Here is a 72,089-nt window from a genome sequence, read left to right as displayed (position 1 = left end):
CAACCGGTTGCTAGCTGCATGTGAGACCTCTGCCAGTGGAGTAGGGCCTTGGAACATTCTTCCTGAGTGGCAACAAGATGTTCTATCACAAGGGAGTGTCACTCCATTCTGATTTCATCTGATGTCCATGGATTTGTGTGCATTCCTGCAGGTGGGGGCGGGTTACTAGGCACTAAAAGTCAGTGAATTTCTCATTAATGTTTTTGCCTGTCCCGACCTCTGGACTTCAGAGACCAAAGGTTAGAAATTAGTCAGGTGTTTGGGAGTAAGTGTTACTATTCACAATCTGCCTGCACCCATTGATTTGGAGTCGGATGGCATGCAAATTTGGTGCTATCTCCTCATTTAAATAATTGTAATGTTGGGCCAAGCAAGGTCCTTGCTGTTGGCTACAGAGGGTCAACAGAATTCTAACTAGCATCTGGTGAAGCCCGGCTACTTTGTTTAAAGTCTGTCTGCTCTTTCGGAAATCTGCACCAAAATACGGGAGGCTTCAGCTGCATACTATTGTTGCAATTGAAAATAAGAAAAATAGAACTCGGAGAGAGGATGCCAATTCCACTGATGTGACTCTGGAGGCCTTAGCACTGGAGGGGACAGGAGGAAAAAAACCATGATTCCTCGATGGAGCCAGGAGGCCCTCAAGAATGATCCTTAAAGGGAAATTGGAGCAGATGACCAGGGAGTTAAATCCCCAGTGGACTCGAGCATTGCATGATGACAGAGCTGCAGTTGGTGGTGACCAATGGCCATTTGCTTTACACCCAACTCCCTTCCCACATCCGAATTTTCTCCTTATTTTTTTTTATTAATTCATGGGACACGGGCGTCACTGTCTGGCCAGCATTTATTGTCCATTCCAAGTTGCCCCTGGAGGGCAGTTGAGAATCAATCACATTGCTGTGGCTCTGGAGACACATGTAGGCCAGACCAGGGTAAGGAGACAGATTTCCTTCCCTAAAGGACATCAGTGAACCAGATGGGTTTTTCTGGCAATTGACAATGGTTTCACGGTCATCAGTAGATTCTTAATTCCAGATAATTTTTATTGAATTCAAATTCCACCATCTGCCGTGGCGGGATTCAAACCTGGGTCCCCAGAACATTAGCTGAGTTTCTAGATTAATAGTCTAGCGATAATACCACCAGGCCATCATCTTCCTGAAACTGCTGCTTTCAGATATCCAAGAACTTCCACCTGCCCATCTACAACTGCCCCAGGAGGAGGAAAGAGATCAACAGTAGAATACTAATGAAGGGGCTCTGTCACATGACCTACCACTTGTAGCCTCCACCTTTGGCACTGCAATTTTGGAAACTTTCTTTCATGGGATGTGGGCATTATTGACTAGGCCAGCATTTATTGCCCACCCCTATTTGCCCTTGGGAAGGTGATGGTGAGCCACCTTCTTGAACCACTGCAGCCCATGTGGTGTAGATACACCCACAGTGCTGTCGTGAAAGAAGTTCCAGACTTTTGACCCAGCGACAGTGAAGGAACGGTGACGCAATTCCAAGTCAGGATAGCATGACAAACCTGCAGTTGGTGGTGTTACCAGGCAGCTGCGGCCCTTGTCTCTCCAGGTGGTAGAGGCCGTGGGTTTGGAAGGTGCTGTCGAAGGTGCCCTGGTGTGTTTCTGCAGTGCATCTTGTAGATGTGCCTTCCAGGTCCTTGGGGCATTACCTTGGGTCTCTGGATTACCAGTCCAGTGACAATACTACTATGCCGCTGTAACTCTTTGGTGACAAGCTTCTTGAGTGTTGTTGAAGCTGCACTCTTCCAGGCAAGTGGAAAGTATTCCATTGCACTTCTGACTTGTGCCTTGCAGATGGTGGACAGGCGTTGGGGGGAAGGTGGGTGGGGGGGGTGGGAGGGGGGGGGCGGGGGCTGGGGGGGGGGGGTGATCAGGAGCTGAATTTCTTTTTGTGCAAGGTGAGTAACAAAACAAGTCAAAAGTGGCTACAGAAGAGTCAGTGAGGACCTTGATGGGTTGGCATACAGGAGAACACTGTGGGCATGCACAGAGATTCTAGGTGCATAAACTGACCTACCTGATAGCCTCAAGCAGCATGGAGGAGTTTGGCTCCTGGTTGGCAGAGGGCATTGTGCAGATCTTGCCCTCTCCTCAGCCTCTACGCTATCTTCCTGTCACCCTGCGGACCTGGAGGGACTGCCACTGAGGCTCCTCCCTCCCCATCTCCCAGCTGCCTTTGTACAGACAGGTGACCAATCCTTTGCCATCCCTGTGAGGATGCAGCAACAATTCCTGCCAAATCCAGGAACTCACCACAACACATTCAAAAACATTTCCGGGTAATTCCAGAGACATTAAAACAACAGAGATGATTCAAAATTACATTGGCTACGAGTTTGATGCCTATCCCTTTAAGTAATATTAATGCTAGTTTACTCCTTGTAACTGAGCACTTGTTCCTTGGTGAATGACGATCAAATTTCTTAAATTGGCATGTAGGGTCCAATTTGGGAAATTGAGCATAATTTCAGCATTAGGACAGAGTAACATCAGGACAGCAGCAATTCACTGGCTCCAGGCACCTACAAGGGCTGTTTGTGTGCACACCCTTCCCAAGTACAGGGGGTTGTATGGGACAGGTGTAAGCAGCTGGATGTGCAGAAAGTAGCAGAGAGTGACAAGCTTCGGGGTGGCACAATGACACAGTGGTTAGCACTGCTGTCTCACAGCACTAGGGACCTCGGTTCAATCCCTGGCTTGGGTCATTGTCTGTGTGGAGTTTGCACGTTCTCCCCGTGTCTGCGTGGGTTTCCTCCGAGTGCTCCGGTTTCCTCCCACAGTCCAAAGATGTGCAGGTTAGGTACATTGGCCATACTAAATTCTCCCTCAGTGTACCCGAACAGGCACTGGAGTGTGGCGACTCGAGGATTTTCACAGTAACTTCATTATAGTGTGAATGTAAGCCTACTTGTGACTAATAAATAAACTTTCCATTACACTGTCCCCAGTGGAACTGACATTCTGGCAGTGATCAGCTGACTCAGAAAAGGCCACTGATCCAGCCTGAGTCTTTCCTGCTTCTGTGGTTTAGTTCCACGAGAAGTAAAACTCCAACTGAACTTCCACCAACACTTTTATTTTTGATTTATGCTGAGTAGGAAGGGAAATGCCATTCTAAGGTCATGATTGCTCTTTGGAGGGGATGGTAGCATAGTGGTAGTTTTAATGCACAAGTAATCCAGAGGCCTGGACAAGTGTTTCAGGGGCATGAGTTCAAATCCTGTCATGGCTTTGTTTAAATTCAATTTATTAAATAAGTTTGGATTTAGAAGTGAATGACCATGAAATTACTGGATTGTCACTCAAGCCCATCTGGTTCACTGATGTCCTTTAGGGAAGGAAATCTGCCGTCCTTACGCGGTCTGGCCTATATGTGACTCCAGACCCACAGGAATGTGGCTGACTCTTAACCATTCTCCGAAATGGTCCAGCAAGCCACTCAACTAAATCAAGAGAGTGACTCACCACCATCTTCTCAAGGACAGTTATGGATAAGCAACAAATGTTGATTTTTCCAGTTCCATTCTCATGCCATGAATGAATAAAAAATACACCCCGCATAGGAACAGGAGGAGACCATTCAGCCCTTCCAACTGAAGTATCCTGGGGTGTGTTAAACAGAAATGTGTCCAGGAACTTCCAAACATTTATTAGTCATATACGACTCGGTACAGGTACAAACTCCTTTGAGAAGCATCTTTCTCCGAGTTCCAGTGACATGTGACCTGACATCGTTGATGGTGTACGTCAGCTATTAGCATAATAGCTATTAACCATGTATATTACTATGTCTTGCCACAAATCTTCCATTCTACCTATTGAATAATAATGCATCGTACTCCCCCTCACCCCCACACTCCCTTTCAAAGTCACTTGTGCTGTTGACATCAATCTGCTCTGTGGGGAGGTGCAGGATATATGTTCCCCATATTCTTCCTGGAATGCATGTAAATCAGTAAGCAGAGATTCCCTTTTCTCGTGTACTGTATAAAGCTGATCCAGAATTTCGTCAGCGCCACAGGAATGCAGCACCTGGAGGAGGCTGACTGAAGGACACGTAAGAACTGACAAACCTTTTAAACATTAAAATGTCTTTAAAGTTTGCATCTTTAAATGTTTGCCGTGTTAAAGACAGTCTGAGATGTGCGGCCAGCTTGTCCTACCTGGCCAAGATCAAGGTCGACCTGCTGTTCCTGCAGGAGTGTGGAATACCACACCTCAGCAACTACAGGCACTGGTCGAGTGTGTGGTCCCACGGACCGTCCATCTGGTCAGGTGGGAACGACTGCCGTTCATCAGGCCTAGGCATTCTGCTGCGGGGGGGGCAACTTCACCGTCTCCGAAGTTAAGGAGGTGGTGGGAGGACGCCTCCTCGTAGCAGATGTCACGTACAAAAACTGCCCTCTCAGGCTGATTAATGTGTATGCCCCTGCCGTCAAGACCGAGCGGCTGGCACTTTTTGAACAGCTGCCACTGCTACTCACCACCTCCAGGCCAATCATACTGGGTGGGGACTTTAACTGTATCATTGACAAGGCCGGCCGATCCAACAGGGCCGAAAGTAAACTGGACGCTACGTCCAGAGCCCTGCTGGAAACAGTCAAAGATGCCAAGCTGCTCGACGTCTTCAGCGATCCAGCAGACGGAGGGCAGCATAGATACACGTGGTCGCGGCCAGACGGGTCTGTCCGCTCCAGGATCGACTTCAAGTTTGCATCCCGCGCGCTCACGGTCAGGTCCACCGACGTCAAGCCGGTGTTCTTCTCTGACCACTGCCTCCTGCTGGCAGACTGTCAGCTGGAGGAAAACCAGAAAGTGGGCAGGGGGTCCTGGAAGCTTAATGTAGAACTGTTGACCCCAGAGAACCTCGAGGAACTCAAGAGGGTTTACCACGGTTGGAGAACCGTGAAACCCTTCTTCGAGTCTCCATCGCTCTGGTGGGAAACCATCAAGGGCAACATCAAGGGGTTCTTTACCCGAAAAGGGGTTCAGAAGGCCAGGGAGAGACGGGGGGAAATGTCCCGACTCCAGAAAAGCATGCAGGAGCTACTCCAACTGCAGTCGATGGGGGTGGATGTCAAGGAGGACCTCCGGGAGGTGAAGAGCCAGCAAGCCTCGCTCTTTGCCTCGGAGGCCTCCAAGGTTATCTTCCGGTCCAGGGTCCGCTCCGTGGAGCAGGACGAAACGTGCTCGCGCTTCTTCTTCCAGAAGGTGCACAGAGAAACCTCTGTGATCACAAGCCTGAAGGAAGAAGATGGCTCTGTAGGGTCATCGCAGTCTGACATTCTGAGGATTTGCAAATCCTTCTATGCCGGACTGTATGACCTGAAGCCAACAGACAGCACGGCCTCCTAGTCTTTCCTGTCGTCTATCACGCAAGTCTTGGACGACGGCGAGCGGGAGAGCCTGGACAGACCGGTAGCTCTGGATGAGCTGACAAAGGCAGTCGAGTCCCTTCAGAAGGGTAAAACTCCCGGTAGCGACGGCTTACCGGCTGAGTTTTACTCGGCGTTGTGGGACCTGACGGGCCCGGACCTCCTGGAAGTATACGAGAGTATGCTTCTGGAAGGCAGCACGTCAGAACCCATGAGGAAAGGCATCATTACCCTCATCTACAAGCAGAAGGGGGAAAGGGAAGAAATTAGAAATTGGAGACCTATTTCACTATTGAATGTGGATTACAAGATTCTGGCCAAGGTCATCGCCAACCGGGTCAAGTCTGCTCTGGGGTCAGTGATCCATCCTGATCAAACCTGTGCTGTACCTGGCAGGAAGATCTCTGATAGCCTCGCGCTACTCAGGGATACGATCGCCTACGTGCAGGACAGGCAGGTGGACACCTGCCTCATCAGTCTAGACCAGGAGAAGGCGTTTGACAGAATATCGCACGGCTACATGATGGATGTGCTCTCCAAAATGGGATTTGGGGAGGGAATCTGCAATTGGATCCAACTGCTCTACACAGACATCAGTAGCGCAGTTTCAATCAATGGGTGGGAATCAGATATGTTTCAAATCAGGTCTGGAGTCAGGCAGGGCTGCCCTCTCTCCTCCGTCCTTTTTGTGTGTTGCATTGAACCTTTTGCCGAGGCCCTCAGAAGCGACCCAGGCATCAAAGGGGTTACAATCCCAGGCAGCGGAGGGATGCAAGTCAAAGCCTCCCTCTACATGGATGACGTGGCTGTTTTCTGCTCGGACCCCTCGTCTGTTCGCAGGCTTCTTCGAGTCTGTGAGCAGTTCGAGCTGGCCTCGGGAGCCAAAGTCAACCAGGGTAAGAGTGAGGCCATGTTCTTTGGGAACTGGCCTGACACATCCTTTGTCCCCTTCACCGTCAGGGCAGACTACCTCAAGGTGCTGGGGATATGGTTCGGAGCGGCAGGGGCATGCGCCAAAAACTGGGAGGAGCGCATCGCCAAAGCCAGACAAAAATTGGGATTGTGGGAGCAACGCTCCCTCTCCATTACTGGGAAGAACATTGTGATCCGATGCGAGGTTCTGTCCGTGTTGTTGTACGTGGCGCAGGTGTGGCCTCTCCCCAAGCCCTGCGCAGCAGCAGTGACCCGGGCCATCTTCAAGTTCATCTGGAGATCAAAGATGGATCGTGTCCGCAGGGAGGCGATGCACAAATCTCCAGAGAACGGAGGGAAAAACGTTCCCAACGCCGCCCTCATCCTGATGGCCACCTTTGTGTGCGGCTGCATCAAGCTGTGTGTAGATCCTCGGTACAGTAACAGCAAGTGCCACTATTTTTTGAGGTTCTACCTGTCCCAAGTGTTGCGGAGGATGGGTCTGGCCACATTGCCGCGGAACGCTCCAAGTAGTTGGACCGTGCCGCAGCACCTGTCCTTCGTGGAGAAATTCTTCCGGAAACACACCTTTGACCACATGGCTATCAAGCAGTGGTCAGCACGTAATGTCCTTGAGGCCCTGAGAGAAAAGGAGACGGCAGATCCTGTCGGATGGTTCCCTGAGCGGACTGTCAATGTCATTTGGCAGAATGCCTCATCACCAGAACTCACAAACAAGCACCAAGACCTGGCTTGGCTGGTGGTGAGAAGGGCACTCCCCGTCAGATCCTTTATGCACGCCCGAGGGCTCAACCTCACCGCACGCTGCCCTCGAAGCGGCTGCGGGGCTGATGAGACGGTCGCACACCTCCTTGTGGAATGTGCCTTTGCAAAGAAGGTCTGGAACGAGATGCAGTGGTATTTGTCGCGGTTCGTCCCGGGCAGCTCGGTGACGCAGGACTCTGTGCTCTACGGGCTGTTTCCGGGGACGCACACCGAGACAAATATCAACTGCTGCTGGAGGGTCATCAACTCGGTGAAGGACGCGCTTCGGTCCGCCCGAAACTTGCTGATCTTCCAGCTGAAAGAATTGTCCTCGACCGAGTGTTGCAGACTGGCACATTCCAAGGTCCAGGACTACGTGCTCAGGGACGCGCTCAAGCTTGGGGCAGCCGCCGCCAAGGCACAATGGGGAAAGGCCACCGTGTAAAGCGTCTCAACCGAGGCAGACCGAGGGCCGGGTAACTGCAGAATACCCTCGGCCTGCGGAACTGTGTGCCAACCTGACAAATAACGGCACACAGTAAACTCTGACACATGTATATAGTTTTAAGAAATGAAATGTAACGAAATGTAATGTTTTTGTAAATAAGCACTGTATTGTACTGTAAAAATGATTCTTTTTTTGCACTGTTTATGACTTTTGGATCTGTCATTTTGCAATGTTTTATTGGAGAGTTTTGTTTTGTGAATAAAGTATATTTTTGAAATAAAAAGATAAAGCTGATCGCTTCTCGGCCTTTTGGCTAAGATCAAGTGTAGTATGAAGAGGATGCTGCGCTTGGTTGAGGTCATTAGGTTACATTGAAGCTTCATATGTTTCATATGAAGCAATTTTTAAAAAAGCGGTATCTCGGCCTTTTGGCTAAGATGCAAATGAGCTCAAGTCTTGGAGGAGGTATTGCTTTCCCTCCTCCAATCAGCTTGGCTCATGTAGATCAGGCCCAGGACAGGGTAATTTGGTTGCTTGCCCTGTCTTGCCAGCCTGGATCGGAAATGTCTCAACTTGTTGAGACTCTGAATTGGACTTGATTTGATTGAATTGGAAAAGTATATTAAAAAAATGAAGCTGATGAACAGGCTTCTCGGCCTTTTGGCTAAGATCAAGTGTAGTATGGATTGGATGCTGCACTTGGTTGAGGTCATTAGGTTACATTGAAGCTTCATATGTTTCATATGAAGCAATTTTTAAAAGTGGTATTTCGGCCTTTTGGCTAAGATGCAAATGAGATCAAGTCTTGGAGGAGGAATTGCTTTCCCTCCTCCAATCAGCTTGGCTCATGTAGATCAGGCCCAGGACAGGGTACATGGTCGCTTGCCCTGTCTTGCCAGCCTGGATCGGAAATGTCTCAACTTGTTGAGACTCTGAATTGGACTTGATTTGATTGAATTGGAAAAGTATATAAAAAAAATAAAGCTGATGAACAGGCGTTCTCTTCTTCTTTCTTGTTCTCCCTTTGTAGCTTGCACTGCCGGCTTCTCTTCCTTGAAGGAATAAGATTTGGTCACTTCTGTTAAGGTTTGTGTAGCTGTAGATTGTGATCCAGCAATGTTGTAGGCAGGCAAATGTACTGTTCGTTTAAGTGCACTCAATGATTCCTCTGTCCAGGACGAAGTACTGCACGGTCCTTATGTCACATTGACGAATAAATCAGATGGACAAACAGAAGAATGAGGATTATTCTCAAATGGAGTTGATATTTTTACTAATAGTGCAAGGCTTTTTCTTCCAGCTTGTGGTAGTTCAGTCTGTGCGCACACTCTGCTTTCACATCAGTGTGAGTTTTGAGTGCTTAAGCAGTCAAGGCAAGATCCAAAATAGAGATAAATATCACCTCGGGTTCTGTTACTGTACAGTGTTTTACTCAGTTAGGTTGTTGTTCTGCTGATTTTACTAGATTTGGGAAGTTTCACTTCCGTGTTCATCTGAAATGCCTGTGAGAGCAGTAACTATTATATCAGCAGTAACTTCCTCGTCAACCTTGACATCAGGGCTGGGAAGTTAGCTAAAAGCAAAATACTGTGGATGCTGAAATCTGAAACAAATACAGAAAATGCTGGAAAATCTCAGCAGGTCTGACAGTTGTGGAGAGAGAATAGAGCCAACGTTTTGAGTCAGGGCTGAGAAGAGCTATGATTCACTGATGAAGGGCCACCCTGACTCGAAACGTTGACTCTATTCTCTCTCCACAGGTGCTGTCAGAGCTGCTGAGATTTTCCAGCATCTTCGGTTTTTGTTTGGGAGGTTAGCTCAGTGTTCTGCAATTGACCATTGGGAGAGTTTCTATTCTTGATTTCTCTTTGTGAAAGATGGTGCCTCCATCAGATTGTTTTCTGTCATTGGTGTCCTCACCAGTATAGTCAGGTGGTTGGACACCCTGGTTACATTCGTTAGTCATGTCCTGGTCATACTAATATGTGGTATCTCAGTTATCATCTTCCTTCACTCTCTCTTCAAATGTAGTTTGAGGTCCAGAATTTCCTCTTCTGGTTGGTCACTTTGGTCAGTGGTGGTCTGGTCTCCTTCTTCATTCGCCCTCTCTTCAAAGAGCAATGCAATTTACAGAGTGTTCACCTGTGGCTGTAAGTGTGGAGCTTCCTCTGTGTAGACTAGTTCAAACTGCTCTGGGTCATCTTGGGTTTGTACTGCAACTGATGAATAAAGAAAATGAAGTTAAAGTTTATTTATTAATGTCACAAGTAGGCTTACATTAACACTGCAATGAAGTTACTGTGAATATCCCCTAGTCGTCACACTCCGGCGCCTGTTCGGGTACACTGATGGGGAATTTAGCATGGCCAATTCATCTAACTTGCACATTACAAAGCTATACAAACTTTTCTACTTAATGAAGAGCAGTTTTCATTCTGAAAAACATGCAAAGGGCGGAATTTTCTCATTCTTTGACTAAGTGTCAATTCTGGTGGGAAAAGTGGAGTGTAACCTGCTGACTCCACTGCCCCTTTTTTCCGCCATATTTTTTGACATTGAGTCACAAAAATCCTGTGGGATGTTCCCATGATGTCAAGCTGGTAGGATGGGCTCTGAATAATCTAAAAAAATTAAAAAAGGAACCCCTCTGCACGGACATGGCACACCCTTCCATGGACACACGACCTGACATCACTCATGATGTATATTAGCTGTTGGCATAATAGGTATTAACCCTTTATACTACACCAGCCTACTCCACTATTTAACTAGAGCATGGCTAATGTGCAACTCAACTCCATTTCCCACCTAATCTCATTTTCTCTTGATTCCTTAACTAAAAAAAATCCAATTCCATCTTGAATGTTCCAATTATTCTCCAGCATCGATAGCCTTTTGCAGAAGGGATTTCCAGATTTGCACCAACCCTTGTTAGAAATGGTGCGCCCTGGTTTCTCTCCCAAGTGTTTTTGTTCCAATTTTAAGGTTATGGCCTGATTTTTTCTGTAGCCAGACAGAGAGGGTCCCCAGCTTATTCAAAAAAGTGCAAGGTGCCCAAGTCCAGAAACGGACCCCAAAAACCTGCTCCCACCACCATTTTTACTGGGAGGGAACAGGAACGGGTTGCACTTTGTATATTCATGGTTCATGGAGGCAGCCACAAATGTTAAAGTGCAGCTGCCTTCAGCCTGATCCAATTTTTGCTGATGGGATATCCAAGGCACAACTTGTGCACTTGAGCCCCAGCAGTAGAAGGTCTAAATTTAGTTGAGTTCTTTGGAGAGTTAGGGTACCCTTTTGGACAAGGTCCTACCATTGGAAGAGGTAAGGTGTCCTCTGGGAGAGGTCAAGTAGGGTTGTTAAAAGCAGACATGAATGCACATAAAAAGTGGAAAACTCATAGGAACAGTCAAGCTCATTTGCACTGTCAGGCTGTCATAGGAGCTATCACAGGATGGTACAGTCAAGAGAGCTGCTGAGGGAGCTATTAATAGCACTACCAAAGGAGCTGTCAAGGGAACTATCAAGGAAGGTGTCAAGAGATCCATTGTGGTACCTATCAAGCTGTCAAGACATTTCAATCTCCAACCCTTTAAATACTCAAAAAAAAATTTCTTAATGTTCAAAAGGATCAGTGCTTGGTATTTCACTTTGTCTGTTGACATGGGTTGTCATGATGGTTGTAAGAGTGAAGAGTGGAGGAATGACCTGACACTTGGCATAGGAGTTATAAAGGACCAGGAGAGTGGGTAGAGGGTATTAGGATCCATGGAGTGTGTGTAGGGGACATGTGATGGCATGGTTAAGGCACAGGAGTGTGTGGCAGTAAGGGTGTACGAGAGGTTAGGGCTGGAGGGCTATTTTGGGAGAGGGCGGGGGTGGTGGGGGGCGGAGGGGGGGCGGGGAATGCCACTGGGGCAAAGTGTTAGGTCACCAAGACTGACCTTTTGCCCAGACTACTTTTGCATCTGGCACACAAGAACACGGTAAGAAGTCTCACAACACCAGGTTAAAGTCCAACAGGTTTATTTGGTAGCAAATACTTCTAACCTGATGTTGTGAGACTTCTTACCGTGTTCACCCCAGTCCAACGCTGGCATCTCCACAACAAGAACACAGGCAGCCCCGATGCTGTTTCTGGGACAGCGGACATTACACCTTATTCCGGAAAGAAAATTGAAACCTTGGAAGTTTGGTTCATGCAGCCGGGAATTTTTGCGGCTCTGTGCTCCCAATCTGGGAGTGAACATTCAGGCCCATGTCTTCTTTCCTTGATTTGCTCAGCAGAGGAAATGATTTCCCTGTATCCACACTATCAAACCTTTCTAATACTTTAAATAACCTGATAAATGATCACATTTAGCTTCTTCACCATTTCTGGTGAATCTGGGATGTGCCCACTCCAAGGCCAGTATACCATTCCTGAGGTGTGGTTTTGCAAATTGAAAATCTTATTCGGGATGGCATCTGATCAAGATTTTGTACAATTGAAGCATACATTCCTCCCCTTTTGAATTCCAGTCTCCTGAGATAGGGCAGGCAAGCAGAACCTTCACTAGGTGACGGATTGAACAGACTAACATAAGATACAGATATTGATTGCTGAACATTCAAGGAATGGGATACATTCTGAGAGCGATGTGTTGCTATAGGAAATGGAGAGCAGGGCAATAATTCTCTAACATCATTTTGGCTACAGGCATACAGTCCTCAAACCTGCACAAAGCACAATGTGACATTAAGGTGTTCTTTTGCTAATTTGGCCGGTAACTTATTGCTAATCCATGCTCTCTGCACTGATGGATTTTCAGCACCTGTAATGCTGGCTTGCTATTATTGACAATTTAAAAAAAAATTGTAATTCTGTGAACCATTTGAGCATTAGTGCAACAAGGTGAGGTCTTTTGAGGTGCTGGGATTCTGAGCGCGAACTTCATGTAGACCTGGAGCTGAGAAAAGAAAAAGAATCACATTCATGCAGCACCTTTCATGATCTGAGGATATTCCTGATAGCTTTACAATCGATGAAGTACTTTTGATCTCTTCCAAGCAGCAGCACATTCCAGAATACACAGATGATTGTGAATCAGAAGCCAGTTAACATCCTTCACAATTTTCTCTTCCATTGCAATCATGGAAAGGAAAACGTGCCATTGTGTAAAATGGACAGGTGATTTGCAAATGCCTTGTTTGCCAGACTCCAAGTTTGCCTGCCTTGGGAAGTTGTCCCAGATCTCGCAAACAATAGTGACTTTTAAGGGGTGTCTTGACAAATAAATGAATAGGATGGGAATAGAGGGATCTGGTCCCCAAAAGGGTAGGGGGTTTTAGTTCAGATGGGCAGCATGGTCAGAGCAGTCTTGGAGGGCCGAAGGGCTTGTTCCTGTGCTGTAATTTTCTTTGTTCTTTGTTCATATTTTTCTCCTCGCGCTTAGGCAGGCATTTAGGTTGCTAACCCCAACCTCAGCAAGAGAAAACCCTCCTCATTGCTACAACCCTACAGCATGTCTGAGACATTGCAGGCTGGATGTGTATAACCTGTGTACAACTTCATAAATTAACTACCTGACCCTGTCATTCAGTTTGGGACATTATTGAAGTTTCAGTCTGGGTCACTTCGGTGCATTTTAGAACCTGTTACAGCTGCCTTTGAACATTTATCTTGCGATCAATTTCCAAGTCAAATAGTTGACATGAAACTTCAGAATTAATGATTCTCAGCATTTTAAAGGCCTGAATCATCTCTGAATCTTCTCTTATTTTTTACTCAATGATACATATCTCTTCAAAAATGTAAGATTCTGGATCTCCCCTTATTACTTTTCTCTCACTCCTTTTTTCCAGCATAGTTTTATTAATTCAACCTAAACTCTCTTGCCAAAATTAACTTTAAAGTAAACTAGAGGAACATAAGAACATTTTGTTTTCTTAATTCATTCATGGGATGTGTGCATCACTGGCATTTGTTGCACATCTCTAATTGCCCTTGAACTGAGTGGCCTGCTGGGCCATTTCAGAGGACAGATAAGAGTCAATCACATTGTTGTGGGTCTGGAGTCAAATACAGGCCAGACCAGGTAAGGATGGCAGATTTCCTTCCCTAAAAGGACATTAGTGAACGAGATGGGTTTTAACAATCGATGATAGCTACAGGGTCACCAGTACAGAAACTAGCTTTATATTAGTGATTTACGAACTAAATTTAAATTCCACCAGCTGCCATGGTGTGATTTGAACACATGCCTCCAGAATATTATGTTAGGCCACTGCATTACTAGTCTAGTAATATTACCATTACTCCACCATCGCACCCAAGCTTAAGAAATAAGAACAGGAGTCGTCGAAGTGGCTCTTTGAGGCTCCCACACTGCAGGGCCATGCCTGATCTGCTGTCTCAAGGTATCTGGTTATAAATGGGATTAAAAGGAATAAAGTTAAGAAAATGATCAAATATTGGACAGAACTTTATGGCTCCAGTTCTGCTGGGACCATAATGGTTTTCTCTGTGCGGTACAACTAGATCAATAATATCTTGATTTTGGTCATCTGTTTTGCAACATTTTATATTCTTGGAAATGTTGTCACCCCTTTTAGTTTTATAAGTAAGTTAAGGAAAGTTAATTGTGGAATTCCTTCAGGCGTGTTCCAAGAAGGGGGATCAGATTATGTTTCTTTACTCTACGCTCTTCTACACTTGTTAAAATGTCTAACAATTCACCACTACCGACTAATGTCCCTTTTCTAGGGAAGCCTGCCGTTTTCTTCTGTCGGTGGCTGATTCGACTGCTAGTCAGGGCAAGGTTCAAGCTGTGACAACGCAGCGAAAGAGATATTGCTCCAATTCATTGATAGCATCCATTCCCCTGGATAGATTTTCCACTAATCTGCTGCATGATTGTATCTCTTAGAGAAGTCTAACATTATCTAACTCCAGTGTAGACGTTGATCGTGACAAGCTGACATCACATACCAGCCAAGCTTTAATAGCACAGCTGTACATGAATAAACATATAGTCAGTTTGCAAATGAGTTGTAAGTTCTAATTAAATTTTTGCAGTCGACAAGCAATGCTGTCCACTTTTTTAAGCCTCGGGTAGTTCTGGGTCACATGCATGATCTTGGTACCGATTTTCATTAGGCTCATGTTCCTGGATTCGGAGCAAGTGCGTTTTTATCAGATACCCAAATATTTTAAGGTGGAGCATGCCTACAGTGTCATCTGACAGACTGTAATGCGATTATGAAATTAAATTAAATTAAATTAGATTAGATTTGATCTTGAGTTAACATGGGTAATATCTACCCCTGATGCAGTAGCTTCATGTACATCAGATAGGTATAGCACTTTTGCTGTTGTGCCACATTGTCCCCACGTCTGTTTTATTAAGCTGATATTTTCCATTGGTTCACAACCCCACTTTCATACTATACAGGTCTTTGTTACATGACTAACTGTGATTCTCCTGCAAGAATATTTTGTTGAAATTACACCTAAAATGCATTTGAAAATGTGCTGGTTAGGCTATAGTTCACATTTTTGCAAACATTCATTCACATAATCACAAATATAAAGTATTTCATGTATCATTGCAATACATGATTGTATGTAATGGACACTATAATAATACTTTTCTGCTTTCCATTAACAAGTATTTTTGATGCGTCTCAGAGTGATGCCCGAATGCAGGTTTATTACACATCTAATAGTTATCGACAATAGTAAATATTTTACGAAGGGTGTCCAGTTCTGTAATATACTGTGTACAGTTCTGGTCACCCTATTATAGAAAGGATATTATTAAACTAGAAAGAGTGCAGAAGAGATTTACTAGGATGCTACCGGGACTTGATGGTTTGAGTTATAAGGAGAGGCTGGATAGACTGGGACTTTTTTCTCTGGAAAGTAGAAGGCTGAGGGGTGATCTTATAGAGGTTGATAAAATAATGACGGGCATAGATCAGCTAGATAGTCAATATCTTTTCCCAAAGGTAGGGGAGTCTAAAACTAGAGGGCATAGGTTTAAGGTGAGAGGGGAGAGATACAAAAGGGTCCAGAGGGGCAATTGTTTCACACAGAGGGTGGTGAGTGTCTGGAACAAGCTGCCAGAGATAGTAGTAGAGGCGGGTAGAATTTTGTCTTTTAAAAAACATTTAGACAGTTACATGGGTAAGATGGGTATAGAGGGATATGGGCCAAATGCGGGCAATTAGGACTAGCTTAGCAGTTTAAAATAAAAGATGGGCAGCATGGACAAGTTGGGCCAAAGGGCCTGTTTCCATACTGTAAACACCTATGACTCTATGAGTTCTTCATTTGTCAGTCACCTGGTTTTAAACTATTGACAACTGTGTCAAAACATTATCCTGAATCATTTTTTTATTTCTGCTTCATTGACATACATTGGTTCGTTTATTATTACGTTAATATTTTTTGATATGATAAAACAATTTAAGTGTGCCAACTTGTGCCTGAGTGCCAGGAAAAACAAATGCAATTTGTCGATACGCCTGAATAAAATGGGAAGAATTTCACAATTCCGACATGGGGGCATGATCTGTGTTGTGGGCAAGGCTTGGTCCTGGTGAAGTGAATTTAGAAACAGCATAGAGTATTACAAACTTAAGTAGTTTTGGACACAATTCAATTATGCTTAAAATTTCAAGATCTTTTGTTCTGGCACAGGCAATTTCACACAGATTGAATTAGTATTTCTGGCATAAACATGTGAAACTCTTATCTCTGTGCTATAAGTTGATCTCACATGCTGCCGACTGGTGGATTCAGGGGTCTGGAAAATAGAAACATAGAAAATAGGAGCAAGAATAGGCCATTCGGCCCTTTGAACCTGCTCCACCCGCTCATTATGATCATTTCTGATCCCCCAACTCAGTAATCTGTTCCCATTTTCCCTCCACATCCTTTGATACCTTTCGCCCCCAAGAGCTATATCAAACTCTTTCTTGAAAACATACAGGCTGGAATTTTACTGTGCTGCCCACCCCAGGAATCGATGCGGGCGAGGGGCGGGCAATGGGAAGATCCATTGACCTCGGGCGAAATTATACGGTTTTGGAACGAGTGAGACCATAAAATCCTGCATATGTTTTAACCTCAACTGCTATGTGTGGTAACAAATTCCACATGCTCACCACTCCCTGAGCGACAAAATTTCTCCTCACCTCAGTCCTAAGTTGTTTACTTCATATCCTTCGATTATGGCCCCTGGTTCTACATTTCCATGCCATCGGGAAGATCCTTTTAGTCCTGTTATGATTTTATAGGTTTCAATGAAATCCCCCCATCATTCTTCTGAACTCCAACAAATATAATCCTAACTGACTCAATGTCAGTCCCGCCATCCTGGGAGTCAATCTGGTAAACCTTTGCTGCAATCTTTCTATAACAAGAACATCCTTCCTTAGATAAGGAGCCCAAAACTGCATGCAATCATAGAATCATAGAATCTTACAGTGCAGAAGGAGGCCACTCGGCCCATCGAGTCTGCACTGACCACAATCCCATCCAGGGCCCAATCCCCATAATCCCATGCATTTACCCAAGCTAGTCCCCCTTCCAAGAATTTAGCGCTTTTCCAACTCTGGTCTCTTATGCATCCCCACTTCCATCCCACATCATTGTCAGCCAGAAGGCCCTGCATAATTGCACCAAGACATCCCTGACTGTGATGTTAAGACAAAGCTGTGTTCAACTTGATCTGTACCTTGAAGGCAATTCCCCCAAGTAATTCTGGTGGGGAAGTCATCTAAATGTTCACCCTTGGGAGAAATGAAAGCTAATTGTTGAAAGAAGTTCTGTAAGTTGGCAGTTGCTTTTATCTCTGCTAAAATCTAAGGCAGCTAAGCTGTCTTGGCTCCCAAATAGTTGACAAGTGCTGCACAAGTGCCAACTTTCTCTGCATATTAGAACCTGCTGTGCTCGTTATCTGTATATTAAGGTGTTCTAATGTGTTTGTATTGATGGAGCGAAAGAATCAAGTTCATATTTGCATTGAAACTGCAGCTTTCATCATTTAGGGTATCCAAAAGTACTTTCCAGCCAAATATGTACTTTTGAAATGTAGTCACTGTTGTATTGTTGGAATCATGGCAGCCAGTTTAGGTGTAGCAATATCTCAAAAATAGCAATGCCTCGACCATCAATAGGCTCTACTTGTGGTGGAGTAATTGTACTAGGAAGTGTGTAAAAGTCTTAAGTAAAATCAGCTTGGCGAGAAGAAAAGATTTTTTAAAAATCCAACTCTTTATCATTTTAAAACATTTTAATTGACAATTAATGACACTTTAGGAAGTAATTTCGAACACTGCATTTTCGTGCTTCTGATTTTCCTAATGATTGCAATTATTATTAACTGTATACACCATTGCACATCTGACAGTGGGAAAACATGTTAGTAATTTGCTGCTCTGCTAGAATCAGTGCAGCTCTGAAGGGTGAGTTTCTAAATGACGAAAGAGATTTTTGAAATACAAAAAAAACAATAGCCATTGGTAACTCATGGCATGGCGTTACACTAAAAGTACTCGTTGTAGATCAATGCCTGAATAGATTGATGTTGGGGTCAGCAGACCCAAGTTATAGCACCGGCTCCACATCACTCACTGACAAGAGAAAACTGTGCTCTGCACAGGCGGAACTGCACTTGCTGATTGAATTCCAACATTTACAAAGAAGCAGCTGTCCCTGGGCTTTCTGTTACCAATGGAAAGATTCTATATGAAATGTAAAATGTTCCTAGGTGGTATCATAATACATTTTGAAACTTACAATTTCGCTACACGTTGATTGCAGCTATTGTATAGCCCCCCTAAAGCTGAAGCTGAGTGAGACTGTTGTGTCGAGACTGTTTTTTCATTGCCTGCTGAAACGCAATTGCTTTTAAAAAAAATTCTCTCTGGATGTGGATGCTGTGGGCATGGTGTCACTTATTGACCACCCCTGGCTGCTCTGAGGAAGTGGTAGTGGGCTTTTGTTTTCAATCACTGCAGTGATGGTGCACCCTCAGTCGGAATTCCAGGATATCAATTCAGGAATGATGAATGTAGGATGATGCATGTGCAAGTCAGGTTGTTGCGCAGCTTGGAGGTGAAGGTACATTCACAACTTTGCTACTGTTGGTCCCCTTCGTGGTTGAGAAAGATAAAAAGAAATCACTTGCATTTATATAGCACCTGTCATGACATCTCTAAATGCTGTACAGCGAACAAAGTACTTCAAAGCTTTGCACAGTAAGAAGTCTCACAACACCAGGTTTAAGTCCAACAGGTTTATTTGGAATCACGAGCTTTTGGAATGCTGTTCCTTCATCAGCTCATGATTCTAAATAAACCTAGAATCATAGAATCATAGAAACCCTACAGTGCAGAAAGAGGCCATTTGGCCCATTGCGTCTGCACTGACCACAATCCCACCCAGGCCCTACCCCCACATCCCTACATATTTACCCACTAATCCCTCTAACCTATGCATCTCAGGACACTAAGGGGCAATTTTAGCATAGCCAATAAACCTAACCCACACATCTTTGGACTGTGGGAGGAAACCGGAGCACCCGGAGGAAACCCACGCAGACACGAGGAGAATGTGCAAACTCCACACAGACAGTGACCCAAGCCGGGAATTGAACCCAGGTCCCTGGAGCTGTGAAGCAGCAGTGCTAACCACTGTGCTACCATGCCACCCCTGTTGGACTTTAACCTGGTGTTGCGAGATTTCTTACTGTACCCACCCCAGTCCAATGCTGGCATCTCCACCTCAAAGGGGCGACCACTTTTGCAGTGTAGGGAACACAAAAGCCAATTCATGTACAACAAATTCCCACAAACAGTAAAATGGCAATGCCCAGACACTGATCTTGATTGAGGGCTAAATATTGGTGAGGGCATTGAGGATAACTTGCCTGCATTTATTCGATAAAGCATAATACTACTTTACCGTCCAGTTGAGACTGAAGATGGAGCTTTTGGTTTAATTTGTCATCCAAAATACAATACCTGCAATTGGACAACAATCCCTCCAGCCTTACAGGGAAGGATCAGCGGACATTTTGGGCGGGATTTTCCAGCCACGCTCATCCCAAGAGTGGGAATTCCCACTCAAGATCAACGGACCTTTACATGGTCCACCGAATTTTCTGTCCCACTTGCTACGATTCCCGTGATGGGCGAGATGGGAAAATTCCAACCTTTGAGTCCAATGTGACTCTTTTTCGGAAATGAATGAGTTTCTCTCTCCACCGGCGCAACCAGACCTACTGAATCTCTTTGGGGAGTTGGGGGTGATTTGGGAACAGGGGCTTTTGAGTAAATGAATGGGAGGAGTGTTGGGATGAGGGGCTGCTCAGTGGATGGGTCAGTGAGTGGAGAATTGGGAAGAATGATGTATGAGTGAGTAAGTGTGTAGGGTAGGAGGTTAGGGAAGAGTGGTGTGTCTGTGTGTCTCTGGTGGAGGGAGAGGGGTCGATTACAAATTGTGCATGTGAAGGCTAATGGGGCAGGGGCTGGGATGAGGGGGCTTCAGTAAGTCTTCAGTCACTTGGAAATATGGAAAATTTGACTGAAACCTCCAGGAGTATTTAAAAGAATAACATTTTTGCAAAGTGCTTTAAAAACATATTTATCCAATGTGTTTTTATATGCAAGTCTTTAAGACACAAACTTTAAAAAACATATACTGAATGTTACAAAGCTGCTTTATCACTGTTTAGCTTATACTGGTCATGTTAATTTTCAAGACATTTTTAAAAAAAAAATTCTTTCATAGAAGCCCTAGGGTGCAGAAGGAGGCCACTTGTCCCATCGAGCTTGCGTCGACAACAATCCCACGCAGATCCTCTCCACGTAACCCCAAGTATTTACACTGTTAATGCCCCTGACACCATGGCCAATCAACCTAACCTGCACGTCTTTGGACGGTGGGAGGAAACCGGAGCACCTGGAGGAAACCCATGCAGACATGGGGAGAATGTGCAAACTCCACACAGACAGTCACCTGAGGCCAGGATTGAACTCAGGTCCATGCGCTGTGAGGCAGCAGTGCGAACCACTGTGCTACCGTGCCGCCCTTTCATGGGATGTGGGCATTCTTGGCCAGGCCAACATTTGTTGCCCATCCCTAATTGTCCTTTGGAAGGTGGTGGTGAGTTAAAATGGGGGTCACATTGGAAAATAATTTGTGAAGCATGGGTGTTGTCTTTTGCTTTGCTTCAGAGCTCCAGGGGAACTGCATGCAGAGTGTCAATGGACAGCACATGGCGCAATGCAGAGGAAGCACATGGCCCAGTAAGGGGGGTCAAGGAGGCAGGCTTTCGGTAAGGGATATTATATGTGGAATGTTGCAAGGGGTCTAGTTCTGTAGTTGGGTGATTTTCAATTTCCCAAACAGAAACACTATCCTTTTTTGCCTTAACCTTAGAGTATGGAATGGTGTACATTATTATGTGTAACACAGCCTCTATGGTTGCACAACTGCAGTAAAAAAGAGAAATTGTACTCTTTCTGGGAGTGCAATCATCAGTTTTCAAATGGTGTTATCTGTGTTCTTTTGCTGAGTGGATGATTATCAACTCTCCCCTCTCGCTTCCCAATAATCTGCAAGAACCATCCTCCCACTCCAGTCTTGCCAGAACCAACCTGGTCTTTCCAGAACCCCTGTGTCTTGCTTGCAATATGGCTCACCTCAACCCTAGGTCTCGCCATATAACTTGAGTCAAAGCATCCCTTATCTCATTTCAAAAGAGAAAACGCTGGAAAACCTTAGCAGGTCTGGCAGCAACTGTAAGGAGAGAAAAAAGAGTTGACGTTTTGAGTCCAGATGACCCTTTGTCAAAGCTAAAAGGCATAGTAAGTGGGAGATATTTATACCGCAGGGTGAGGGAATGAAAGATGAGTCATAGCCATAAAAACCAGGGGAAAAGACTGCTAATGGCAGTCCACAGAGAGAATAAAAACACCTCGGTCCCCTTTGTTTTCATTCTATTTTATTTAATTTTTTACTATTCTCTGCCTTTTATTTCTTTATTGCCTTTCTTCATTTTTCTCCCCTCACTCTTTCCCCCTACCTTATCCCCCTTCCCATACCTTCCCCTTTTCTACATTCTACCTCTGTCCCATTCCCCCCCCCCCTTCCCCAACATCTCCATCTGTCACAGCTTACAGCTTCTCTGCTGTTCGGCCATTCACACCCTTTATTATTTCATTCCCTCACCCTGCAGTATAAATATTTCCCACTTTCTATCCCTTTTAGCTTTGACAAAGGGTTATCTGGACTCGAAATGTCAGCTTTTTTTTCTCTCCTTATAGATGCTGCCAGACCTGCTGAGATTTTCCAAGCGTTTTCTCTTTTGGTTTCAGATTCCAGCATCCGCAGTAATTTGCTTTTATCCTTATCTCATTTCCTCAGACTATCGTGCTGCAGATAGTAGAGTTGAGAAGTTTCAGAACACGATACACAGAAATTCTCCTGGGTGAACTCCATTTATGCCAATGCTGCAGCTTGCACAGAATCAGTTAAGTACTTGAAGCAAAAGGACTGGGAGTCTGGTAGGATTAACTTCTTGGTTGAAACTGGGACTGAACAGGTTGAGTGGGCTGCTTATTACCTCAGTGAGACTGTCTCTGATGTCTTTGCTATTCCATATGTCATTTACACCAAGTATGATTTGCCTGTTAGTTTGTGTTTATATTGCATTGATTCTGATTTGTGTTACAGTTACAAAAAGTGAAATAGTCTCTGGTAATATCTTCATTTGGGGTTTTTGCTTTGTAAATTTGGTTAATTTGGTATACGGATCCCCGCTGGCATCATAACAACATGCAGCTGCCCATAAACGTTTTATGTTTTGGATATTTGGCAACTCTCAGTTACAAGAGATTATTTTCAGCACAGTCCTTTCTACAGCAGATCCGTGGCATTTGGGGCAAGCAACAACATGCATCTTCAACCAATCAGATTGAAGTATTCTCATAGGGGGATAGACTCTGAACAAGCAAGTTCAAATTCGAATATCTAATTTAATGTAAAATCATGTAAGGAAGGTGAAAAAGCAGAAAAAGTGAAGAGAAACAAAAACAATATAAAAACAAACCCAATTATATTTAAAGTCTGAAGGAATGAGACTCCATGTTTATAACAGAAAATGTTCAGTGCCAGAGAGGTTTATTTTTATCAGTGATTAAAGTTTATCAGATCATTAAAAAGAATCACCTGCACCTGAATACAAAAGCCATAACTGTTTCTGGATGTTTAATAGGCAGCTTGTGGGTTATTATATGACCTTCAAGGACTTCATAAATTTTAATTCTGAGTATCTAGGTGAGATCCCAGTGCAGTGAGGATTGTGGAGAAACAGGGCAATTTGGATGGCAATTTGCTTGTTTTCACACTTGGCTGTGCATTTGCAGAAGCGAGAAGTTGCTATCCGATTTATCCCATAATAACTGTGATGTTGCAAGCCTTGCTATTATGCTTAATACAAAATTCAGGCCAATATTTCTATTGTCTTGTGGTAGCTATGAACAATCAATAGCTTCAATGAGGGACACGTGTGTACGGAATATAAAAAAGTGAAAATACTTAATGACTACATATGGGAAGCATCTACTGAAGCTCAATGCAAATTAGTTCTAATATCACATATAAAATCATAAAATTCTAGATGAAGGCCATTCAGCCGTTTGGATCTGTTCCAGCTCTTTGCTAACGCTATCCACTTAATCAATCCCATACCTTGGAACTTTCCTCATAGTCGTATAAATACGTTTTACTTGAGTATTTATCCAACCCTTTTTGGGTGCCTTTATTGTATCTGCTTTCACCTCTCTCAAGAAGTGCATCTCAGATCACAATTATTCACAGCATTAAAAACACATTTCCTCCTGTTGCCTTTGATTCTTTTGCCAATTACATTACACTCTATACAGTTCCTCTTTATTTACTATATCAAAAAAGGGGTGGCACTGTGGCACAGTGGTTAGCACTGCTGCCTCACAGTGCCAGGGACCCGGGTTCAATTCCGGCCTCGGGTGACTCTGTGTGGAGTTTGCAAGTTCTCCCCATGACTGTATGGCTTTCCTCCGGGTGCTCCAGTTTCCTCCAGATGTGCTGGTTAGGTTGATTGGCCATGTTGAATTGACCCTAAGGGCAGGATTTTCCTGGGGCTTGCCCCAGGACTGGAAAATCCTGTCTGATGTCAACATGATCTGTGTCCAGCCTGCTATGATTCCCGTCTTTAGTGTCAGAGGAATTAGCAGTGTAAATACGTGGGGTTACGGGGACAGGGCCTGGGTGGGATTGTTGTCAGTTCAGGCTCAATGGGCTGCATGATCTCCTTCTCCACGGTAGGGATTCTATGAAAGACAGTCACGATTTTGTACATCTCCATTGACTTCCCTTCAAGCTACTTATGCTATAAGGAGAACAAATCCAGTTTCTCCAGCCACACCACAAAATCCAAGCTCATAGTCCTTGGTACCATTCTGTTCAATCTCTTTTGCACCCTGAGCAAGGCCTAGACAGCCTTTCTAAGGCATACAGCCCAGGATTGAACGCAGTGCTCCAGCTGAGTTCAGACCAGTGATTTATAAAAGTTTAGCTTCCTAGTTTTTTTTGAAATCCTATTCCTCTATTCATAAACCATTTAAAACATAAACGATGGTAGGCAACAAAGTGCGACAAAGATTTAACATATACAATATACTTGTTTTTTACTTCTGGAACAAAGGCATGAAAGCAGATGAGACTGCTGGGATTAAAAATCTCTTCTCATTATTGCTCTGGCTGTAAAAATGCTGCAATAAAAGAGTTTGGGCAACCTGAATTCAGTTCTCAGCCAGCATGAGTCTACAACTCAAAACACAATGACATGATTGGAGATTGGCATTGAGCCACACTGGGGTAAAATAATTCTCAACTCGCTTTGTGCAATGACATGGTAAATGAATTCATGAACTACTCTGCTTGGTGTCTCCAGTGACATCGTAAATGTGTTCCTATTGAATGTGTTTTCTGGTAACATCCAACTGAGGAAGCCTTCATGGATGTATTTCTGATGTTGCTGCATGCAGTGCCGACAAGAAAGCTGAAGGACAAAAAATAACGTTGCTTTCATATGTTTTATGTCATTGCTGGACAAAGTAGAGGGATCATCAATTTGCATCTAGTTCAAAATATATATATTATATACAAAGGAGTGCCAAAAAGCAATGGTATTCCAAGCATTCACATCTCTGCGATGTTTTTCAAAGGCTAAAAGAGAAAGGGAATCATTACAATGGGTTTGCGTCTGTAATATGAATGGCTCCCTGTGAAATAGTCTTCAGACTGAACATTAAGACACAGCTGTGGCAAAATTTGTAAAACTTAAGTGAATGGCTTACAATATGGGCTCCAAGTGAAGTCTTTTATTATTTATTTAATGTTCACTGGTTATTATGTCTATTTATCCAAAGAAACACCCAACTCAATGAAAGATGAACCTTCAGTCATTTTAAATTCCTTTACAAGTAAAGCAGCTTGGAAGAAAGGAAGGAAATTATTTTAAAACATTCATTGTGGGAGTGTGGGCATCGCTGGCAAGGCCGTCATGTTATTGTCCACACCTATTTCTCCAGGACTGAGTGCTTTCTGTAATTCAGAAGGCTGTTTAGTTATTCACAGAGGGACTGGAGTCACATATAGATCTAGATTGGGCAAAAACAGCAGGATACTTTCCTTAAAGGGATGAACCAACTAGAATGTGAATAATAATTCAACAGCGTAACGGTCACTTCTACTGTTTTGCCTTCACAATTTGGGATTTCAGCTTGCATGTAGAGGGGATGGTAGCACAATGGGACAAATGCTCTGGGGGCATGAGTTCAAATCCCACAATAGCACTATGCTTTGTTTAAATTCAATTTATTAAATAAATCTGGATTTAAAAGTGAGTGGATGTGAAATATTGACCATGAAATCTGAATTGCCATTAAAAAATGGGGCAAGAATGGAGCTGGTGTGGTTAGACTGGAACATAAGTTAGGCAGGAAATAACTGTAGCTGAACAAACAGAAATGGGCTGGACACAGTCAAGGTATATTCCCTTAAAAGGGAAAGGTAGGGCAAACAAATCCAGAGTTCCCTGGATGAAAAAACAGGTGGAAATTAAGATAGGAAAGAAAAAATGTGCTCGTAGTAGGTGTCAGGTGGAAAATACAATCCAATATCAAGAGGAATACAGAAGGTTCAGAGAGGAGATGAAAAAGCACAGTAGAGAAGCAAAGAGTGATTATGAGAAAAGATCGGCAGCCAACATAAAGGGGAATGCCAAGGTCTTCTATAGGCATATAAAGGTGGTCAAAGGAGTAGGACCAATTAGGAACCTAAAAGAGAATTTACACATGGATGCTGGGGGATGGTTGAGGTAGAAGAATACTTTGCATCCATCTTTACCGAGGAGGTAGATGCTACATGGCAACAGACAAGGAAATTCTGTCCCTAGTAGGATTCAATATTGATAAGGAGGAAGTGCTGAACAGATTGTTGGTACTGAAAATAGACATGGAATCGGGACTGAATAAGATGCGATATTGAAGGAAGTGAGAGTGGAAATTGCAGGGGTGCGGACCATAATCTTCCAGTCTTCTCTAGACTCAGAGGAGCTGCCAGGGGAGTAGAGAATTGCAAGTATTGTGCCCTTGTTCAGAAAAGTTTGTAAGGAGAGCTCCTGCATTTACAACCAGTTAGCTATCGTCAGGGCAAGCTTCTAGAAACAATTATTCAGGATAGAATTAGTAGTCACATGGAAAATGTGTGGGTTGATCAGAAAGATCTAGCATGGATTTCTAAAGAGGAAATCATGTTTAACTAACATGCGGGAGTTTTTTGAGGAGATAACAGAAAGGGTAGATGAGAGTAATGCTGTTGATACATGTGGTGTACATGGACTTTCAGAAGGCATGCGACACAATACCACACACAGACTTGTGAGAAAAGTTACAGCTCATGAATTAAAGGGACAGTAACAACATGGATACAAAATTGGTTGAGTAATCGGAAACAGAGACTAATGGTCAATGGATATTTTTTGGGTTGGAGGAAGGTTTGTAGTGGTGTTCCCCAGGGGTTGGTATTGGGACACTCACCTTTCCTGATACATATGAATGATCTAGATCTGGGTGTACAGGAGACAATTTCAAAGTTTGTGGATTACACAAAATTTGGAAGTATTGTAAACTCTGAAGATGATAGTGCAGAACTTCAGAAGGACATAGCCAAATTGGAGGAGTGGGCCGATACATGCTAGATGAAGTTCAATGCAGAAAAGTGGGAAGTGATGTATTTTGGTAGGAAGAACATGGAGATACTATACAAAATAAGAGGTAAAAATCTAAAAGGAGTGCAGGAGTAGAGGGGGGTGGGTGTATTGAGATGAGAAGAAATTTCTTCAGCCAGAGACTGGTAAGCCTGTGGAAATCACTACAACAAAAAAAGTTATCTCCAAAACATTGTATTTTCAAGGAGGAGTTAGATATTGCTCCTGGAGTGAAGCATCAGGCTATTGAGTTGGATGACCACCCATGATCATAATGAATGATGGAACAGGCTTGAAGGGCCAAATGGCCTATCATGCTCCTATTTTCTATCTTTCCGAGATCATTAAGGGTGGCAGGAGAGGTGGAGAGTTCAGCATAATCTCCTTGCTCCTACAAATAGTATTCTGGGCCTTATTAATAAGGGCATAGAGTACAAGAGCAAGGAGATTATGTTGAACTTATACACGACACTCGTTAGACCTCAGCCAGAATATTGCATATAGTTCTGGGCACGACACTGTAGGAAGGATGTGAACGCATTGGGGAGAGTGCAGAAGAGGTTTACAAGAATGGTTCCAGGGATGAGAAACTTCAGTTATGCGGATAGTTTGGAGAGGTTGGGACTGTTCTCCTTGGAGAGAAGAAGGTTAAGAGGAAATTTGATAGAAATGTTCAAAATCATAAGAGGGCTGGATAGGGTAGATAGGGAGAATCTGGGCCTGCTCACAAAAGGATCAAAAGGAGCAGGCACAGATTTAAAGTGATTTGCAAATAATGCAAATGCGATGTGAGAAAAAACTTTTTCCCACAACCAATGGTTGGGGTCTGAAATAGATTGCCTGGAATTCTCTGGCCATTCACATCCTGCACCACTGCCAGCAAGAACGGAGAATTTGACATTCAGCCCAATCTCCATTCACTGCCACGGAGCCAGAGAATCCTGCAGATTTGAGAATCCCGCCCTCTATCTGGAAGTGTGGTGGGGGTAGGTTGAAGCGAGACATTCAAGAGGGCATTGGGTGATTATTTGAATAGAAACGATGTGCAGTGGTACGGGAAAAGGCAGGGGAATGACACTAAGTTACGATAAGACGGTGCAGACGCTCTGGGTCAAATGACCTCCCTCTGAGCGATAACAATTCTGTGATGATTAGTTCAGTAATATAACCGCCACACTCCTATACCGCTCCACTTCAACATCCTTTGTCGGGACATGAGCACAGCCGAGATATTCAGGTCAGCGTTGATTCACTTCGGGGTCCTTTGCGATAGATCACTTGTTGTAGGTAAAACAATCCGTGGTTGAGTTTTCAGTGGGGGAGCCGGGCAAGTGGGATTGGCTGAACTGGCTCCTTGAGAAGCCCGCTGTAAGCTGTTTATAATCGCTAGCGACCGTTAGAAAATCTGTCCCTCCTTCCCAAGGGAGGCCACGAGTATAAACTATCCCCTGACAGCAAACAACGGCTATTGTTCGAACAAATGTCGGACGCTTGTCATCAGACTTACACCATCAGTCCCCTCATTGACAATGGAAGGAACAGTTCTAACGAAGTAGGGCGGTGGATTGAATTTACAGAAGAGCCCAGATTGTTACGGTGGGTACCTCCTCTGACTGGAAGAATCAAAACTTCCAAGTACTCTTAAAAGATTCAACTCCATCGGCTCCACAGTGGATGAATTTCTGAACGATATTACCCTGAATAGATTGTCTGTATTGCTCATAAATTTAATTAAACTCATCCTGATATTGTTCAATTCTCCCGTTTTCTTTTTCACCAGCGCGTAGTTTCCCCAAACGCAAAGTTTGGGCAGGTTTGTACTCTTTACAAGATGACCATTAAACACAAGAATTGCATTACACTTCAAACATATTGCCAACATTTAGGTCAAGTATGTGTTCTTATTTAAAAAGTCAATTGAAGATCAAAAACGTTTCCACGTTTGTCCTTCATCAGAACTGGTGCTGAAACTAATTATGCTAAAAAGGGATTTGGATCATGAGTACTTAGATGAAAAGCCATAGCATACAAAGCTATGGAACAAGTGCTGGAAGATGGGATTGGAATAGATAGGTGTTGTGATGGTTGGCATAGACACAAAAGGCCTCCTTCTATGACAGAGGGTAGTGGTCGAAGGGTCTTTTTCCGGCTGGAGGTCTGTGACCAGTGGTGTTCCGCAGGGCTCTGTACTGGGACCTCTGCTATTTGTGATATATATAAATGATTTGGAAGAAGGTGTAACTGGTGTAATCAGCAAGTTTGTGGATGACACGAAGATGGCTGGACTTGCGGATAGCGAAGAGCATTGTCGGGCAATACAGCAGGATATAGATAGGCTGGAAAATTGGGCGGAGAGGTGGCAGATGGAGTTTAATCCGGATAAATGCGAAGTGATGCATTTCGGAAGAAATAATGTAGGGAGGAGTTATACAATAAATGGCAGAGTCATCAGGAGTATAGAAACACAGAGGGACCTAGGTGTGCAAGTCCGCAAATCCTTGAAGGTGGCAACACAGGTGGAGAAGGTGGTGAAGAAGGCATGTGGTATGCTTGCCTTTATAGGACGGGGTATAGAGTATAAAAGCTGGAATCTGATGATGCAGCTGTATAGAACGCTGGTTAGGCCACATTTGGAGTACTGCGTCCAGTTCTGGTCGCCGCACTACCAGAAGGACGTGGAGGCGTTAGAGAGAGTGCAGAGAAGGTTTACCAGGATGTTGCCTGGTATGGAGGGTCTTAGCTATGAGGAGAGATTGGGTAGACTGGGGTTGTTCTCCTTGGAAAGACGGAGAATGAGGGGAGATCTAATAGAGGTGTACAAGATTATGAAGGGTATAGATAGGGTGAACAGTGGGAAGCTTTTTCCCAGGTCGGAGGTGACGATCACGAGAGGTCATGGGCTCAAGGTGAGAGGGGCGAAGTATAACTCAGATATCAGAGGGACGTTTTTTACACAGAGGGTGGTGGGGGCCTGGAATGCGCTGCCAAGTAGGGTGGTGGAGGCAGGCACGCTGACATCGTTTAAGACTTACCTGGATAGTCACATGAGCAGCCTGGGAATGGAGGGATACAAACGATTGGTCTAGTTGGACCAAGGAGTGGCACAGGCTTGGAGGGCCGAAGGGCCTGTTTCCTGTGCTGTACTGTTCTTTGTTCTTTGTTCTGTGCTGTAAGACTCCTAAGTTCAAAGATGTGTGAGTTAGGTGGATTGGTCATGCTAAATTGACCCTAGTGTCAGGGAGATTGGCAGGGTAAATATGTGGGGTTACGGGAATAGGACCTGGGTATGATTGTGGTCAGTGCAAACTCGATGGGCCAAATGGCTTCCTTCTGCACTGTAGGGATTCTATGATTTCCATGATTTGAAGTGTGCTCATTGTTGTAACCTGGAAAACATGATTACCAATTTTCACAAAGCAATTCTCACAGATAGCAATATGGTAAATGACAAGATAATAGTTTTAGTGACACATTTGGTTAAGGCAAGGATGAGAGTCCAAGGCAAGCCAGATGTCTAATGTAAATCACTCATCTGGGTGTCTCAGTGAAAATTCAAGAACTGAGATTTCATCCATAATAAATTCTCTATCATCTCTTGTGAAAGAAAAAAAAGGACACTCTGTTGTTGAGACATTCCATTTATCAAGTTGTAAAGATATTAGTGAATGGATGGCACAGTGCCATCCATTCACTAATGGCACTGCTGCCTCACAGTGCCAGGGTCCCAGGTTCAATTCTTTGCTTGGGTCACTGTCTGTTTGCACGTTCTCTCCACGTTTGCACGGGTTTCCTCTGGGTGCTCCGGTTTCCTCCCACAGTCCGAAAGACGTGCCGGTTAGCTACATTGGCCATGCTAAATTCTCCCTCGGTTTACCCAAACAGGTGCCGGAGTGTGGCGACTAGGGGATTTTCACAGTAACTTCATTGCAGTGTTAATGTAAGCCTGCATGTGACACTAATAAATAAACTAAAAGAATGACAGAACTTTGCTGCCAGTGGCTTTGGTTTCTTTGGCTTAGTTGGTGGCCAAGAATTAACTTTTGAGATGGGAGTCTCAAGTTCCACTCTTCTTGATCCCCACAATCCACGTTTTTACTCCCGGTCCCCTGCAAAAAAACTGCCCATTTCCCATATGACTGTGCAAGGGAGCTTGCTATGCTACAACAGTGGTCACAGTTTGAAAGTACTTAATTAGTTCCAAAGCACTTTGGAAATGTCCTGAGGCCTGTCAAGTGCTATATAAATGCATATTTCGTTTAGATCTTAGAGTACCAATTTCATACTTCAACCACAAAAAACTACATTCTAAAGCATTACTTTAAATTTAAAATTACTTTCTGAATATTTATTAGAAGCTAGAAATGTATAGCAGACCAATCAACGAGAACTTGAAACCTTTAAAGCAGACTTGTCCAACCTTTTCACATGGGGCAGGGGGAGTGTGGGAGTTGTGGATGATATTTCAACACTTTTCTCACTCAAGCGGCTGATATGCAAACTTGGAAAAGGCAAAGCTTGGCACAGTATTAAAGATGGATTTCACAAGTGCTGAGGCATGAAAAGAACTTGCTGAGCAAAAATAAACTTAATGAACCGTAATTTCCTCAGAGCACCATCAGTGGTGGCTGTATCGACTTCCCTGCACGTAAATTCTAAAGCACCTCCCTCGCTCGACCTTCCTGATTCAGGGTGGGTGAGAGTGAAGCACTGAAGCACATCTCCAGCTCCAGTGGTGAAATGTAAAAGGAACAGAGTGAAAGAGGTCACGTTCCCTTGTTACAACACTGGTTGTTGTAAAGCAGGTGAGTTTAAAGGCTGTATTGAAAGGAAGAGTGTAAATTTCTAAGGTAAGTGAATGGTATGTGGGGTGGGGTTGAAACATCGACGAGAGGGGTTCTGAACATTGGGGTGGGGATATTCAGACATCTGGGACGTGGGGGTGATCAGACATTGAAGGTGTGGGGGGTTAGGATGGAGAGGTTCACACGTTGATCGGAAGGGGTGGGGGGGTTCAGACATTGGGTGTGGGATCTAGAATGTGGGGATAGAGTTGGATATCAGTCATTCAGCCTATTGGTTGTATGTTGGACAAACTTGCTTTAAAGCATCTTTATAGCAATAAAACATTGCTTCACAGCACTGTTATTAACGAAAATTTGACACTGAGACACAAAGGTGATATTGGGGCAGAGACCAAAAGCTTAATCAAAGGGGTACATTTTAAGAAGCTTATTGAAGAAGGAAAGTGAGATGAGTCAAGAAAGTTTAGGAAAGGAATGCCAGAATCCAGAGTTGGCAGCAGAAGGCATACTTGCAAATAGGGGAACAATCAAAATCATGGATGTTCAACAGACCAGAATTGGAGAAGCACAGACAGCTGAGCGTGGTAAAGCTACCTGGATGAGTTTACAGAGTTAGGGTGAGACAAGGTCATGGAGGGAGTGAACATAGGTCAGATGATGGGTGAACAGAACGTGGTGTGAGGGAGCAGGGTAGTGGAGGACGTCAAGTTTATGGGGGTTAGAAGTGGGAGGCTGGGCCAGACGTGTGTTGAAATAGATCATTAAAGAGAAAAGAGAGATAGGGATGAACATGTCAGCAGCTGATGAGGAGATGGGTAACACTATGGAGGATACAATGTGTGGTCTTAGCAAATGGTATGGATAGATGTTTAGAAGCTCACTTAAGGCCAAATATGACATCAGATTGGAGAACAGTCTGGTTCAGCACTGGATATTTGCCAAGGAAAAGAATGGAGTCAACAGGTAGGGAACAGAAACTGTGGTGCGGACAGAAGACCAGGGCTTTTTCTCTTTTCCAAAGTTTGTTGGAGGAAATTTATTTTACTTCAGTACTGAATGTTAAGCAAATAGTGCAACAATTTAGACACAGTGGGTGGGGAGGTCAAGGGAGGAGATGGTGAGTTAGAGCTTAGAGCCATCATTGTATCACTAGAAACTGACAAATTTTCTGAAAATTCCACTGAGGGAAAGGAAAGGGTCAAGGATAGATTCTTGAAGGATCCCAGGGATATGGGAATGGGAAGAAATGCCATTGCAGTTGCTTCTTTGGCTATGATTGAATTGATTAGAATGGAACAAAGTGAGTCTTCTTAAATGACAGTGGAGGATGGTTGTGTGGTCAGCCATGCCAAAGACAGCAGACAGGCTGAGAAGGTTTGAGAATGGCACTTTTCCTTTGTCAGAGTCAAGTAGGATGACATTTGTATCTTTCATAAGTCCTGTGATAGTTACAGCAACAGGGAGGGAGTTCTGCCCGGAGTTCTGGAAAAGTTTGATTTGATTTGATTGATTATTGTCACATGCACAGTGAAAAGTTTTGTTTCTTGCACGCAGTACAGACAAAACATCCAGTACATAGTGTTGGAAGGAAAGGAGAGGGTGAAGAATGTAGTGTTACAGTCTTAGCTAAGGTGTAGAGAAAGACCAACTTAACAAAAAGTAGGTCCATTCAAAAGTCTAATGGCAGCAGGGAAGAAGCTGTTCTTGAGTCGATTGGTGTGTGACCGAAGACATTTGTAACTTTTTCCCAATGGATGAAGGTGGAAAAGAGTGTGTCCGAGATGTGTGGGGTTCTTGATTATGCTGGCAGCTTTTCTGAGGCAGTGGGAAGTGATGACAGAGTCAATGGATGGGAGGCTGGTCTGCATAATGGACTGGGCTTTGTTCATGACCCTTTGAAGTTTCTTGCAGTCTTGGACAGACTAGGAGCCATGCCAAGCTATGATACAACCAGAAAAAATGATTTCTATGGTGCATCTGTAAAAGTTGGTGAGAGTCGTAGCTGACATGCCAAATTTCCTTAGCCTCCTGTGAAAGTAGAGGCGTTGGTGGGCATCAGCGTGGAGGGACTAGGACAGGTTGTTGGTGATCTGGACACCTAGAAACTTGAAGCCCCTGATCATTGCTATTCCATCCCTTTTGATGTAGACAGGGATATGTCCTCCACTATGCTTCCTGAAGTCAATGACAATCTCCTTTGTTTTACTGACACTGAGCGAGAGATTATTTTCATCACACCAGTTCAACAGATTCTCTATCTCTTTCCTTTCACAGATGGGAATAATGTTGGGAAGTGATAAGAATTTCAAAATTTTGGAGAGGAAAGGGAGATTGAATATGGGATGGCCAGGGAGCTTGCAAGGATGGAAGTTTCAATAGTTGATTTTTGAGGACAGGTATAATGACAACAGTGCCTGAGAAGAAAAGACCATTAACAGTATTAGCTAGCAAGGAGGCCAGGAAAGGGAAAGTGAATGATCAGCAATGTTCCCATGAAGTTGCTCAGGTGTGCAGATGCATGACTGCAGCAGCTGGGAAGGGATCAGGCAGACTTTGTTCCAAAATAAATACAACACGTGTGTTTGCAAAAAAAATTAAAGGGACCATGCATTGAAAAAAACTGGCCACTACAATTACATCCTAAAGGGAACATTGTGGTCAGCAGTATAGAGGCAGCAGTGTCAAGAGAGCAGGAAGCAGATCACATGGTAGGGGAGATCATAGAGAAAGATGAACACTCTGCCAAGGGCAAGAGGGTGACATTTGCCCAGCTGGTTAACTGAAGGGAGTGAAGAGGCAGAGAAAGATAGGTTAAGATAGAAACTGTAAAGCAAACTGGGCAACTTGCATTTCATTATAAATGCTCCATTTTTTGTGCCCAATCTCTTCTATTCTGAGGTAATCATTTGCATGCGCTCTAAATCTAACTTCTGCTTCAGTACATGTCTCATTACAATCTTCATGTTTCCTTGCATGATTAATCAAATCACTAGAGCGCAGAAAGGGGCCAATCGGCCTATTAAGTATGCACTGACTCTCCGAAAGACGATCCAATTCAAGTCTACCTCCCCCGGCCCTATCCCCGTAACCCTGTACATTTACAATGGCTAATCCACCTAACCTACACATCCTGGGACACTAAGGGGCAATTTAGCATGGCCAATGCACCTAACCTGCACATGTTTGGACTGTGGGAGGAAACCAGAGCACCCGGAGGAAACCCATGCAGACACAGAGAGAATGTGCAAACTCCACATAGACAGTCACCCAATGCTGGAATTGAACCTGGGTCCCTGGCACTGTGAGGCAGCAGTGCTAGCCACTGTGCCACCTATTTAAACTTCCACCCTTTCTTTTCAAGAGACATTTCTTCTCCCTTATGCTCTTCACCATGTCCTTTTCTCCAACTCAGCACCTGATAAGAAGTTATTCATCCCATAATCTGAGATTGTTCTTCCGAGTGTAAAGAAGCTTGTGTGAAGAATTGATTGATGTGTTCAAGATTTTGAGGTGGCTAGATAGAGTAGATAGAGCGAAACTGTCCCCATTATAAGAAAAGTCAAGATCCAGAGGGCACTGATTGAAGGTGCTTGGCAAAAGAGCCAACATGAGAAAGGAAATCTTCATCATGCAGCGAGTGGCGAGGAACTGGAATGCACCACCTGAGTGGGTCATGCAGGCAGATTCAATTATAGGTTTCGAAAAGGAATTGAATAAGCACCTCAGAAATGAAAATTTGGAGGATTGGGAGGAAAGAGGGTGGGGGGGTGACACTTGATGAATTGCTCATGCAGAGAGCTAATGCATAATCAACAAGCTGAATAGTCTCCTTGTGAGCTGTGGCCATTCAATGACTACATGCTTCTATCTTCCACTTCTGATGAAGTGTCATTGACCTGAAATGTTAACTCTGTTTCTCTCTCCACAGTTGCTTATGACCTGCTCAATGTTTCCAGCATTTTCTGTTTGTACTTACAATTTGCAGTATCCGCTGAGTTTTGCTTTTATGTTTATATACAATTCTTTAAATACTCCAGTACTTCACATCCAGTCTATTACTTTCAAAATGCAATTACTTTAATGTAGAAACTACGATTTTCCCCACAATCAGCATCCAGTTGAACAGATGGTCAGATAAGTATTTTAGTTTGTGTTGATTGAGGGGGGATTTCCATTCAAATGTCAGCTATGTTTCACTTGGTAGCACGCTTGCCTTTAGTTGTGTGTTTAAGTCTCCCTTCAGAGATTTAACCGGATCTCAGCTGAAATTCAGTTCAGCCCTTCAGATGAGGTATTAAACTCAGGCCTTGTCTGCTGTCTGAGGTGGGCGTAAATGGTCTCATGAGATTATTCCAAAGAGCGTGGGGATTGTTCCTATATTCCAGGGCAACATTACCCCTCAGAGGTTAGGATAAAAACAGGTTCCATGGCCATTATCACATTGCAAAAGAATTTGGTTTGATCATCTGCATCGAAAGACAAATGTTATGGTCCACAACATTGCCATACAGCATAAGCATTGACAATGTGACACTGGAGATTGCTGATAGTTTCACATATCTAGGTTCCACAATTATCAGCAGTCACTTGATACTAAAGTCCACAGAGGCATTGCAAAAGCTACACATGTTATGTACAAACTGAGAAAGGGAGTATGGAACAAAAGCAACCTGACTGAGAGCACAGGACCATGAGACTACGAAGCCTGCATCCTCAGCAAACTTCACTACAGTGGTAAGACCCGGTCAACATATTCCAGGCAGGAGTGAAAGCTGAACAATTTCCACCCTCACCACCTCAGTCATATCCTCAACAGTCGGGAAAGAGTTGCCTTGGGAGTCCTGAACATTGATTTTACTTCCCATGAAGTCTCATGGCACCAGGTCAAACATGGGCAAGGAAACCTCCTGCTGATTCCCATGTACTGTCCCCACTCAGCTGATGAATCAGTACTCTTCCATGTTGAATACTATTTGGAGGAATCACCAAGGGCACAGAATTTACTCTGGTGAGGTACTTCAATTTCCAACACCAAGAGTGGCTTGGTAGTACCATCGCAGACTGAGCTGGCTGGGTCCTAAAGGACATAGCTACTAGACAGGTCTGGAGCAGGTGGAGAGGGAACCAACAAGATAGAAAAAGATACTTGACTTTATCCTCACCAACCTGCCTGCCACAGATGCATCTGTTCATGACTGTATCGGTAGGAGTGACCACCACATAGTCTTTGGGAAGAGAAAAATCACATCTTCACATTGAGGATACCCTCCATCATGTTGTGTGGCACCACCATTGTGCTAAATGGGATAGACTTCGAACAGATCAAGGAACTCAAATCTGAGCATCGATGAGATGCTGTGGGCCATTAGCAGCAGCAGAATTGTGCTCAATCACAACCTATAACCTCATAGCTTGGCATATTGCCCACTCTATCATTACCACCAAGCCAGGGGATCAACCATGGTTCAATAAAGAGTGCAGGAGGGCATGCCAGGAGCAACACCAGAATTATGTAAAAATGAGCTGAAGCTACAACATAGGACATCTTGTGAACTAAACAGCATAATCAGCAGGTAACAGTAATTCCACAATCAACAGATCAGTTTGAAGCTCTGCAGTCCTGCCATATCCAGCCACGAATGGTGGTGGACAATTAAACAACTTGCTGGAGGAGGAGGTGCCACAAATGGGTGCAGCTCCAACAACACTCAAGAAGCTTGACACCATCCAGGACAAAGCAGCTGCTTGATTGGCACCACACCACAGAGGGTAGCAGTGGAAGGATGCGTTTCTGAATGGAGGGCTGTGACAAGTGGTGTTCCTCAGGGATCACTGCTGGGACCTTTGCTGTTTGTAATATATATAAATGATTTGGAGGAAAATGTAACTGGATTGATTAGCAAGTTTGCGGACGACACAAAGGTTGGTGGATTTGCGGATAGCGATGAGGACCATCAGAGGATACAGCAGAATATAGATCAGTTGGAGACTTGGGCAGAGAGATGGCAGATGGAGTTTAATCCGGACAAATGTGAGATAATGCATTTTGGAAGGTCTAATACAGATAGGAAATATACAGTAAATGGTAGAACCCTTTGATAGGCAAAGGGATCTGGTTGTACAGGTACACAGATCAGTGAAAGTGGCAATGCAGGTGGAGAAGCTAGTCAAGAAGGCATGTGGCATGCTTGCCTTCATCGGCCGGGGTATTGAGTTTAAAAATTGGCAAGTCATGTTGCAGCTTTATAGAACCTTAGTTAGGCCGCAGTTGGAATATAGTGTTCAATTCTGGTCGCCACACTACCAGAAGGATGTGGAGGCTTTGGAGAGGGTACAGAAAAGATTTCTTAGAAATCTTAGAAACCCTACAGCACAGAAAGAGGCCATTCGGCCCATCGAGTCTGCACCAACCACAATCCCACCCAGGCCCTACCCCCATATCCCTACATATTTACCCACTAATCCCTCTAACCTACGCATCCCAGGACACTAAGGGCAATTTTAGCATGGCCAATGAACCTAACCCGCACATCTTTGGACTGTGGGAGGAAACTGGAGCACCCGGAGGAAACCCACGCAGACACGAGGAGAATATGCAAACTCCACACAGACAGTGACCCAAGCCGGGAATTGAACCCAGGTCCCTGGAGCTGTGAAGCAGCAGCTAACCACTGTGCTACCGTGCCACCCCTTTACCAGGATTTACCAGGATGTTGCCTGGTATGAAGGGCATTAGCTATGAGGAGAGGTTGGAGAAACTTGGTTTGTTTTCACTGGAGCGACGGAGGTTGAGGGGAGACCTGATAGAAGTCTACAAGATTATGAGAGGCATGGACAGGGTGGATAGTCAGAAGCTTTTTCCCAGCGTGTAAGAATCAATTACTAGGGGGCATAGGTTTAAGGTGCGAGGGGCAAGGTTTAAAGGAGGTGTATGAGGCAGATTTTTTACACAGAGAATAGTGGATGCCTGGAACTCGTTGCTGGGGGAGGTAGTGGAAGCAGATACGATAGTGACTTTTAAGGGGTGTCTTGACAAGTACATGAATAGGATGGGAATAGAGGGATATGGTCCCCGGAAGGTTAGGGGGGTTTTAGTTTAGTCTGGCAGCATGGTCGGTGCAGGCTTGGAGGGCCGAAGGGCCTGTTCCTGTGCTGTCATTTTCTTTGTTCTTTGTTGACATCCACAAATATCCACACCCTCCATCACCAACGCTCAGTAGCAGCAGTCCGTACTATCTACAAGATGCACTGCAGCAATTCACCAAAGATCCTTAGACAACAACTTTCAAACCCATGTCCACTTCCATTTAGAAGGAGAAGGGCAGCAGATACCTAGGAACACCACCACCTGCAAGTTCCCCTCCAAGCCACTCACCATCCTGACTTGGAAATATATTGCCATCCTTTACAGCTGCTGGGTCAAACTCCTGGAATTCCATCCCTAACAGCATTGTAGGTTAGCCCACAGAACAGGACTGTGGTATTTCAAGAAGGCAGCTCACCACCATCTTCTCAAGGGCAACTAGGGATGGGCAATCAATGTTGGCCTAGCCAGCGATATCCATGTCCCAAGAATGAATAAAAAGAAATCTCCATCTCAACAATGGGGTAGCCCAGCACATTAGTGCAAAAGAAAAGGCTGAAAAATTTGCAAAATCTTCAGCCAGAAGTGCCAAGTGGATGATTCATCTTGGCCTGCTCCAGAGGTCCCCAACATCAGAGATGCCAGTCTTCATCAAATTCAACTCACTCTATGTGAAATCAAAAATTAGCTGAAGGCACTGGATACTGCAAATGTTATGGGCCCTGACAATATTCTGGCAATAGTACTGAAGACTTGTGCACCAGAACTTGCTGTGCCCCTCGCCAAGCTGTTCAGTACAACTACAACACTGGCATCTACCCAGTAATGCCCTGTACACAGAAACAGGAAAAATCCACCACATCCCATTGCCTCCCCATCACTCTAGGCTTGATCATCAGTAAAATGATGGAAGGGATAATCAATAATGTTATCAAACAGCACTTACTCAGTAATAACCTGCTCACTGATGTTCAACTTAGGTCCTACCAGGATCACTCAGTGTCTTGATTCAAACATGGACAAAAGAGCTGAACTCCAGAGTGAGAGTGACTGCCCTTAACAACAAGGCAGCATTTGACTGAATATGGCATCAAGGATCCCCCGCAAAAATTGAGTCAATGGGAATCAGGGGAAGAGATTCCACTGCTTGGAGTCATCTCTGGCACAAAGGAAGATGGTTATGGTGGTTGGAGGTCAATCATTCCAGCTCCAGGACATCACTGCAGTTCCTAGGGTAGAGTTGGAGGCTAATTCCATCAGCATACATTCATTCCAAAGCCAGTGAGGTCTGTAGTGGCTTAGGCATATTCATAGGATGGCTGATCTTCTGCATGGTGAACTGCCCATTGGGTCATGTGAAATCAAAAAAACGACTGGAGTCACTGGATACTGCAAAGGCTATGGGCCTTGACAATATTCTGGCAATCGTACTGAAGACGTGAGCACCAGAACTTGCTGTGCCCCTAGTTAAGCTGTTCCAGTACAGCTACAACAATGGCATCTACCTAACAATGTGGAAAATTGCCTAGTTATGCCCTGTACACAAGAAACAGGACAAATCCGTCACATTCCATTACCTCCCCATCACTCCAGTCTTGATCATCAGTAAAGTGATGGAAGGGATCATCAATAATGTTATTAAGCAGCATTTACTCAGTAATACCCATGACCTCCTGGGTGTCCATACATCTACTACAATGACACCGGCAAGCAACACATGAAGATGGTGGATATTGACCCTGACAAGTGGGAAACAGTTGCTGTCAGTCGCTGATGGCCATGACCATTGGTGCCTGACTGTTTGGAAGGGCATGGAAGTGGTGAGCAGAAATGAAAAGCTCAGAATTGAGCCCAGAAAAAAAACAGGGGTCAGTGAATCTTCTCAGCCCACTCACTGTCTGCCTCGGCAGCAAATGAGGCAGAGACTGCGGCTCCTGAACCACAACAGGCAATGCTTAACGTACAGTTGACCACCACGACAAAATCATCGTTTTACGAGGTTGAAGAGTGCCAATGTATCTTGTTGCTGTTTGAAGGAGGTTAATTAAACAAATTAACTGCAGTGCTTCCTACATTGGCAATAGAGACCATACTTCCAATGGTACTTAACTGCTTGCAACGTTCTTTGGGGTGACCTGAAGTTGTAAAACGCAACTGCAATTCTTTCATCCTCCTTCGTTGAATATTGTCATGCAATTTATTTGATCAGATAGAGGGTCACATTCAAGAAAGAATAGCCATTGCCACTAATGTATCTGCCATTTACTCAGCAAGTTTTAAAAAGTAGTCTTTATCATTAGCAGAATTCATAATCCAGACTATAGCGACGTCTCTCAAGAAAAAAAACAGGGAGATTTCTCCGGCAGAATACAGTGAGTGGAAGATAATGATATAATACAAATGTGAGCAATCAGACCCAATCTCTTCCTGGCGTTCCTGGCGGGCGATTATTCCATTATCTCATTCAGACCCGGAATGAGAGTGCCATTACATACAACTTTCTTCTAAAGGAACTAGCGTAGGAAGTTGATTCAAATAACATATAGCGAAATAGGGAAAATAATGGGCAAACACACAAGAGACAAATCTACTGCGGATCTTGCCTTAGGGTTAGGGAAGTGTGTCTGTCAGAGAGCACATCCTTGTTTGAGAGCACATTTCCACTCCATCTGACGAAGGAGCAGCGCTCCGAAAGCTAATGGCATTTGCTACCAAATAAACCTGTTGGACTTTAACCTGGTGTCGTTAAAACTCTTACTATGTCAGAGAGTATCCAGTCAGTATCACATTGCTGTTTCCTGAGCACAAACTAATTGCTTAGTTTTCTTCCATTGCAACAGTGAGAAGACCACAGAACCACTTTATCGGATATAAAGTACCTGCGGGATATCTGGAGATGGTGAGCGGCTCTGTATGAAGTGTTTCCCTTTTTATCCCTGCTTGCATTGATTTTGCAATGTGCTTTGAAATGTACATTTGGTAAAAGCGCGGATCCTCCTCGCAGCTCGTTTATAAAGCGGAATTGGAAGATGCTGTTGCGGTTATCAAAGGGTTAATTTAGTCCTGCCAGAGTCCTCCAATGAGGTGGTGAAGTGGAGCTGGAGATCGGTTACATCAAACTGCACTCCCGCCTTTTCACCGGATACAGTGGAAATTCAGAGGCAGCACTCGGCTGTGTGTGTGTGTGTGTGTATTAAGCAATGGCTAAAAGCCGGGTGTAAGGAGCAGGCTGCTCTGGTGAGACTCTGTTTTGTGTCAGCATGTCTGCAGCTTTTCTTACTGGAGCCGAAAGGATCAATGTGCGTCTTTACGCATATCGTTTGTTAACTCTCCACTGAAACAATGGCCAGTTATTTGTTTTCCCGTGACTCCTAATGCTGAACATAAGAAGAACTTGTGAGGCTTGGGATCCGTACGAGGTATTTCAGTGGAAATGGCGAGTTCTCAAAAAAGTACCTGGCTAAGATGGCAAGTGCTTGTCCTTGTTATATCGACTTGCGTTTGGGATCTTATCACTGGGCAAATTCGCTACTCGATTCCCGAAGAATTGAAACATGGGGCTTTTGTTGGGAATATTGCCGACGATTTGGGATTGGATGTCAGGGAACTGTCCGCTCGCAGGTTTCGCATCGTCCCGGGTCCCAACACGCAGTATTTGGAGGTGAATCTGGAGAACGGGGTGCTGTTTGTCAATGAGAAGATGGACAGGGAGCAGTTGTGTGATCTCAGCTCCGGCTGCTTTCTGCACTTAGAGATTGTGATTGAAAACCCACTCGAACTCTACCGGGTGGAAGTGGAGATACTGGATGTGAATGACAATTCTCCCGGCTTCCCGTGGCGGGAGTTCCGCCTGGAGATCGCCGAGTCGGTGGCTCTGGGGGCGCGTTTCCCACTTGAGAACGCGTATGATCCAGATGTGGGCACCAATTCCCTGCAAGGCTACCGGCTCAGCCCCAACCAGTATTTCACGCTGGAGGTGCAGACTCGCAGCGAGCGCAACCGGTTCCCCGTGTTGGTGCTGGAGAGGTCCCTGGACCGGGAGAATCAGGCTGTTCATCAGATGGTCCTGACAGCCCTGGACGGCGGGGTCCCGGAGAGATCGGGCACCGCTCTGGTCATCGTTACGGTGCTGGATGTGAATGACAATGCCCCGGTTTTCGATCAGGCGGTGTACACTGTCTGCCTGGTGGAAAACGCCCCGAGGAACACGTTAGTGATCAAACTTAATGCCACCGATTTGGACCAGGGCTCCTATGGAGAGGTGGCTTATTCCTTTAGTAACCATGCGCCGGCCAGACTGCGCCAACTCTTCCGGGTAGAGCCCCAAACTGGCGAGATTCGAGTCCAAGGGGTAGTAGATTATGAAGAAGCCAGTGTCTATGAGATTTATGTCCAGGCTAAGGACAGAGGGCTTTACACAGCGGCCGTACATTGCACGGTGGTGGTGGAAATCATTGATGTGAACGACAACGCGCCCGAGGTGATCCTGACCTCGGTGTCCAGCCCCGTCCGGGAGGACGCCTCACCGGGGACTGTGATCGCCCTGATTAGTGTGACCGACCGGGATTCCGGGGAAAACGGCAAGACCAGCTGCCACATCCCGGCTAACCTCCCCTTCAAACTCCAATCCTCTTTCAAGAACTATTACACTCTGGTGACCACGGAGCGGCTGGACCGGGAGAGTGTCCTGGAATACAATCTTACTCTCACTGTCTTCGACTCGGGTTCCCCTCCCCTCTCCACCCTCAGAAGCATCCTGGTGCTGGTCTCCGATGTGAACGACAACGCGCCGCGTTTTGCCCATCCATCCTACACGGTTTATTTAATGGAGAATAACGCGCCCGGGGCATCTATCTGCTCGGTGTCCGCCCTGGACCCAGATGTTGAGCAGAATGCCTATGTGTCTTACTGTATCCTGGAGAGTAAGATCAGGGGGACTCCGATTTCCACTTACGTTTCCATCAATTTGAACACGGGCAATCTCTACGCGCTGCGCTCTTTCGACTATGAGCAGCTGAAGAGTTTCCAGGTTTTGGTTCAAGCTCAGGACGCGGGCTTCCCGTCTCTCCACAACAATGTGACGGTCAATGTGATCATCCTGGATCAGAACGACAATGCCCCCGAGATCGTGTCCCCGCTGCCCCACAATGGCTCGGCCGAGATGGTGCCTCGATCCGCCCACCCCGGCTCCGTGGTGGCCAAAGTGTCGGCGGTGGATGTTGATTCCGGCCAGAACTCGCGGCTCTCCTACCAGCTCTATCAGGCCACCGACCCAGCTCTGTTCAGCATCGGCCCCTTCAGCGGGGAGATCCGGACCAGCCGCCACTTCCAGGAGCACGATGCTCCCAAGCAGAGGCTGGTGGTCCATGTCACCGACAACGGGAAGCCACCGCTTTCCACCTCGGTCACCATCAACGTGTTAATCGTGGACAGTGTTCCGGAGATCTTCTCCGACTTGACGGAGAGGCCCCAGAACATTGAATACTTCTCCGATTTCAATCTTTACTTAATCGTCTCTTTAGGCTCCGTATCCTTCGTCTTTCTGGTGGCCATTGTGGCTCTAGTCTCCATCAAGTGTCACAAGGACAGACACGGCACCCTGGGCCACCGCTGTCCCCTCTCCACCTGTTGCTCCCGGAGCCACGCCAGCTGTTGCCTCCGGAGGAAGCAGCCGGGGGACGTGCTAAACAACTCGCACACAAACTTCCAGCTGCCGCCCAGTGTCAAAGCCCCGCCGAGCTGCATGGAGGTGGGCGGCAGCGGCTCCCTCTCCCGAACGTATTGCTACAAGGTGTGCCTGAGTCCTGAATCGGCCAAAACCGACTTAATGTTTCTCAAACCGTACAGCCCAACTCCAGCCGCCGGCAATAACGTGAAGCCTGCCAACCCCTACGTGACTGGGTGGAGAAGGCAGGTATCAGATGGGGCAAATCTTGGATCAAGTGAGGTGAGTGGTGGCAAATGTCATCAAGCATTGAATTCACACTTGAAGACATTGGCCACTAATTAAACTTTCAGTTCAACATTTGAACTGTGGATTAGTTCACCGCAGTTGTTATGGTTTATTAAATAACCGCCTATATTGCAAGGCACTCGTGATGAGGGATAGAATTGTTACTGTTCTTTGAGGAATTATTCATCGACCCGTCTAACAACTGGGAGTTACCGCTGGCTCCAATTTAGAGGCGCTCGCTAAAAGGGGAGATCATTGATTGAATTGTGTGATTAGTAGACCACAGAGCGCCGTAAACGGGTGATTGTCACATCTGGAATGATCCATAACCTGTGATTTATCTTTTTCACAGGTTTCAGGTCTCCATGGTGCGTTGTTCATTCCTTGAACAGGAATTAATGAAGAGGTCCTTTCTTACGCAATTTTCCCAGTGTAGTGCAGGATATCGCGCTCAGAGACTTATAACAGTGAATTCAAAGTCCTCTATCCGAAAATTATTTCCAGCGTGGATAAAAGCTGCGTCTAGACTACCTACAATAAATTAGCATGTCAGGGACACTGGGTATAAGAAGCCCAGAGCAAATCTGATAAACAGTATTTAATTAACTGCATCAAAGGGAACAGTCCTGTACAGAACCCCTTTGAACTGCTTTGATAACTTCCAGCAAAAAAATGTTTTAAGCAGATTGATAAAACAGCTTCGCAATAAAATGATCAGAATTGCTTAAGATCAGCGTGATAAATGCAAACTATTTTAATCACTGGCGTTCAAATAACACCATTACAACCCTTGAGGTGGCGTGGAATTAGATTCATCTTAACTCTTTGAAGGTTTGCAGTTGCGATCTCAGCGCCAGATATTTAAGGTTTGATCTCCCCCCCCTCCCCTCCCCCACCCTACCTGCTTCAAGGTGAACTGTCAATACGAACACCCACGGCAGGTAACATAATTATGGCTTTCGTATTGTTGCGGTGAAAAATGAGATAAAAAATATTTTGGTATGAGAGAGGGTTAACGTATAGAAGAGAATAACACGGTATTTCTTCACAATTTGCCCAGAGCTAAGGTATAAATCATCCATATGTAGTAACTTTAGAGAAAGGGCATTTCTGCCACAGATGCACACGGACTGGTAAAGGGTAAGTCGAAGCAATATGACCGTGCCTTTGATTCATGTCAGATACTGTTTCCTCACTCTCTCAGTACGCCAGCGGCGGTGTGTAAATCAAAAACTGCCCTTTTCGGCGTAGGAGCCTATTTCTATTGATTAAAGCACTCTGCCCTTCAACTATTCTTGTTATTAAAAGTCTGCAACTGCATCGTTCTCCCTTCTGTTAAATCAGGCATGTCAGTTTTTTTCTCTCGGCATTTAATTGGAACCTGGGCTTCTTTTTTTAAAGTGGTTAATTCTCAGATTGTTGACATTTTTCCAAAGGCTGAAATAGCCCAACTCCTTAGAATAACACGCCGCATCCTTGATGTTCTTTGCTGGTGATCTACATATTTATCGCACATTCCTTGACTACTATACCGTTTTAGAGCCCAAGTGTGTACATATATTCTTTGCAACTTGAAGAGATCACCAGGTTATCTGAAAACTGAGCTAAATTCGAGCATTGTGAATGATATTTGCACAACATTTGAAAATGTAACTTCCAGATCCCAATTTTGCAATCGGAAATTTGCTATATTGTGTCTCCTTTTTTTAACGCGTTACTTTCACCTAACTTCACTTCATCAAAAATCAGCATTTCAATTAACTTCATTACGAGTCCACCTGCAGCTGGGAGTCTATTCTTCTACACGCGATTCTTTGTAGCCCACTGCTTCGTGGGAAGGAGCTACACTGCAGAGAGACATTGGAACCAGAGCCAAGTAGCAGAGTAATTTTGGAACCTGTGATGCACAGCATAAGGCAATACTCTGTTGCAATTGCACAGTGCTCTGTTAACGATTTTTTTCATTATACAGTACAATCCCACAGTGCCAAAAGCAGTTCAATTGCCTTTTTATGCTGTGCAGTTTTATTGCATTTTCAGGTTTCGGAAATGGAGTTTCTAGGGCCAATGATCACAGTTCCTGTGGGTTACAGCGCTGTGGTTAATAATGTTATATTTGGTATTTATACATTATTCAAGAGTGCTCTCTATATATATATTTCTGTTATGTGGCTATAGATTAATAACTGCAGCAGTGTACTACAGACAATGTGTACCAGTATGACTCGAGGTCAAATGAGTGGGAATGTTGGGAACTGGTTGTTGCATATAGCATAGTTTTGATTGTCTGGCATGTTATTTTACTCAGCCATCAGAGGGGAGAAAAGGAATATTCTGGCTTTTGGTAATTTTTAAATTGATTTATCACCATGTTTTGCTGTTATGACTACTTTGGGTGAAGTAAACAACAAGTCCTGGCAGTCAATATAATAAAAGTATTTTACACAACAAAATATGGTCAAGTTATCAGGTATAAATGTAAGGGCAGAAAAGTTCAATCATATTTCACTCATCAGCGAAGGGATCGCAGCGGGTCCTAGTCAAAATAAATGGCAAATGAAATTCAGCGCAATGGAAAAAAGCCATTCCTTTACTCAATTAGGTGCTAAACTAACCGGGAAGAGGAGGCTGCAAGTGAGCCAGGAGGAGCAGTTAGCTCAACAATGTTTTTTGCAAAGTAGCAATCGCTAAAAACAATCAGAATGCAGGGGATTGCAGTCAGCTTTGGTCACCGTAGTACAGTTATGGCATGTAAACTGTGGAAAACAGTTCAAAGAAGGGCAAATAGTCTGACCGCTAATGTCTGAGGACTGATTATAAGTGAAGATAAGCCAGAAAACCTCAGGTTCTTCAATTTTTAAGATGGATGAAAGCTGGTGATATAATGGCACATAGAGCTACCTGGTATGTACAGAAACAGGCCTTTCCGGTTAACAGCTCTATGATGCCATTTATTCTCCGCAGGAGAGGCCTCCCTTCCTTTCTTTCATAATTTTGTGTGAGCAGTAACACATTTGAATGTTAGGAAATTCAATATGTGCGATTTTGACAGGGGGCCATGCATTGGGGCATGTAGCAGGCTTCTTCCTGGCCAATCCCATCTTAACTCCCAAGTTTGTGATTAATGACATGTAGGGCAGGACTTACTCAGTTAATGGTAGGGCGTTGGGGAGAGTTACAAAACAAAGAGATCTAGTGATACATGTTCATATCTCCTTGAAAGTGGAGCCACAGGTGGACAGAGCGGTGAAGAGGGCATTCAGCATGCTTGGTTTCATTGGTCAGAACATTGAAGTTGTACAAGACATTGGTATGGCCACACTTGGAGTACTGTGTACAGTTCTGGTCACCCTATTATAGAAAGGATATTATTAAACTAGAAAGAGTGCAGAAAAGATTTACTAGGATGCTACCAGGACTTGATGGATTGAGTTATAAGGAGAGGCTGGATAGACTGGGACTTTTTTCTCTGGCGCGTAGGAGGCTGAGGGGTGACCTTATAGAGGTCTATAAAATAATGAGGGGCACAGATCAGCTAGATAGTCAATCTCTTTTCCCCAAGGTAAGGGAGTCTAAAACTAGAGGGCGTACGTTTAAGGTGAGAGGGGAGAGATACAAAAGTGTCAAGCGGGGCAATTTTTTCACACAGAGGGTGGTGTGTATCTGGAACAAGCTGCCAGAGGTAGTAGTAGAGACGGGTACAATTTTGTCCTTTAAAAAGCATTTAGACAGTTACATGGATAAGATGGGTATAGAGGGATATAGACCAAATGTGGGCAATTGGGATTAGCTTAGGGGTTTAAAAAAAAAGGCGGCATGGACAAGTTGGGCCGAAGGGCCTGTTTCCATGCTGCATACCTCTATGACTCTATATAACAAGCTGTTGCCTATCCAGTGGAATGTCCACGGGAGATCTTACCCACCTAACCAAAAGATTGATGTGTTGCTGTCATAGTATTTTTTGGGGCTGCAATATAAATTGTGTTAAAAGGAGCTTCGGATGAAAATGATCTTCAGCATTTACGAATGGAAGATTCGAGTAAGAGATCTGTCAGGCATGCTGATGGAGAAGAGGGCACGTGGTTGCATGATATGACACTCCAGAGCCATGTTTTTCAGTGGGAAGCTTGAATTTGGAGCATTGGAGGAGGGGAGGAGTGTGGGAGGAATTGGCAGTGTGAGGGAAGTGAGAAAGATGACTGCAAGAGTTAATACACCTTTGCAGACCTTGGAAACAAATACATCAAAATTGGCAGACACGAGGAAAGCTGCTACTGTAAGAATACCTAACAGTTTCATAGATGGTTTGAGTGCTCTGACCCACGCAACATTTAATCTCGAACGCATTTACAGCTGCTCCATCAAATCATTCATCCTTACAGGTCTTCGAATGCTTACCATGCATGACAATGCTACATTATGACAAACATTTAAACTGCAATTTACACGGGAATTCCTCTCACAGTGGCATTATAAAAGAATGACAAAACAAAGACCTTGAAACAGAACCTAGTGATGTGATGCATGCTTATTTACACGCAAATATGATGAGATGCAGGATAGGTACTCACGTGTTTTATTTAAGTGCTTGTGGGACTTCCAGCTCCTCAAAATTACTTTCTATGCTGGTAGAAGGTGGTTCAGAACAAGGAGCTGACTGACATGGAAAAGATGCCTAAAACATCATTATTAACAGCAGTTGAGGAGGTTGCTGATCCCAGAGCCTAACATTGAATAGGAAGCTAAATGTATCTTCCAAAACTGAAATTATTAGCATCCTTTTCTTGTAAAGTCATTACTCACTCGTGCTCACAAAGCTATTTTTTTTTATTGAACCGAGCATTTCACTACAGTTTGAAGGATCTCCTCATAGAGTTTAACTCAGTTTTTTTAACATCGAAGATTTACAGCACAGAAGGACATTTTGATTTGATTTGATTTATTATTGTCACATGTATTGGTACACAGTTCCTTGTGCGCCATACAGATAAAGCACACCGTTCAGAGAGTAGATAGGGGAGAAGGAAAGGAGAGGGTGCAGAATGTTGTGTTACAGTCATAGTCCGCATATTCTAGCTCTTGGTCAGTAGTCAGTATGCGAAAGCATTTCAAATTAATATCCCATTTCCCCTTTAATCTTTGCATCTGTTACTTTAAATCTGTGCCCCCTCATTATTGATCTCCATGCTAAGGGAATAAATTCATCCCATCCACTCTATCCAGGCCCTTCATAATTTTACATATCTCAGTTAAATCTCCTTTCAACCTCATCTGTTCTAAGGAAGAGAGAACCAGCCTATCCAATTTTCCTCATAGTTAAAACTTGCTATCCATAGTACCCTCCCTAGTGTGATCATATCTTATAATGTGATGACCAGAACTGTACATTCTAGCTGTGATCTAACTAGTGTTTTATGCAGTCTAGCATAACTTCCATGCTCTTACATTTTATTGTCTTGGCTAAGAAAGGAACACATCAGTATATCTTCTTAACTACCTTTTATCTACCTTAAGAGATCTATGAACATAAATTCTAAGCTCCCTCTATTCCTCTGCACCTCTCAGTATCTTACCATTTATTGCACATTCCTTGTTTGCTCTCCACAGTACATTACATCTTGCTTTTCACATTGAATTGTTTTTACCACTTTACTGCCCACCTGACAGTTAACTGATTTGTTTCCGTAGTCCAAAACTTCCTCACAATTAACCACATAACTATCTACAAACCTCTTCATCATTCACTGTACATTTAAGTCTAAATCATTGGTTATACCATAAAAAAACCATTACCTAGCATCTGAGGCCTGTGGAACCCTATTGGAATCCTTCAGCCACAAACTCCCAGGTCAACCACTGCCCTTTAGTTTCTGTTACTGAGAACACTTTGAATTTAGCTTGCCGCTTTTCTTTGAGTCCTGTTGTTTTTTAATTGCCTGATATGTCCACCAAGTGGGACCCTGTCACAAGCCAAGCTAAAATCCATGTAGGCTACTTCAAATATGCTACCTTCATCGAATGTCCTTGTTACTCCTCAAATAATTCAATCAAATTAGTCAGCCATGGTCTTCCCTTAAAAAAATCCATGTCCTCTGTACTTGATTAATCCGTGTTTTTTTAAATTACAGCTTATAATGTCGTTCTGAAGTTTTTCCAATAATTTACCCAGCACTGTGGTTAGACTGACTAATCTGTAATTACTCATTCTACTCCTTCCGCCCTTTTTAAACAGTGGCACAATAGTCCCAAGACTGGAAATTCCCGCCCAAGGTCATCAGACCTTTAAATGACCTGTCATATTGTCCGATCTGCCTGTGACGATTCCTGTGGTGGGCAGGGCTGGATAATTTACCCCAATGTATTCATTAGGAACCATGCCCAGGTCTTCCACCTCTGCACTCACATGACTTTGTTCTTCTCTAATCAGTCCTATGCAGTCCTATGCTTTACTTAGTTATCCTCTTATGAATTTGTAAAACATATTCACATTATTCTTGATATTATTTCCTAATTTCCTTTCAAAGTTCACTCGTGCATTTTTCATACTCGTAGGTTTCTGTAGTATTGAGCTCATGGTAGCTGTCATAAACTTCCCTTTATGTCTTATCCTACTCTGTATGCTCTTTGACAACTGGCGGATGTGGATTTGAGAGTCTCTCCTTTTTTTCTGTAAATACATTATTTATGAACTCTCTTTCTTCTCCGTGGATACCTCCCACTGCTCTAATGTTGATTTGCACTTCAGTCCATTTTTGCCCAATCATATTTAATTTAGTAAAATTGGTCTTTCCACAATTAAGTTTTGTGCTGGTCTATCTTTGCTCTTTTCTGTAGCTATACTAAATCTAACAGAATGATGATCCCTCCCACCAAAATGCTTTCCAACTCTGCACCTTTCACCTACCCCATTTCACTTCCCAAACCTAAATCCAAAACTGCCTCATCTCTTGTTGGGTTTGCCAATTAAAAGTCTGCCACAATACCGTTCAAGAATCTGCGCTCTAGTATCTTGCAAAAATGGGTGATCACCAAATAGATTAATGAATGTACAGTTTATGAAGGTAAGTAACTATGTACAGAGGGTGATATACAAGCAACAGTACTCCACGACTCCAAACTCCTCTAACTGCAATGAAAACCTGTGCTCAGCTCCAGGATTTGTGTGCTCCAGCTCAATTGGTCAATTGACACTCCGAGAGCGTGTCCCTTAAAAGGGCATGCCACCACTCTTCCAACGCCCCCCGCCCCCCCCCCCCCCCCCCCCCCCGCAAGTTCCATGTTAGGACATTTCAATAACAGTTGAACTATTTACAATATTATACAACAACTGGAACTCAAACGCAGTTCCTTACAAGGTAAGTCTGTCTTGGGACTTCCTGTTCCTTTGGGAGCATTGTGATTCACTCGCAGATGCTCTGGCAGTGGTGGTAACTTCAGCTGACTCTTGACTTGCAAAGGTGCATCAGTGCCAATAACTTTTCCAGTTCCCCCTGGAACATTACTTGGCTCTTCCTCAGGGTAGCGTGCTGTGCATCACTTTCTTCCAGAGTAATATCACTGGTAGGCGTATGAGGGATGGACTGCCCCACTGACTTTGTGTGTGATTCTCTCCTTCTGAAATGGTTCAATATTTCTTTACCCTTTTCGCTTGGACAATTATTTTACACCACGTGAGCCAGTTCTGGCCATGACAGTTCCAGGAATCCAATTTGGACCAGCACCATAATTCTATATATTATCCTAGTCATCCACCCCAAATGTCCTCTCCGTTTTTGTTGCGTCGTGATGCTTCTTCTGTTTTGCTTACACCTTCTCCACCAAATTCAGAAACACAAGATCAATCTTGTTCTAACTCAGCATGTATAATACTTGCGGTGACATGGCAATCAGGAAACAGGCCAGTTTGATTTTTAGACAGACTGATAACTGTTTGGACGTCACTCTCTGCCAGCCCATTTGAAGTAGGGTGGTAGGGTGCAGTTTGAATATGTTGAGTGACATTGCTTCTCATGAAATGCTGGAACTCTTCACCAGTGAAAGCCATCCCTTTATCAGATACTAGCACCTCAGGCAACCCATGGTTGGCGAATGTCTGTGGCAATTTCTCGACCATTGCTGATGGGGTCACAGACTTCATTTCATATATGTCTAATCATTTGGAGTGCACATCTATTATGGTCAGGAACATGGTGCACATGAATGGGCTTGCAAAATTGACATGTGATCACAATCATGGTTGACCTGGCCACTCCTAAGGATGCAATAGGGCCAGAGGTGGCAATTTTTGCTGCATTTGACAATAGTCATTTGGCCAAATTCACAATGTCAGCATCTATCTTGGGCCACCACACATAACGGCGTTTGAGCATCTTCATCTTTATTGTCCCAGGATGGGCACAATATAACTCTTGTAACATTGGGTGGGATTCTCCGATCTTATTCGTCCCACCACTACTGCTCGCAAGAATGGAGAATTTGGCATTCAGTTAAAACTCCATTCACTATAGCAGGACTGGAGAATCCCAGCTGTGAGTGAGGCCAGAGAATTCAGGCCAATAACTTTCTAGTGGGAGTGGGAACAACCACCCTTGCTCCCCATAATAATATGCCAGCATCACAATTTAGCCTGTCTTTTCTTATCTGAAAGGGCCTGAATTGCTCAGACCTGTCATCATAATGCCAGCTGTAGTGAACCAGATACCTAACTCGAGATAATATGGGGTGTTTTCTGGGTCCAAAACTTGATCAGACATGCCAACATGGGTAACGTATTGAGAAAGTTTAGAGCAGGAACAAATTCCTGTGGAAGTATACTGGTGGAAGCGGTATACCTTTGGGAAAGGGAAGGCAGTTTAAAGTGTCTGCATGTGTGCCTGACCTATGTTGAAAAGTATACTCATAGGCTACTAGCAGTAGAGCCCAGCATTGGACCCTCGCTGAAGCTATCGGAGGAATGGCCCTCTCCTCATTAAAGATGTGTGTCAGTGGCTATTCTGAAATGCCATCTATAAATATACTGATGGAGCTTCTTCACTCCAAGAGTGTCAGCTAGTTCCTCTTTTTTTGATTTGAGAGTAAGCTTTTACAGCATTGGTCAGAGTCCTCGAGGCATAAGTGGTAGACCTTTTTGCAACATCTTCCATCTAATGGATATTTGTACTCATAGAGCCTAGTTAGTAAATGGAGATGTGAAATGAGCAGAATCATGGACTGTAGTAATTTGAGTCAGGCTTTGAACATGGAAGACAGAGGCACCTCCTTCACTAATGTCTGTCATGATCATATGACAGAAGTCTACCGTGAGGCACTCAGCAACTCTATATCAGAATCACATATGGTACAGGCCTTAAAAACAATTACATAATTTCTTGTGCTTTTATTTAATTCATTCATAGAGCATAGTCATCACTAGCAAAACAATCCTTTATTGATGTTCTTGAGAAGGTGTTAGTGAGCTACCTACTGTAGTCTGTGTGGCGAAGGTTATTGTCATTTGCTGCTATTTAATGTTTTTGATCGGCCATTTCAAAAGAGTCAACCATGTTGCTGTGCATCTGGAGTACCAGATTGGCCCGATCAGACAAGGTATGAGTCAGATTTCCTGTTTAAAAGGACATGAATTAGTCAGGTGAGTTTTTACAACAATCCAATAGTTCAATGGGCGCCACTATGGTGCGAGCATTTTATTCCAGGTTTACTTTAATCAACTGAATTCAATTTCCCCTCTTTGTAGTGGGATTTGAATTCATGTTCCTGAATCAGTAGCCCAGGTCTCTGGATTGCTAGTCACGTAGCATAACCACAATGCTGCTGTTCCTTCCATCATTTCACACAATACTTTTAGCGGAGGCTTTGGACTGCAATGTACAATTCCCCTGCCAGCATCCAACAGGATTACATTGAAGGAACCCTGAGCTACATAAACTTCATTGCTGTCCATGTTTGCCCCCTCACAGGTAAATGTACATATTAAACATTGCTTAGCAGCTGCACCAATGCTGGTGTAAGCATTAAAGAGGCCATTGGGCCTCAAGGATATGACCACACTAAGCCCTTCTAGTTCCTCAATAGAAGCCACAGCTGATGACCCTGAAGTTTGCAGGGTTATTCCAGGAAGCAGCACTGGAACCACTGGAAATTAGTAGCCAGGCCTGAAACACAGAACATACTATGCTTCTTTATAATTCATTCGCACTTACTCTTTCGACTGGGGCATCACTAGGATATGATATAGGAGATGCACATCATACATTAGCACTAATAGTAAGAATAGGAATGTACAGGTAACACATCACTGACAGGTAACAAAAGTAGGGTAATAAATTAGTTTCACTATCTGACATTTGTTAAAAGAATATTTTATTGATTGTGTAACCTAAGTTAGTAGTAATGTAGCAAAGGGTAGGCATTAATTCCATGGGGATTTTATGGTTCCAATAGTAGTTGAGTGATTATAGTGATTGTGAAGGGTAGCTCAGGCCTGAAGAAGCAGGCCTCTTGGATGAATATTGGATGCAACTGTCTTGTTGGCTGCGCTGGTATTTTTGCAGCTGCGATTTTGGATAACATCTCCATCCTGCAATTTTTTTCTATTCTTTCAGTAGATGTGGGTGTCACTGGCTAAGCAAGCGTTTTTATTACCCATCGCAAATTATAGAGAATCATAGAATCATAGATTCCTACAGTGAAGAAAGAGGCCATTTGGCCCATTGTGTCTGCACCAATCTCAATCCCACCCAGGCCCAATCCCCATAACCCCATGCATTTATCCAGCTAGTCCCCCTGACACTAAGGAGCAATTTAGCATCGCCAATCCACCTAAGCCTGCACATCTTTGCACTGTGGGACGAAACCGGAGCACCCGGAAGGAACCCACGCAGACATGGGGAGAACGTGCAGACTCCGCACAGACAGTGACCCCAGCTGGGAATTGAACCTGGGTCCCTGGCGCTGTGAGGCAGCAGTGCTAACCAGTGTGCCACTGTGCCACCCAAATTGCCCTTGAGAAGGTGGTGGTGAGCTGCTTTTCTGAATCATTGCTGTCCATATGGTATACATACACCCACAGTGCTGTTAGGGAGGAAGTTCCAGGATTTTGACCAATGACATTGAAGGAACAGTGATGTATTTCCAACTCAGGATGGTGAATGGCTTGGAGGGGAACTTGCAGGTGTAGGGTCCCCCAGCATCTGCTGCCTGAGGCCTTATGGTAGATGTTGCAGGATTGAAGGCGCTGTTGAAGGAGCCTTTGTGAGTTACTGCAGTGTATCTTGTAGGTGGTACACATGCTGCCACTGTGTGACAGTGGTGGAGGGAATAGATGTTGAAAGTGGTGGATGGGCTGCTAACCAAGCAGGCAGATTTGTCCCAAATGGTGCTGAATCTCTTGAGTTTTGTTGAAGCTGCATTCATCCAAGCAAGTGTAAATTATTCCATCGCACTCCTGACTTGTACCCTGTCGATGGTGGACAGGCTCTGGGGAGTCAGGAGGTGATTTAATCTCTGCAGAATTCTCAATTTCTGACCTCCTCTTGCAACTACAGTATTTAAATGGCTAGTCCAGTTCAGCTTCTGGTCAATGGTAGCCACAGGTTGTTGATAAGGGGGATTTAGCGATGATAATGCCATTGAATGTCAAGGGAAGATGTTTGGATTCTCTCTTGTTGGAGATGGTCATTGTTTGGCATTTGTGTGGTATGAATGTTACTTGCCTCTTGTCAGCCCAAACTTGAAAGTTGTCCAGGTCTTGCTGCACATGGGCAGAGACTGCTTCAGTATCTGAGGAGTAGGGAAAGGTGCTGAACATTGTGCAATCAAACAATCCCACTTCTGATCTTATGACGTAGGGAAAGTCATTGATGAACAACTGAAGATGGTTTGTTCTAGGACACTACCTTAAAGAATTCCCACAGTGATGCCCCATGACTGGAAGATACATCTATAACAACCACAACCATCTTCCTTTTTGCTAGAAATGCCTCCAATCGGTGGAGAATTTCCCCCTGATTCCCATTTACTTCAGTTTTGCTCGAGCTGTTTGATGCCACAGTTGGTCAAATGCTGCTTTGATGTCATTCGCACCTCGCCTCTTGAGTTCAGCTCCTTCATCCATGCTGGGCTAAGGGTGCAATGAGGTCAGGAGCTGATGGCCCTGGTCGAACCCAAGCTGAGCGTCAGATGGCAGGGAATCACTTAGTAAGTGCAGCTTGATAGTACTGTCAATGACCCCTTTCAGCACTTTGCTGATGCCTGAGTTTAGACCATTGGAGTGGGAATTGGCTGGGTTGGATATGCCCTACTTTTTGTGGGAAAGACAGACCTGAGACATTTTTCATATTGCTGAGTAGATTCCAGGGTTGTAGTTGGACTGGAACAGCTTGGCTAAGAGTGCAGCTGATTTTGGAGCACAAGTCTTCAATACTATTGCTGGAATATCAGCCATGATTGAATGGCAGAGCGGACCTGATGGACCAAATGGCCTAATTTTGCTCTTATATCTTATGAACTTATATTGTCAGATCCACAAACTTTACATTATGACCTGCCTTCAATCCCATTTCTTGATATCAGGTGGACTGAATCCAATTGGCTGAGGGCTGGCACCTGTGATGCTGGGGACCTCAGGAGGAGGCAGAGGTGGATCATCCACTTGACACTTCTGGCTGAAGACGGTTGCAAATGCCTCAACATTGTGTCAGGGGACTAAGACCTCACACTGCATAATTTCATAAAATATATGTATGAATATTCTTTGGCCAGTTAATTAAAATAAAAACTGATCAAAGACCATTTGAAATGGCTGAAGCTATTTCTGTCTGTGATCCTTGAATAATATGAGTTAACGTGGCAGTGTTGCAGAAAGTTGAACCTTGTTACCTCTGAAGAGGAACTAACAATCCCTGTGGGCTGCAGGGACCAAATTCAAATGGAACTATACAAAGGTCATCTGCATTTCATAAGCCAGGCCTGGGCAACATCTGCTAGGATATAGGACCCTGCAACTTTCCTTTCAAGTCTTTATGGTTGGAACAATTTACCATACACACCTTGTGGTAAAGACACTGTGAAGAGGTGAGAATCATGTGACAAGGAATCCTTTAGCTTGTGTAACTATTGAACGGCCTTGCTGTACTGAAAAAAACCAATCTGCCATTTTAACCTCTCCAAGCAGCAGCATAGAAAAGGATTAAATTCCTGGCCCCATCTTCACTGTTTCTACTGGAACCTCTGTACATTCGCCCACAAGACTGATTCATCTTTACTCGGGTGAAAATGATTCCACTAAAAAGTGAATTATTTTGTGATGGAAAACCTCATTGGACTTTGATTCTGGACTCACATGAAACAAAGTTTCTTTTCTCTTTGGCCTTTTCCCTGGAAATCTTTACTTTCTCTCTCCCTCTTTTATCATATAGTGCAAAGGAGGAAATGTTGCTTCCCTCCTACCGTGTTTGAGTGCATACAAATAAACTAACCCTTCATCCTATCTCGAGCTCAGATTGCAGCTAAAGTTTCAGGAGGTAGAACGAGAAGTGCAGGAGTGCAAAAGAGAGAAGGAAAGGAAAGAAAGAGAGAGAGCAAGGGAACAGGAAAGAGAAGGAGACAGGGAATGGGAAGGAGAAGAATTCCAGCTTCAAAAACTGGAAATGGGGCTGAGCAGCCCACAGGGAGAAAGAGACCAGACAGCTGGAAGCTGTAAGAGAAAAGTTCTCCCCACCCTGTAGAACCCGCCATCTCTCTATCCCAGAACCAATCACTGAGGCTGTCAAGTATTCTAGATTCATTCCAAAATCTGAAGAGAGTGATGGAGAGTCATTTTTTTGTTACTTTTGAGAGAGTAGGACAGCTAAAATGGCCTTTGTATATCTAGGCATGTTCAATTCAAGTCTGGGAGAGGCCAAGTGTTATATTTCATTGACCCCTGATGTGTCCATGTATTATGAGCAGACCAAGGCTGTCTACTAAGTACCCATGAGTTTGTCCCACAGACATATCACCAACAATTCTGGAATGCTCGTAAGTAGCCCACACAAACCTATATTGAGTTTGAATGACTGTCACAAATCATGTTTGTCCAATGGGTAAGATTCCTAAGAAATCCATGCACCTAGGAGAGGTTGTGTGAGTTGGTTTTCTTGCCTATGTTTGACCTGATTGCCATGAGACTGGCTTTATGGATTCCAGAGTCAATGCTGAGAATTCCTAGGGATACCCAGGGATGGGGACATTGGCTGTACAATTTTGTATGTCTAGGTCGGGCTTGACTAGTTTGTGGGACAACTCTATCAATTTTGGCACAAGCCCCCAGTAAGCAGGACTTTGCAGGGATGACAAGGTTGGGTTTTTCTTGTCCTTTCCAATGCCCAGATTAAAGTGCATTGTGGTTAGCACTGCTGCCTCACAGCGCCAGGAACCCGGGTTCGATTCCTGGCTTGGGTGACTGTACAGAATTTGTATGTTTTCCCCGTGTCTGTGTGGGTTTCCTCCGGGTGTTCCGGTTTCCTCCCACAATCCGAAAGTTGTGGCTGGTTAGCTGCATTGGCCATGTTAAATTCTCTCTCAGTGTACCCGAACAGGCACTGGAGCATGGCGACTAGGGGATATTCACAGTAACTTCATTGCAGTGTTAATGTAAGCCTTCATGTAACACGAATAAAAAAATAAATGATCCGTCTGGTTTCATTCCTTCTTGTAGGCTTTGTTACGGCTTGCTGGGCCATTTTCAGAGGGGATTCAGGAGTCAAGCATGTTGCTGTAATTTTGGAGTCATATGTAGGCCAGACCAAGTAAACATGGCAATCTAAAGGAAATAAGTGATCTAAACAGTTACGACAATTGTTTTATGGTTGCTGTTACCAATTCTAGCTTTTTGATACCAGACTTATGAACTGATTTTAAATTCCACCAGCTGTTGTGTTGGGATTTGAACCCGTGTTCTCATAGCATTAGCCTGGGGATAACTGATCCAGTCACATTACGACTGTGCCACTGCCTCCCCATTAGAATCTCATCTTCTTCTTAAGTGCTAACTTTTTTAAATTATTACAAAACTATGGAGCAGGCAATAATGATCACACAAATCATAGCTGTACTACAAGGTGATCACGGATCTTGCAAAGCAACTGAATTTTTTCATGATGCCAATTATATATTTCATGTTGCTATTGGTAGTTGAATAGGCCAAATTGTTTCTGCACTCAAAGAACCTTAGAACGATATAGAAATGTGTCAGCCACTATCATTGAAGCAATATACTCCGATTAACAATGCAGCCTACAACAGCCCTCCACCTCATCCACTACTCCACCAATCTTGGTGTCATCAGCAAATTTACTGATCCACCCTTCAGCCCCCCTCCTCTAAGTCATTAATAAAAATCACAAAGAGCAGAGGACCAAGCACTGATCCCTGTGGCACTCCGCTAGCAACCTGCCTCCAGTCCGAAAATTTTCCATCCACCACCACCCTCTGTCTTTGATCAGATAGCCAGTTGCCTATCCAATCGGCCAACTTTCCCTCTATCCCACACCTCCTTACTTTCATCATAAGCCGACCATGGGGGACCTTATCAAACGCCTTACTAAAATCCATGTATATGACATCAACTGCCCTACCTTCATCAACACTGTACTTGCTCTTTGCCAGATTAATCCTGGTTAATTACACTCCCCTCCTATTTCTTTTGAAATTTTCTTTAAGGTTTTTATCCAATTCTCTTCTGAAAGTTTTTATTGAATCTACTACCTTTCAGACAGGACTTTTAAGATCCCAGGTCCCATTGTGTAAATCAAGATCCTGTCAAAATATACTATTCTTGATGGCTAAAAGAATTAAGTTAATAGTCTGGTTGAAGAGGGCAGATCTCGGCTGGAATTTTACCGCCAAGCCTGCCCCAGGCAAGACTCTCAGAGTGGAATTCTCTGTTGGCCTTGAGTGGGATTTTACAAGCCTCGCCTGAGCGAGGTCATAAAATCCTGGCCCTAGTGTCTGAGGAGCCATCCTGTCTTAACCTTAGCTGTCAATTGTGGCTCAGTATATCTCTCTTTCTTTAAGTTTAAGTTTATTTATTAGTGTCACAAGTAGGCTTACATTAACACTGTGAAAATCCCCTAGTTGCCATTCTCTAGTGCCTTTTCGGGTATACTGAGGGAGAATTCAGCATGACCAATGGACCTAACCAGCATGTCTTTCGAACTCTGAGACAACAGGGGTGGGATTTTATGATCTCGCTCGAGCGAGACCGGAAAATCCTACCCGAAGACAACGAACATTTCCATTGTCTGCCCCTCGCCCACTCTGATTCCGTGGCAGTTGGGGTAGTAGAATTCCGGTGCAGGAGTTTAGTTCAAGCCCTACTCTGGAGACTTAAGCACATTGTGAAATCTGGCACTTCAGCGCAGTACTGAAGGAGTGCTGCACTGCTGTTGTCTTTTGGATGAGATGTTAAACCAAGGCCCCATATGGACATAAAAATCCCATGGCACCATTCAAAGAAGTTGCAGTTCTTCCCAGAATTCTGACCAATATTTATTCCTCACCCAACTTTAGTTAAATAGGTTATCTGGTCTTTAAATAAAAGGAGCATGGCTGCTCAATTGGAAGCAGGTATGATCTGGAATTGGAAGCATTTGTATGATCTGGATGCCTGCAGTCACTGAACAGCTCAACACTGACAGAGCAAAAGCCTTTTTTATTCTTGAAGACCATGGGGTATGCTCCGTGATTCAGACAGTTTACTTTGGTGCTGCTAATGACAACTGTGCTTTGAGAATCCAGCAATGCAGTGAAATTAGGCAGCCTTATCATACTGTTTTCTTTGTGAATTTGTCTTTCAATGTAACATCAGCAATTATTTGTGGTATTGGGTTTTTGCAGGTGTACTAAATCAATATAATACCATGTCCTCTGTGGATAGGAAATAACAGTTCAGGATTTTGACTCAGTGACAAGGAAGGAACAGTGCTAAAGTTCCAAATGGCTTGCAGGGGAACTAGGTGATGATGTTACCATGTATCTGTTGCCGTTGTTATCCTAGGTGATCGCGGTCACTGGTTTGGCAGGTGTTGTTGAAGGAGGCTTGACAAGTTGCTGTAGTGCATCTTGTGGTTGGCACACACTGCTGAACACTGTGTGGATGATGGAGGGTGTGAGTGTTTAAGGTGATGGGCTGGGTGCCCACCAAATGAACTACTTTATCATGGATGGGCTGCTTTGTCTGGAGTGTTGTTGAAGTTGCACTCATCCATGCAAATTGGATATATTCTATCACACTCTTGACTTGTGTTTGTAGATGATGGACAGGGTTTGGGGATTCAGCAGGTGAGTTGTTTGCCACAAAATTCCCAGCCTCTTATCTGCTTTTGTAATCACAGTAGTTATATGGCTGGTCCATTTCTATTCAATGGTAAGCCCATGATGTTGATGGTGGGGGATTCAGGATGGTGGTGCCATTGAATGTCAAGCGAAACTGGCTAGATTCTCTCTGGTTGGAGATGGTTACTGCCTGGCACTTGTGTGATCTGAATGTTACTTTCCACTTATCAGCTCAAGTCTGAATGTTGTCCAACTTCTGCTGCATAGCAAAATGATGACTTCAGTATCTGAGGTGTTATGAATGTGACTGTGCTATAATCGACAAGCATCCCTACTTCTCACAGAATTACAGAATCACAGAATACCACAGTGCAGAAGAGGCCCTTCGGCCCATCGAGTCTGCACCGATGCATGAAATGCCCTGACCTGCCCACCTAATCCCACTTGCCAGCACTTGGCTCATAGCTTTGAATGTTATAGAACATAGAAAAGCTACAGCACAAACAGGCCCTTCGGCCCACAAGTTGCGCCGAACATGTCCCTACCTACTAGGCTTACCTATGACCCTCTGTCTTACTAACTTCCATGAACTTATCCAAAAGTCTCTTAAAAGACCCTATCGAATCTGCCTCTACCACCACTACCGGCAGCCGATTCCATGCACCCACCACCCTCTGAGTGAAAAACTTACCCCTAACATCTCCTCTGTACCTACACCCCAGCACCCTAAACCTGTGACCTCTTGTGGCAACCGTTACAACCCTGGGTAAAAGCCTCTGAGAATCCACTCTATCAATACCTCTCAACATCTTGTACACCTCTATCAGATCACCCCTCATCCTTCGCTTCTCCAAGGAGAAAAGACCTAGCTCTCTCAACCTATCCTCATAAGGCACACCACCTAATCCTGGCAACATCCTTGTAAATCTCCTCTGCACCCTTTCTATGGCTTCCACATCCTTTCTGTAATGAGGCGACCAGAACTGGGCACAGTACTCCAGGTGGGGTCTGACCAGAGTCCTATATAGCTGCAGCATTATCTCCCGATTTCTAAACTCAATTCCTCTATTGATGAAGGCCAGTATTCCATATGCCTTCTTAACCACAGCCTCCACCTGCGACGCTGCTTTGAGCATCCTATGAACCCGGACCCCAAAATCCTTCTGATCTTCCACACTGCCAAGCGTCTTACCCTTAATATTATATTCTTTCATCCTATTCAACCTGCCAAAATGAACCACCACATACTTATCTGGGTTGAAGTCCATCTGCCACTTCTCTGCCCAGTCTTGCATCTTATCTATGTCTCGTTGCAGCTGCTGACATCACTCTACACTATCCACAACCCCACCAACCTTTGTGTCATCAGCAAACTTGCCAACCCATCCTTCCACTTCCTCATCCAGGTCATTTATAAAAATCACAAAGAGCAAGGGTCCCAGAACAGATCCCTGGGGCACTCCACTGGTGACCGACCTCCATGCTGAAAAAGACCCATCTACAACCACTCTTTGCCTTCTGTGGGCAAGCCAGTTCTGAATCGACAAAGCAATGTCCCCTTGTATCCCATGCCCCTTCACTTTCTCAATGAGCCTTGCATGGGGCACCTTATCAAACGCCTTGCTGAAATCCATATATAAACTACATCTACCACTCTTCCCTCGTCTATGTATCTCATTACATCTTCAAAAAATTCAATTCGGCTCGTAAGGTATGATCTGCCTTGGACAAAGCCATGCTAGCTATTTTTGATCATACTATTCCTATCCAGATGTTCATAAATCCTGCCTCTCAGGATCTTCTCCATCAACTTACCAACCACTGAGGTTAGACTCACCGGTCTATAATTTCCCGGGCTATCTCTTCTCTCTTTATTGAATAACGGAACCACATCCGCAATCCTCCAATCCTTCAGAACCTCTCCTGTCTCCATTGATGACGCAAAGATCATCGCCAAAGGCTCAGCAATCTCTTCCCTTGCCTCCCACAGTAACCTGGGGTACATCCCATCCGGTCCCGGCGATTTATCTAACTTGATGCTTTTCAAAAGCTCCAACACATCCTCTTTCCTAATGTCGACATGCTCAATCTTCTCAGTCCACTGCAAGTCTGCGCTGCAACCACCAAGATCCTTTTCCACTGTGAATACTGAAGCAAAGTATTCATTGAGTACCTCTGCCATTTCTACCGGTTCTATACAGACTTTCCCACCATCACATTTGATAGGTTATGGTGTGCCAAGTACTTCTGACCTTATGTTGGAGGAAGCATCACTGCTGCTGACCCAATCTGACAAATAGACATAACCAGCTCCATAAGTACTGCTGCTCCCAAGCCACTCATGGTGATGGATATTGAAGTCCAGTACTCAGAGTACACCCTGTGCCCTCACCACCCTCAATGCTTCATCCACATGGTGAGCACTGATTCAGTTTGTGATAATCGGCAGGAGGTTTTCTTGTCCATGTTTGACCTGATGCCATGAGACTTCATGGTATCCATTGTCAATGTTGAGGACTCCCAAGTCAACGTCCTCCTAACTGTACACCACTGTGCCATTACCTTTGGTGATTCTGTCCTGCAGTAAGACAAGATATAGCCTGGGATAGCGATAGCGCTGCCTGGAACATTGGCCGGAATTTTTGGCTCCCCCTGCGGCAGGTTTTCCGGTGGCAGAGGCAGGTGGCAGAGGCAGATCACCATTTGGCCAGTGGGCTCCCTGGCAGTGTGGATGGTGAGCAAAACAAATAGCCATTGACTCCGGCGGAAGATCACACTGGCAGCCAATGGTGAGTTGCCTCTGTCGCTGGGAAGGGGTTGAATTGTCTCTTGTTGGAGATGGCCATTGACTTGCATTTTTGGCATGAATATTATGACTGTTACTTTCCACTTTATCAGCACAAGCTTTAATGTTGTCCAAGTCCTGCTGTATGCAGATAAGGGCTGCATCCGTATCTGAGGAATGGTGACTGATACTGAACACTTTACAACCATCAATGAGCTTAAGACGGAGGGATTTTTTAAATATATGGATTGAATCCAATTGACTACAAACTGACTTCTGTGATGGTGGAGATCTTAGGAGGAGGCTGAGATGGTTCTTGGCATTTCTGGTTTAAGGCGATTGTGCGTATCTCAACCTTGTCTCCTGCGATAAAGTACTGGACTGCACATCATAGGGATATTCATGGAGCCTCCTTCTCCTGTCATTTCATAATTGTCCACCCTCATTTATGACAGGATGTGACAGGACTGCAGAGCTTTGATCTGATCAGCTTGTTCCTTAGCTCTGTCTATCACATGCTGCTTTTGTTTTCTGCATTACAGCAGTAACTACAGCTTAAAAAGTACTTAATTGGCTTGGGGCAACCCACATTCATGTTAAGTTTTATATCGTGTAAATTCTTCTATTTAACTCTTTGTTCCATCAAAATTCTCCAGAATCTTGTCTCTTTTGTCAGTTTGGTTGCAATTTACATTATTGTTTGTTGTTTTAATAATACAAAACTTGATTCAATCAAAGGAGTAAAGAAACTTAAAAAATTGTCAAATTCATCCTTAAGCCTAAATTAGTGGCCTGTGTTATTGATACCTCATTACTTAATTTGGGAGTTGGTTAGCTCAGTTGGCTGGATGGCTGGGTTTGTGATGCAGAGCAATGCCAACAGCGGGGGTTCAATTCATGTGGGTTATTCATGAAGGCCCGTTTTTCTCAACCTTGCCCTTTGCCGAAGGTGTGGTGATCCACAAGTTAAATTACCACCAGTCAGCTCTCCCCCTCAAAAGAGAGAGTAGCCTATGGCAACTTTATCTTTTATCTTTACCTTATTAGCATATTAAATATATACAATGCTATATTAGACATGCTCAGTAGCTCCAGCAATGCCATTATAGCTGGTTGGGTCATTACAGATTTACTGGCCATGGTGGATAACCCACTGGCTGAGAGGAGGGCAGAGAATTCAATCAGGTTTATAAAATGGGTGATTCCAGACTTGTTTTTGAGGATTCAGTGTGTTAGAGGGATAGAAGATGGTGTATTGGTAATGTCACTGTACTAATAATCCACAGGTTTCGGCTAATGTTCTGGGGAACACAGTGGCTGGTGGAATTTAAATTCAACTAATAAAATCATAGAATCATTACAGTGCAAAAGGAGGCCATTTGGCCCATCAAGCCTGCACCACCAGCAATCCCACCTATTCTTGTAACTCCATGTATTCACCCTGTTAGTTCTCCTGACACTAAGGGACAATTGAACATAGCCAATCAACCTAGCCCGCACATCTTTGGACTGTGGGAGGAAACCAGAACACTCGGATGAAGCCCATGCAGATACGGAGAGAATATGCAAACTCAACACAGACAGTAACTAGAATTGAACCTGGGTTCCTGTACTAACCACTGGGCCACTGTGCTGCTCTTGATCTGGAAAGGAAATTTGCCATCCTTAACTGGTCTGACTGACATGTGCCTCCTGAACCACAGCAATGTGATTGATTCTTAGCTTTCTTGTGAAATGGCATAGCAAGCCACTGAATTCAAGGGCAAATATTAATTAGCCTTGCCATTGATGCCCACATCCCATGAAAGAATTAAGGAAAGAGGGTTAACATCTGGCATAAGGTCTAGACATCCAATCCCCAGGATTATTCAGTTATTGTATTGCAGTTCTATAAATTGTACTCAGATATGATAGCTGCTCTCAACTTTAACCACTGCTGTTATATATGAAGTAGTATTCATCAGAATCTTGGATAAGCTTGCAAATGACAGCTTTAGTGTTTGAGTCATTCTGTACAGGGTAAGGCATTTGTCTAACAATTATTTCAAAATCAGCTCACTTTCAGCATTTCCATACAATTTCAAGCAGTGATCCATCACACTCCCAATGTGAATGACTCTAGGACAGTTTTGCTGGCGTCAAACAAATACAATCCAACATTATAGCTGAAAACATCTTTGCTTCTCCTTTTCAGAGGAATAATGCATTCCCAATTTTTAACAATTTTTCACCATTAATGCCGGTTTTAATACGGTCCAATTTTTCACCATTAATGCCAGTTTTAATACGGTCCATGCCGGTTTTATTCTCATTAAAATTAAATCTTGAAAAAAAGTTATCTGTCCTTATTGTCACAAATAAATCTTGCAAGAAAGAAGGGGCTGGAAATTTTACAATCCCCTCAGTGAAACTGTTCAATGTAGTTTATTGGAACCACTGAGAGGTTTTACTTTCTTTTGCGAACACTGGAAAGTATAAAAAGCGTCCTTGATAAAGAAATTGGATGTGGTTTTAATGTAAGTTCTATCCCAGATTGACTGCCTTAAGATCTTATCTCCCACTGAAGCAGATAAATTGGAAAATTGCTCTTCAGACCTGTATAAGTCTTGTTTATTACAATACATGTTTGATTTTGAACCTAGGGATGTTAGATTGCTGTAGACTTGAAGGGAGCTTTTATATATTAAGAGAATGCTCTGAGTTTGGCAGTTCTGTTTCAATCGCAAGCCAATTCTAATATTTTTCTGCGCTTGTGTTATTAAACTTGGTCGAGAAATATCATTTGGCACTGTCTGCAGTACAGAAATGGGCTTGTGAATTTAGTTTTGCTTCACAATTGTTCCAAATTTAAGTTGAATGTCCCTCTCCAGGAAGAGAAAGGGAGGAGGATAGAGAATATTGTTTTGAAACAGCTTCTGTAAATTGTATACTCTAGTAATACCGAGACATGTTTGACTTTGGGGATCTTATTCATTTTCCAAGGTAGTCATCCTCCCAGAAATTGAGAAGCTGCCTCAGCACCAAAGGCCATTTTATTTCTTTCTCTTTGGAAGTAAAGGTTGATACGAATGATTTCACACATTTAGGTGAGATTTAGTAAAAAGCATCTTATACTCTTTATAATCTAAGAGAAAATGAGTGAAAATCATTGTGATTAAAGCAAATTCTCGGGAAGATTGCTTATTTACTAGCTGTACAGCCAGAGAACCTTCTTCATAAATCTGAGAGATGGATGGTTTTTTTTGAGGTCAAGAGAGAAACTAGTATATAATTGACAAACAGGGGAATTATGTAACCCCTAACACGAACTGAAATCTTTTGCAAAATATAATGAACATACATACAAGCTACTACAGACGGAAGTATAGATCGAACAGGTAGGCTGTGTTTGTCCTGGCCTTTGTGAACAAGAGTACCTGAATACTTTAAAGACTTTTTACATATAATCAATCACATCCACAAGAGAAATTGGCCGTGGTTGTATTCTCTTTATTCTTGAGACTGTTTTATTTTTTGAGTGAATCTGAACAAATTATGTATAGCAGGCCTTCACAAAGATCTCAGGTTTGATCTTCACAATGTTTTTCTTTCTCTGCAGTCAAGAATCCAATCCTATTTTTCATATTGTAAATGCAAGGTTGTTTGTGATGGCAGGACTTGGTGACAGTATATTAATTTTAAAAAATTCTTTCGTGGAACATGGGCGTTGCTGGCTGGCCAGCATTTATTGCCCATCCCTAGTTGCCCTTGAGAAGGTGCTGGTGAGCTGCCTTCTTGAATCGTTGCAGTCCATGTTCTGTGGGTTGACTCACAATGCCGTTAGGGAGGGAATTCCAGGATTTTGACCCAGCGACTGCGAAGGAACGACAATATATTTCCAAGTCAGGATGGTGAGTGGCTTGGAGGGGAACTTGCAGGTTGTGGTGTTCCCATTTATCTGCTGCCCTTGTCCTAGATGGAAGTGGTCGTGGGTTTGGAAGGTGCTGTCTAAGGTGAATTGCTGCAGTGCATCTTGTAGATAGTACACACTGCTGCTACTGAGCGTCGGTGGTGGAGGGATTGAATATTTGGAAATGTGGTACGAATCAAGGGGCTGCTTTGTCCTGGATGGTGTTGAGCTTCTTGAGTGTTGTTGGAGCTGCACCCATCCAGGCAAGTGGGGAGCATTCCATCACACTCCTGACTTGTGCCTTACAGATGGTGGATAGGCTTTGGGGAGTCAGGAGGTAAGTTACTCGCTGCATTATTCCTAGCCTCTGACCTGCTCTTGTAGCCACTGTGTTTATGTGGTGAGTCCAGTTGAGTTTCTGGTCAATGGTAACCCCAAGGATGTTGACAGTGGAGGAACCAGTGATGGTTACACCATTGAATGTCAAAGGGTGGTGGTTAGAGTGTCTCTTATTGGTGATGGTCATTGCCTGGCATTTGTGTGGCACAAATGTTACTTGCCATTTGTCAGCGCAGGTCTGGATATTGTCCAGATGTTGTTGCATTTGAACATGGACTGCTTCAGTATCTGAGGAGTTGTGAATGGTGCTGAACATTGTGCAATCATCGGCGAACATCCCACTTCTGACCTTATGATGGAGTGAAGGTCATTGATGAAGCAGCTGAAGATTGTTGGGCCTAGGGCATTACTCTGAGGGACTCCTGCAGAGATGTCCTGCAGCTGAGATGACTGACCCTCTACAAGCACAACCATCTTCCTATGCCAAGTATGACTCCAACCAGTGGAGAGTTTGCCCCGTGAAACCCATTGATCCCAGTTTTGCTAGGGCTCCTTGATGCCACACTTGGTTGACTGTGGTCTTGATGTCGAGGGCTGTCACTCCCGCCTCATCTCTAGAATTCAGCTCTTTTGTCCATGTTTGAACCAAGGCTGTAATGAGGTCAGGAGCTGAGTGACCCTGGCAAAACCCAAACTGGGTGTCACTGAGCAGATTATTGCTGAGCAGGTGCTGCTTGATAGCGCTGTTGATGATCGCCTCCATCACTTTACTGATAATCGAGAGTAGACGGATTGGGTGGTAATTGGCCAGGTTGGATTTATCCTGCTTTTTGTGTACAGGACATACCTGGGCAATTTTCCATGTTGCTGGGTAGATGCTAGTTTTGTAACTGTACTGAAAGAACTTGGCTAGGGGAGTGGCAAGTTCTGGAGCACAAGTCTTCAGTACTATTGCCAGAATATTATCAGGGCTCATTGCCTTTGCAGTGTTGAGTACCTCCAACCATTTCTTGATATCATGTGGAGTGAATCGAATTGGCTGGGGACTGGCATCTGAGATACTGGGGACCACTGGAGGAGGCCGAGATAGACCATGCACTCGGCACTTCTGGCTGAAGATTGTTGTGAATACTTCAGCCTTATCTTTTGCACTGATGTGCTGGGCTCCTCCATCATTTAGGATGGGGATATTCAAATTCATCCACTGTTTCTTATGTAACAACAATTTGCATTTATATAGCACCTCAATCTGATAAAATGTCTCAGGACATTTCTTAGGAGTGATAGCAAACAAATTTAATACTGAGACATTTAAGGAGAGATATGGGCAGATGACCTAAAGGTTTGTCAAAAACGTTGGTCTTAAGGACTGTCTTACAGTAGGAATAAGATGTAGAGAGGTTTAGAGACCACATTACAGAGCTTAGGGCCTTGGCAGCTGAAGGCACAGACACCAATGGTGGAGCAATTCAAATTGGGGATGTTCAATCAGACAGAACTAAAGGAACACAGATATATCAGAGGGTTGCAGGAGGTTGCAGTGATAGGGAGGGACAAGGCCATAGAATGATATACAAACAAGCACGGGAAATTTATAAATGGGTTGTTGCTAAACTGAGAGTCAATGTAGGTCAGGAATGCACGGGGTGATTGGTGAATGGGCAACTTAGTGTACGTTAGGATAGGGGTAGTAGAATGTTAGATAATCTTATGCTGGTGAAGGGTAAAAGAAAGGAGCCCAGGCAGGAATATATTGGAATAGACCAGTCTAGAGGAAACAATGGTAGCAAATGTGGATAGGAAGGTGGAGTTAAGGTAAAAGATCAGCCCTGAACATGTTGATTGGTGGAGCAGGCTTAAGGGACTGAATGGTATACTCCTGCTTCTATTTCTTATGCTATTCTAAGGCTGAAGCAGAGTTTTGGGTGTTGTTATGGAAGTGGAAATAGATGGTTTTATCGATGGTGCAAATCAGTAATTGAAAACTCACTTTGGGGTCAAATATGACACCTGTGAACAGTCTGGCCCAACCCCAGACAGTTACCAAGGAGAGGGATGGAGCTGGTAGCTAAGGAATGGAGGTTGTGGTAGGGACTGAAGACAATGGCTTCTAAAACAATCTAAAACCATGTAATTCTATACATATGACCTGATGTAGTGACAGATTCAGGCAATGTCACATGCGTAGATATATTGACCAACAATTTACTTTTTGCTTATATAAAATCTCTTTTATCTATCAATTTCCAGATAAAAAATGATGGAACTAAAAATTCTCTCTCAAGCGTTGGATTGGATAAACACAAAATGGTCCAATTTTTCTAAATTCTCCACATTTTTGAGTGTTTTCGTTGTTCAGACATGCAATTTTACCTCTGTTAAGAGGACAACATAATTTTAAAAGTATTTGGATCTGTTCTTGTAAGAGTATAAGAAATAGGAGTGGGAGTTTGCCATTCAGCCCCTTGAGTCTCCATAGCCAACTGGGGCACAGAATTCCATATTCACAACCCTTTGAGTGAAGGAATTTCTCATCAACTCAATCCTAATGGTACGCCCTTTGTTTTGAGTCTATGGACCATTCTTCCATTTAAGATCATGGATGTAAACCTTCTACTTATCGCTTGGACACAGACCTGGCATTGCATATAGAATGACCCATACTAGAAATGAACTGATTTTGATTTCTCTTACAGTGGGGACAGTCCTCGCTGATGGCAGTGTCCTCCATGGGTTAGAGGGTGCACAATCAGAAGGGGCCTGCAGACAGGCTGACAGGGTACAGCTGATGGACTGCCTAATTGCATGGCAACCACCTCATCACCACACCACCCTGCAACCAATAGGATAGCAGTGACTGCAGGATGAGACAACTAAGTGTCCTCAATTGGCCATTTAAAGGCCACAATTGGCCTGAAGGTGGGAAGGCCAACCACGACCTTTCCACTCCTGAATTTATCAAGGGCATTAGGAAGGTTGGCACTCTCCAACCCATATCTTCCCACATGACGAAATGTTACTTCCAATCTGCTAGCCTGCTCTCAAGTGAGAGAGCTTAAATTCCATCCAACATTTAAGGTGA

General features: G+C 44.1%; 3 pseudogenes; all 3 read left to right on the top strand.

Moving 5' to 3' along the window:
* The first annotated feature begins 7,828 nt into the window (after positions 1-7,828).
* LOC144505691 (U2 spliceosomal RNA) lies at positions 7,829-8,034 on the top strand (annotated as a pseudogene).
* Positions 8,035-8,179: 145 nt separating this feature from the next.
* On the top strand, positions 8,180-8,383 carry LOC144505704 (U2 spliceosomal RNA; annotated as a pseudogene).
* A 23,709-nt stretch (positions 8,384-32,092) lies between these two features.
* Positions 32,093-45,069, top strand: LOC144505613 (protocadherin-10 pseudogene; annotated as a pseudogene).
* The last annotated feature ends 27,020 nt before the right edge of the window (positions 45,070-72,089 follow it).

The sequence above is a fragment of the Mustelus asterias genome, chromosome 16, assembly GCF_964213995.1.
Source record: "Mustelus asterias chromosome 16, sMusAst1.hap1.1, whole genome shotgun sequence".
Taxonomy (NCBI): Eukaryota; Metazoa; Chordata; class Chondrichthyes; order Carcharhiniformes; family Triakidae; genus Mustelus; species Mustelus asterias.
Note: the sequence above shows the minus strand (reverse complement) of the source record. Positions and strands in the feature narration are given on the sequence as shown.